Here is a 71,519-nt window from a genome sequence, read left to right on the forward strand (position 1 = left end):
AGTTAGGCTAGTCTGGGAGAGACACAGGAGGAGAAGGAAGTCTGAGAGAGCAGACAGGGAGGCCTGGCAGCCACGTGGAGCTGCAGCCCTCTGGAAGGAGAAGGACCCGAAGGGTTGCATATGGTGGAGCTTCTGAGGAAAGGAGCAGAGGAAAGGAACAGGGCTCAGAGGGGAACTGTGACTGGGCACCCTCAGAGCCGAAGCGCAGTACCGGGTATCGGGAGCCCGAGGCCTTAGGGGAACTGTAGGACACTTGGCAGAACCGGAGGGATGAGAACTTTATGGGATTGGCCCAAACCACACCTGAGATGCAGCAGAGCAGCACCTGAGGAGCCTGGGGCATGATAGAGTCCCTATAAAAAGGCTAAAGCTGCCCGTCATGCAGGTATCTGCAGAAAGCTTCAGGCAGCAGGGACGTCATATACAGCAAGCGCTAGTTGGAAAGGCTCACTGACCTCAACTGGAAAAGGGATTCTCCCACTGCCTCTGAGCCGACCGGGCCTCATCACCATCAGTGCCTGGTACCCTGGACTGTGGCCCGCCAACTACAGTAAACCAGGTAAAGACTTTACAACTTGCATCCTTTGTTCATTGCCCGGCGTACACCATCCTCGCCACACACTATAGGACTCCTGGGGACCCTGCTTCACCTGTGGGAAGCGATACCATCTTTGCTACAACAACATCCCCCAGAGAACCCCTTTTAAAGCAGCGTCGTCCCCCCTACTGACCGATCACCACAGGTGGCGTCACGACAAACTTTATCTACAATTCCCCTTAAAAGACCTTTCCCCCTTTTTATTGGGCGCTCAGGGCCATGGACCGGGTCGCAGCACCGATTCATCCCCTTTAAGAAGCGACCAGACCGAGTACCCTGCTGCCCTGGCGGGCACTTCACAGGCACTTAATAGAAGAGGGTGACACATACAGTATACGGGGACATGAAGATTTGTAGACAAATCTGGATGGGTTGTCAGATATGAGCTCACAATAATGACCCATGGGAACTCTGTGTTCTGCCATATAGGGGTCTGTGCCAAGCTATCAGGTAGACATGGGCAAAAAGATACGATCTACACTGATCCGGCTTCCCCCTATGTACTCCTTGGCAATGGAAAAAGGCAACATGGACACCTGTTATGTTTTAATGCCCCTGCGACATGATGAGGTCACAACGCAATTTGACAGAATATAAATGTAGCCAGTAATGTGAAATTTCTTATGAAATTACTAAAAAACATGAAAAAAAGCTATTGCATGTATTTGTTATGGGTTTACTGAGACATAGACGGTTTCAGAAGACCGCAGCGTCTGATTTCCCACACTCCTGCACTGATTAGAAGCTCCTCACCATCATATTAAATGGTGCAGGCTTCTGCTAGCAGTACAAGGGTTAAAATGTTCAGTTAAAGAGTTGCTAGAGCTTTCCAGCTGTTGATGGTCTAAGCTGTTCAGTGTTGGCCACTCCCCTTTCCCATATATACTGGCCTCTTCTTTCAGGAATGCCAGTGGTTTCTTGCTTCCTGGCTTTGGAGCTGGAAGTGCTGGTTGTATGAGGTGGTGTTTGGGATGTTTATGTAAAGACTGTTGTTTGGTTTTTCTGTTGTGTGTATTTCCTCATCCTCTTCAGTCTGTTTGTTTTTTCCTTCCTTCACTCTACGATGTTCCTCTCTGCTGTTTGTGGGTAGATATTAGTGTGATTGGTATTTTCCTTTACTACTGTACGTATTCCCTTGATAGTCTGGTTTGTGTATTTTCATACACTACTACTACCCAATTCCCTGGATTTGGGATGGAACATATTAAACGTGGATTCAGGAGCTCGGCAGGTGTGGCTAGAGTGCCCCCAGCGCAAGGGACATGGAAGGAGCCCATGGTTCGAGATATCCGACAACAATGATGCTGACCTTGGGGACACTCTCACATCATGATATCTTGATACGGATGATTTATTACTATTCATGTATCATATTTAAAGCCAGATCAGTAAAAATAAAACTTACATAGTGGAAAGCAACAGAAAAGAGTGTTTTAAAAGAAAATGATAAAAGATATTCATATAAATTTAAGGATGTTTAAAAAGCTAAGGGACCGCAATGGGCACGATCACAGATGCCCATATAGATTCTCAGCTATTTGACAACAACGTGAAAGACTTAAAATAATGAAATTGATACTGTGTATGAATATTAAAATTATTCAAGGTATTGAATTACATCATTAGTTTTTGATTAGATAAAGGGGTATTGGCAAAACTTTTAAACAGTTGACACCTTCAAAGTAAATTGCACATAAAATGTATTTTATTGCAGTATACAGAAGAATATTGTACTCTTGACTTAAAACATGGCATCATCTGAACTCAGCCTTAGAATTTCTCATTAGGTGTTAGTTTATGTGCTGTCATTTTAAATCTGAGCCATAATAAGTGCTATACCAAAGTCAGAATACATTTCATAGATCGTATATTCTCTGAAGATCACAATCTGCTATACTAAGATACTAAGACACCGGGGTTAATAGTATGAATCCAGAAAAATTGGCCAACGTTCTTAGTATTCATCATCATATGGATACTTAGGGCTTTCTTTCCAACTAAAGTAAAAGACAGAATACAAAAGTAAAGTAACTACATAAAATAAAATATGAATACAAATACCTTAATATATAATCTTAAAAATAATAATAAATAAAAGTAAATGTAAAGAAAAAAATGAATAAATATGCTCTCAGAAGCTAGAACGTCAGGAAAGACACTTACGCATCGGTAATGAAGTAACGCATGTTTTTATTGACTCCATCTAGAGATTTCATGTCTTCATCACTTAAGTCAAAGTCAAAAACCTGTAAGTGAAAAGTAATAAAAAATATTGTTGTTTTTTTTTAGATGAAGGAAATTATTCAGATTTTAATTTCTTCATTTACCTGGAAGTTTTCCTTGATCCTCTCAGAGATGAAACTTTTTGCCAAGACGACACATCCCCTCTGTAACAAATATCTCAGGGCCACCTGCGCAGGAGAGCGGTTCAGCTTCTTAGCGACTGTATTTAATACGGGGTCTTCAAGAACTTTGGGGGAATTCTGATCAACCCTGTCAGAAAAAATATAAACTAAATCTCACATTTTTATAAAATGTTGGTGAAGGGAAAGAAAACAAGCACATTGGTTAATGGTTCTCCAAAAAACAAAAAAAAGAAAAGTCATTATACGGCCGTCTGTGATGTCTCATTCTGTGAGCGACACTATTATATGAGCACTATATGTAACACTATCATATGCATATTATGGAGGATACTGTTACTACTATCACATGATAGTCACTATTACATGAGACATGATGTAAAGGGTAAGACATGGGCAATGAAACAAGTAGTTATATTCTTGTGCATAGGGGGCAGTATTATAGTAGTTATATTTTTGTATATAGGGGCAGTATTATAGTAGTTATATTCTTGTACAGGAGCAGTATTATAGTAGTTATATTCTTGTACATAGGGGGCAGTATTATAGTAGTTATATTCTTGTACATAGGGGCAGTGTTATAGTAGTTATATTCTTGTACATAGGGGCAGTATTATAGTAGTTATATTCCTGTACATAGGGGCAGTATTATAGTAGTTATATTCTTGTACATAGGAGCAGTATTATAGTAGTTATATTCTTGTACATAGGAGCAGTATTATATTAGTTATATTCTTGTACATAGGGGCAGTATTATAGTAGTTATATTCTTGTACATAGGGGCAGTATTATAGTAGTTATATTCTTGTACATAGGGGGCAGTATTATAGTAGTTATATTCTTGTACAGGGGCAGTATTATAGTAGTTATATTCTTGTACATAGGGGCAGTATTATAGTAGTTATATTCTTGTACATAGGGGGCAGTATCATAGTAGTTATATTCTTGTACAGGGGCAGTATTATAGTAGTTATATTCTTGTACAGGGGCAGTATTATAGTAGTTATATTTATATATTTGCCTTTTTTTCTGGGACACCATCAGATATAATAAAACAATGGTCTTGTTCTTACGCGCCCTTTGCTCTGCTGGACCCCAGTACACTGTATCCGACCAGCACGATATCATGAGATTTGCAGAACTCCAGTAATTTGCTCTGATTGTGGAATATGTGACATTCTACCTGTGCAGAGATATAACGGCTCATTACTATATATACCAGTGCGGATAATATGAAATTATTTAAAGAACTTATTTTCCGCCCCCCAAACGCTGATGGCCACAATCACCGTGATTCCTAAACTGGGAAAAGATCCCCTATTGTGTGCAAGCTATAGGCCCATATCCCTCATTAATGTGGATGTGAAGGTGTTCGCGAAAGTGTTAGCTGGAAGACTGAACCCTATTCTCCCTGGGTCCATCCATAGTGATCAGGTGGGCTTTGTGCCGCACAGGGAGGCCAGGGATAACACGGTGAAGACGTTGCTTCTGACCTCGTACATGCACACAGGAAAGGTACCAGCATGTTTATTATCTATTGACGCTGAGAAGGCGTTTGATCGCCTAGGCTGGACCTTTCTACGTGCCTCCCTGAAGCAACTGGGAGTGGGACCTAACATGTTGGAGAGGATTTTTGCTCTGTATCATAGGCCTACGGCCCGTTTTAGAGTGAACGGTACCCTTTCCCCGCCCATTGACATAAGAAACGGGACCCGTCAGGGTTGCCCCCTTTCCCCCTTACTTTATATCCTTGCGATGGAGCATCTGGCAGTGGCATTACGGAAGACTCCTGATATTGAGGGTCTGCGGATTGGCCAACATGAGTTTAAGATATCTCTGTATGCGGATGATTTATTGCTGTACATTACCAACCCGACCGTGGCTTTTCCTGTACTCCTCCGAGAGTTCCGTAGGTTCGGGGAGGTTTCAAACTTTAAAGTCAACTACTCCAAGACGGAGGCGCTCAATATCTCCCTGCCTGATGATCTAGTCTCTCAGCTTCAGGCGTCCTTCTCTTTTAAGCGGAAGACCGATGCCTTAAAATATTTAGGAGTCTTAATACCTGCTGACATTAGCGCAACATATGCTCTGAACTACGTCCCGCTCCTGCAGAAAACTATCTCGGACCTTAAACGGTATGGCAGACCTCAGCTATCTTGGTTCGGACGGGTGGGAGTGGTCAAAATGGATATTTTACCCCGATTCCTCTATCTTTTTCAGACTGCTCCAGTGCAGGTTCCGGATTGCTTTTTCAGGCGCCTGCAGTCAGCTATCAATAGCTTTATTTGGGGAACTAAGAAGCCGCGGACTCGATTCTCAGTGTTAGTGAGACCCAAGACTAAAGGGGGGGTAGGCCGTCCTGATTTTAAACGTTATTATCAGGCAGTCTTGCTCTCTAGGATTGTCGACTGGAGGTTTGGTGATGCTCATAAACAGTGGGTGCTCCTGGAGAAACTTTTATCGCCCTCTTCTTTGTACTGGCTGCCTTGGCTGGGGGGGACCGGACGCCCACCTGTGTCGAGTTTTGCTCCACTCACACAGATTGTTTTGAGGTTCTGGGATAGATCCTATGTGAAATTACGCCTGACCTCCCGATTGAGCAGACTGAGTCCCCTTTTTGACAATCCGGCCTTTCCCCCAGCAATGAATAGATCTACGTATCTGTGTTGGTCACGACTTGACGGGGTGGGACTGGGTCAGGTGAAGGATAAGCTTGCGGGGCTCTCCGGCATGCGGGGGTTACGAGGTTCTGATCTTACGACACCGCTGTCCTGGCTGGAGTTTCTGCAATTGCGGAGCTTTCTTTCCAGTGTGCCGATGGGGGCGCTGACACCATTTGAGTCCCTGATGCTCCCTACCGAGGGTCCCTCCCACGTGGTTTCGGTGCTCTATGGCCTGGTCTTGAATTCACTTCCCCCTACTACGCTTGGATTTATGGAGGCTTGGGAGAGGGACCTGGGGATCACCTTTTCTGAGGCGGATAGTCTAAAAATCTTCACTCTTGCACATAAGATGACGATGTCCAGTCAGGCGCAGGAGAGGAATTATAAATTACTGACATGCTGGTATAGGTGTCCCGTCCTTCTCCACAGGATTAACCCGGAGATCTCGGACGCCTGCTGGAGATGTGGCTCCGCCACGGGCTCTATGCTTCATGTTTGGTGGTCCTGTGGTCCCCTGCAACCCTTCTGGAACTCAGTCTTTGATGCCTTTCATTTGATGACTGGGGTCCGCCACGAGCCCTCCCCCCAAATGGCCCTACTGTCCCTGATACCCAGTTCGATAGCTTCCGTTAAAAAGGGGATCCTGAGATTTTGCCTCATAGCTGCTAGGGCAGTTATTCCCCGACATTGGAGGTCCACTGAGGTCCCCTCCACGGAGGAATAGATAGCTGAAATGGATAGATTACATCGTCTAGAGTCGCTGGTGGCGGGTGATGGTGATGCTGCATATGTCCAGGGACGCACCTGGTTCCTCTGGCAATCCTTCAAGGAGAGCACAGGGTTCCTGACTTGGCTGCGTACATACTCCTAATTCTCAATACGTGGGCGTATACATTGCTGGGTCTCCCTTAATCCCCCCTTCTTCCCCATTCCCCCCCCCCCCCCTTTTTTTTCTCTCTCTTCTTCTCTTTCTTTCTTTTTCTCCTATCTCTACAATTGCTTTTCTTACAGGTTCTGTATCCTGTATCCATGTCCCGAGGTGATTCTCAAGATGAGAAGCATGTACCCTTTATGTGCCAGAGTCCTTGTTCAACTACACTTGTGCTGTGTTCTCAGAGGCGTAATGTATAGCTCTGGACATTGTAATGATTCGTTTTATTGTTTTTCCTGTTTAAAATTTCAATAAATATATTTACTGAAAAAAAAAAAAGAACTTATTTTCCAGAAACAGCGCCACAACTGTCTATGGGTTATATCTGGTATTGCAATATCGCACAACCTGTAAGGAAGATTGGCACTTTTTCTAATTCTTTAGGATATTTATGTGTGATTGATCCTTACTGGTCGGTGATATGTACCTGGTTGCACACTGGTTTGTACTTCAGTCCTGGCATGTTGAGAATCAGCTCCAGTTGCCGGCGGTTAAAATTGGAGACTCCGATGGATCGGACGAGGCCGGCGTCTCTGCACGCTTCCATAGCCTAGAGGTTATGGTAAGATAATTAGAGAGATGTTCCATCCGAAAATGGGAATCTTACCCCGTATGGTGGAGGAGAAGTTATTCTCCCCACAGTCACCCATAATCTTTCATATATTTTACCTTCCATGTTTCTCGGATATCTGTGTTATGAAAAATCAATTTCCCATTTTCGTCTGTGGGAAAGGGATCATCTCCAGGCTGGAGGAAAAAAAGAGTTCACATATAATGTCTTCTGCTCTGATCTGATTGGGAGCCACGGTCGATCCACACATATATCTACAAACCTTGAACTCCATGGGGGTGTGTATTAGGAAGAGATCAATGTAATCCAGCTGAAGATCCTTCAGAGATTTCTCCAGTCCCAGTCGGACCCTCTCAGGAGTGTGGTTATTATTCCAAAGCTGAAGAATAAATTAAAAACCTGTAACAGCTCGTCATCGCCACCTAGTGGCCATGTTAAAGTGAAAACAATATTTTGATTGGCCACCTTCCCAGTGTAAAAAATGTCTTCCCTCTTCACAGTCCCATCCGCAATCTTTGATCTAATGGCTTCTCCGACCTGGACCTCATTCCTGTATAAAAAGGCGCAGTCGATGTGGCGGTATCCGACGTCAATGGCGGCCTTGGTGCTCTCACCGGCCTGTTCTTTGGTGTACTGTGCGGAATAAGATGACATTTTTATGAATCTCAATGTTTCCCTGTGAAATAACTAAAGCACGGAGTGATGGCACAGTGTCCCAAATAGGGAAACATTGCGGTGGCGAGAGACCAGCAGTAATGCCGCTTTGCTTTGGATTCAATGCTACAGCCTGTGCTTTATGTCTGATGCACTCACCGTGTGCGGGGCGAAGGTGCCAAATCCGACCACCGGCATTTTATTCCCATCATTCAGCACTAAGTAGGAGTCTGGCTTCAGAGCCATGGTGCAATGTGTCCCAGTGTCTCGCAGTGCACAAGGTGCTGCCTGTATTTTGTCTAGTCCTTCCCCAACCGTACAGCCCGTTCGACAGGTCAGTGAAGGCAGACGCCTATTCGGCAGAGATTCTGCATTGTCATTGCATAACACCTACATATGGGATGGGAAAATGTGAATGAAGGGAGAGGTCACAGAGAAACTCTAGAAGGCTGTTTCTTCACGATTGCTCCATAAGAAGTGAACTAGGAAAAAAAAACATAAAGGGGAAAAGGTTCCCTCTTGATCCCAAGTGTGGACCAGATAAGATCAATGTTGATGTTTCCGAGTATTGATCAAACTGGAGCGACATGATCCAGAGTGTCAATCAGACCAGATCACCAACAAGTATCACAACTGTCAATTAGAAAGAATGAACTTTCATAATTCCGTTTGTGGATCACATCGAATCGTCATCCTGGAATCCTAAGCATCAATCATAACAATCATGATCCACAGGATCGATCAGGATCAGACGAATTGAAAATTTGTAATCCCTAGTGTGTATCAGACCATATGAATATTCACGATCATGAGAGTCGATCAGATCAATGTTTATATTTCTGAGCGTCGATCAGTCCGGAATCAAAATTATTAATCGAGAGCCTGGATCAAACTGGATCAACATTCACGATCACGAGAGTCGATCAGATCAATGTTTATATTTCTGAGCGCCGATCAGTCCGGAATCAAAATTATTAATCGAGAGCCTGGATCAAACTGGATCAACATTCACGATCATGAGAGTCGGTCAGATCAATGTTCATATTTCTGAGCGTCGATCAGTCCAGAATCAAAATTATTAATCGAGAGTCTGGATCAAACTGGATCAACATTCACGATCATGAGAGTCGATCAGATCAGTGTTTTATGTTTTTGAGCATCGATCAGTCCGGAATCAACATTCATGATCCTGAGAATCAATCAGACCAGATCGTTATTTTGGGATCGCAAGTGTGATCAGACCGTATCACCACCCAGGATCCCAGTGTTGATCATAATATTCATGATCCTGTGTTTCAAACAGACCAGATCGTCATTTGTGTGACCACAAGTCTCAAGTCGATCCACATTCGATCAGACCGGATCAACATTCATGATCCCGAGAGTCAATCAAAGCGGATCATCAAGCAGGATCACAAGTGGATCAACATTCAATCAGACATGCGTTGACATGAGCGTTAATGTTATTTCATTCTAAGAAATCATATAAGCCATTTTCTTAAGCTATGGACGGTGCTCGCAGCGACCAGCTCCTGATGTGACCGCTCGATCACCGGCTGATCTAATCTTTTAGTATTATTTTTTTCACATCTCGCCCTTATAATCAGAAGAGGAGCTGAGGTTGAGTATTAATAATCATTCGTTTCTGTACTGTTACATCAGCTCATGTGATCTGATAACACCGGCTGATCATACAGTAATATATTATGTAATGTGACATCCTCGTATGTAAATATCGTTCTCTCCGTTATTTACATTTACCTAACAGTGGCCACTAGGGGGCACATATTTACCTAAAATAAAACTGATTTGTCATCATTCTTCAGCATATGACGATGTCTATGAACTTTGCTCAGGTTTATACATTAACTCTATTACTCGATACTAGATTCACATTATGGTTCTTCCAGCAGATGGTAAAAAGATGGGTCTGTTAGGTTCTAGAAGACACTTTCTGAAATCAGACCAATCATCCGAATCATCAAATCTCAGGTCAATTGTGCATGTATTTGGCAAATGTCCCTTTAAGGAGTATTCCCATCTCGGACAATTAGGTAGGGGAGGGGGATATTTGTGCTGCAAACTTATCCCTCCTTTCACCCACCCCGGAACTCCCTCATCTTTCCTGGTAACGTCTCCAGGACAGACCCTTTGGTGCATGATTTACATAAACCACACCCATTTGGCTCAGTAGCAGAGTGGACATGTCTTCTTGTGAGAACTGGAAATCTAAAACCTTGGATGATACTCGTGAATCGAAAGTACTCTGAAGTCTCGAGTTGCCCTGAATAGTCATGTATAGTTCTATAGTTTTCCTCCCACATTGATCTTCACTGCAATGCTGTTATACACTGTATAGTTTTTTGCAGTGTGTCATGACTTTCTCTCCCTATCTCTCCCTATCTCTGTGGCTGTCCAGATTGATTACAAAATGGCTGCTGCATTCCCTGCCTTTGCTTTTATACTGGCTATGATAGTTCCTTCTGATTGGCTGTGCAATACCATGTGATATGGTGGTTGCAAGGCATTATGGGGAAGTCCGATTGAGGTCATGTGATCCTAATCTGGCTGATGAAATCTCCTGCAATGTGTTAAATAGCAGTGGCCATTTTAGGTGATTCACGTGAAGCAAATTGAATCGTAAATTGTACGAGTTCGGCTAGTTCAGCTAATTCCTAAAATTCACCACAAATTTGATTTGCATCAAATCAATTGACTCTTATAATATCAATGATATTATCTATTCACATAGACCCAACATATCCCATAGCTCATTATAAATCAATCTAAAAGAATGAGGTAGCACATTCCAGAGAAGTGGTGCAGCACCAGAGAAATGTTAGGCTCACCAGTTGAGACACATTCTCCAAGTCCTTCTCCGGGTGGGCAATAGAGCCACAGGCGTCGATGCAGCATCTAGATGGAGCACACGAACACGGACAGCTGAAGGACTGGAATACCATAGGTATACAGGTGGAATGCTGGAAACTGTAGGCAAGCAGGCAGAATGCTAAAAAATGCTGGCAGGCTGGAAATGTCCAAGGGACCACAGGGAAGCATTTAGTATGCTGGAAATTGCTGGCAGGTGGAAGACATCCAGGAGACCAAAGGCAGGAAGGCGTGATGCTGGAAAGTGCTGGCAGGTGCAAGACATACTTTCCTGGAAGGTATGCGAGATATCGGAAACTTCTGGCAGGCGGGAAACGTCCAGGAGACCACACGGAAGTATTTAGTATGCTCAAAACTGCTGTCAGATGGAAGAAATCCAGGGGACCAGAAGCAGGAAGGCAGGATTCTTGAATGCGCTGGGCAGGTGAGAGACATACAGGAGGCTGCAAGAAGGTATGCGGGTTGCAGGAAACTGCTGGCAGGCAGGAGATGTCCGGGAGACCATAGGAAAGCAGGTGGAAGACGTCCAGTAGACCACAGGCTAACAGGTGAGATGCTGGAAACAAGTGGCAGGCATAGATATCCAGGAGACCACAGGCAACCAGGCTGGATATTGGAAATTTCTGGCAGACGGGAGACATCCAGGAGACCGCAGGCAGGTAGGCAGATTGCCGGATTGCAGGCAGGGTCCGTCCAGGGAACGGCAGACAGCAGCTGAGTAGGTCAAGGTGCATGATGCAAGCCAGAGTCTAGTAACACTGAAGTTGTAATAAAGTCCTGGAAGTCGCAAGCAGACAGGAGACATCCTGGAGACCACTGACAGGAACTGTACACAGGCAAACTAATTTCAAACTAGAAAGTCTTAATTCCACGACATAGGTGTGTGATTTGTGAGGCCTTATGTAGGCCTTGGAATTTCAACGCATGGGAGTACGCGGGCCTTGATGTGGAGCACAAGAAAGTCTAGCAGACTGGGGGGAAGGAAGCAAAGCAAGGGGCAGATGTGTAACAAGACATATTGGAGGTTCGGATTATGAGCATGATAGTCATAGATCATTGGTAAGACTGAGAGCATGGAATGGTGGTAGACAGGGATGAGGGAGGAGATGTAAGGCGATACAGTGGAGAGGTTTTGTGGGTGACAGTGATAGGTTAATGGTATATTGTGGGTGACCAGTGCAGTGGCTGGCCTATGGGGAAGGCATTGGTTTATTGGTTGGCAAGGAATATGAGCCTATCTGTTACATTCAGGGTGAGTTGGTATTAGGAAAGTTTAGGGAGGTGAGCACTGACTAGTAATGACTTTTGTCGTGTGGTCATGACTCCATGTGGAAAGAGGGGTGGCAAGAGGCAAAGAATCTATAAAAGAGGCATATGGCTGGCACATGGTATGGAGGAATTTTTGGCTGGCACTGTGTTTTGCACCTGACACTTAAAAAGCACCCAGAAAATCAGGGAGCAAAAAGTTGTCCACCGCAGCATGTGACTGCCGGATGGTCTTTTGTTCCTCTTTTGTGTTCTTGTTTTGTCTGCCCAAAGGTTGACATTTACACCATGCCTTTCTCCGTGTAGGCATTTTTTGATTTTTTTTGCTATTTTTATGGAAATATATTTATTTTAATAATGATTTCTGCATTTCATATTATTACTGTATTCAATTACATTTTGTATTTGATTTTTTAGACTGTTTTTTTTTGTCTTTGTCCAGAACTTTCTTGTCTGATAAGGACTGTTTCTTTATATTTTTGGTTATTTTAGCTTATTAGCAACATTATAGCTGTATTTAAATAGTGCTGCAGTGCAAAGCATGGGAGCAAAGTAGCAGCCTTTGCCTCTTATGAGTCACTAGATGGTGGCCCGATTCTAAAGCATCGGGTATTCTAGAATATGTATGTACGTCGCGCTGTGAGTGGGGGTTAAATTCCGCCCCAATATCGCTGATTGGTTGCGACCAATCAGCGAAGCGTCATTGAAATCCCGCACCAATTTGCTGCCGAACTGCGTTTCGCTGATTGGTCATGGTTGGCCAGGCACAACTAATCACCGAAGCGGTGTTTAAATCCCGTGGCAATATCGCTGATTGGTCGCGGCCGGCCGCGTAATATATAGCACAGCCATGTAGTATATAGCAGCCACGTACTATATAGCACAGCCACATAGTATATAGCACAGCCACATAGTATATAGCACAGCCACATACTATATAGCAGCCACATACTATATAGCAGCCACACACTATATAGCACAGCCCACGTAACAGACAGCCACGTAGTATATAGCACAGCCACGTAGTATATAGCAGCCACGAAGTATGTAGCACAGTCCACGTAATATATAGCACAGCCCACGCAGTATATAACACAGGCTACGTAGTATATAACACAGCCCACACAGTATATAACACTGCCCACATAGTATACAGCAGCCAGGCAGTATATAACTCATCCACGTAGTATATAGCACAGCCCACGTAACACAGACAGCCACGTAGTATATAGCACAGCCACGTAGTATATAGCAGCCACATAGTATATAGCAGCCACGTAGTATATAGCACAGCCTACGTAATATATAGCACAGCCCACGCAGTATATAACACAGGCGACATAGTATATAGCACAGCCCACGCACTATATAACACTGCCCACGTAGTATATAGCAGCCAGGCAGTATATAACACAGCCCACGTAATATATAGCACAGCCCACATAGTATATAACACGCATCGGGTATTCTAGAATATGTATGTATGTACATCGCGCTTAGCACAGCCACGTAGTACATAGCACAGCCACGTAGTATATAACACAGCCACATAGTATATAGCTCAGCCACATAGTATATAGCACAGCCACATAATATATAGCACAGCCACGTAATATATAGCACAGCCACATAGTATATAGCAGCCACATAGTATATAGCACAGCCGACATAATATATAGCACAGCCCAAGCAGTATATAACACAGGCCACATAGTATATAACACAGCCCATACAGTATATAGCACAGCCCACGTAGTATATAACACAGCCAACGTAGTATATAACACAGCCCACGCAGTATATAATACAGCCCACGTAGTATATAACACAGCCCACGTAGTATATAACACAGCCCACGCAGTATATAACACTGCCCGCGAGACCGCTAAGTCATCTGGGTAATGTCGCAATGCATCTCTGGGAACGGAAGCTGGCGGCCGCATCACGCGCATCGGTGGACGTCGGAAGGTGAGAATAGCACAATTTTTTTTTTTTTTATTATTTTTAACATTGGTCCGGGATGGGGCGACACACTGGCACTGACTGGAGGGGAGTAGGACGGGGCCAATTCGCGGCCGGACTAAGCCTGTCGCTGATTGGTCGCGGCCTGTCGGCCGCAACCAATCAGCGACGCAGGTTTTCCGTTACAGACAGACAAACAGACAAACAGATGGAAGTACCCCTTAGACAATTGTATAGATAGATGAGGCTCACAAATCATTGGCTTTAAACATGGGTCTATACATAAATCCAGTTTATGCTGGGACATAAATATTTTTTTGATTTTTGGAACATTCAGTCCTGCTCACATAAATCCCCTTCCTAACACCCTATTTACAGTATGTATTGCAGAGGTTACAATGTATTTATGGAGCGCACTCAGGAGCTGAGCTCACTCAATACACAGTGGACTGAAAAAGCCAGTCTTCTTTGCAACAGGTCACAGGCCAGTGCCTAGGGCGACAATACTAAAAGGCGTCACTTCGTGGTTATACTTTTTGTTCTTTCATATTTATGTATGTTTTCCTACTGGACAAAATGCCCAAATTCACAACCCCTACCAAGTACCACTCCCTCATACAAGAGCAGCAGCAGGTTACCCATACACAACATCAATAGAGTGACCCATATAAAAATCACCCATCGACAAATCAACATATTGTAAATTTTTTTACAATTTAAATATACAATTGAAACAAGATATTACGGTAATAAAAACAAACACAAAAAAACCCCAGCAAACTAATGGAAAGAGGTAGCGCATTCCAAAGTATTGTTGCAGCACAAGAGAAGTCTTGGAGATGGGAATGAAAGGTTCAGATTATGGAGGATGTTATGAAAATGTCAGGAGCGTTTCCCTATAAAAAACAATATTTCTGTAAATCACTTCCGTGTTTTCATCTATTGGAAATGTATTCCCTGTAGGCTTGAAAAAGCGAGAGAGAGAAGAAAAGTGGGAGCGAGAGAGGGAAAGGGAGGGAGAGATGTTTAGAGGTATCAAGATAGTGGACACGATTCATGAAATTGACGCAGAGTCAAAAAGTCCTTTTTTTCTTGTCTTCAACTGATTTTGCACAAAATCACTAAAATTTTGTAAAAATTTTGATGTACTCAAAATTACACCACGGGAGGAACTGACTTGAAATTGTGCTAAATTTTGCTACTTTTTAAAAAGTTCCAATTTATGAATTAAATACATATGGAATTGCTAAAAGCCGCCAACAAAAAAAAGACAGGCTGGCAAATATAAAATAAACTTAAAAAAGGTGCAAAGAACATAATGAATTGGGTGCAAACAAAGGCGCAAAACACACAAAACTAGACAAAAAACAGTAGCAAAGGCAATGGTGAATCAGGGCCAATGTGTTTTTTTTTTCGGTGTGGAAGCTTCACGCAAATGTGATTTTGATGTTTGTTTGTTTCTTATTTTACATATGCAGCATGTTAGTTTCTCTTGCATAGATTCACCTTTTGGTGCCAGATTGTACCCATTGACGTCAATAAGTTCCCTAAATCCAAAGGTTAAACATCTGGGTTGGCATTGTTTCTTTAAATTTTTTGGTGGTTTTCCTGAACAAAAAGTGCACAGAAAAACATATGAGTACCGTAAGTGTCGAAAATGCGTGTGAATTCTAGATGCAGAAACTTTTGAGATCAACACACAAAATCGGGACAAAACACCAAATGCGTGAACCCAACCTAAAACAAATAAAAAATTTGGTGCGAGTCTTGAATCTTGAAAGACAGTTTTTTTGGCAGTAATTGCAGCAGACTTCTGATGCCTTTAGCTCAAATAATCTCTCCCGTTGTGGTTACAATCTACTTCTACACAAGCCTAAGTAATGTGCAGGTAGGTGGGATGGTGCAAAAGAGGAACCGCCATGCAGCAGACCCACACTCATGTGTTATGATGCGGTGGTCTAGGAGCAACATGGAACGAGCTCTGAAGGAAGTGGTAACTGTACTGACCGCAGTCCCTAAGCTCAACACAACACTAGAAGCAGCCGTGGAATGCTCCTAACTCTCCCTATGCATCTCGTCACAGCCTAAGAGCTAACTACCCCTAAAGACAGAAGCAGGAAAACTATCTTGCCTCAGAGAAAATCCCCAAAGCATAGATTAGCCCCCCACAAATAATGACTGTGAGTGGAGAGGGAAAAGACATACACAGAATGAAACCAGGATGAGCACAGGAGGCCAGTCTAGCTTGATAAATAGGACAGGATGTAATACTGTGCGGTCAGTATAAAACACTACAAAAATCCACGCAGAGTTTACTAAAAATCTCCACACCTGACTAAAGGTGTGGAGGGTACATCTGCTTCCCAGAGCTTCCAGCAAGACAGAATTAATTCATACTGATAAGCTGGACAAACATAGAAAGCACTGAACGGATAAGTCCACAATCTGTGAACAGAGCAAGTAAGAACTTAGCTTTGCTGAACTGGTCAGGAAAACAGGAAAATCCAAAGAGATGTAAATCCAACCAGAAACCATTTACAAGTGGCACTAGCTGAAGAAACAGCCAGACCTAAATAGCCGAGCAGAAGAGAAGATAAGTGGAGGCAGCTGATGACAGCTAACTCCAAGGAGCAGCCATACCACTTGAAACCACAAGAGGGAGCCCAAGAGCAGAACTCACAAAAGTGCCACTTACAACCACCGGAGGGAGCCCAAGAGCGGAATTCACAACAGTACCCCCCCCCTTGAGGAGGGGTCACCGAACCCTCACCAGAGCCCCCAGGCCGATCAGGATGAGCCAAATGAAAAGCACGAACCAAGTCGGCGGCATGGACATCGGAGGCAACAACCCAAGAATTATCTTCCTGGCCATAACCCCTCCACTTGACAAGATACTGAAGCCTCCGCCTCGAAAAACGAGAATCCAAAATCTTCTCAACCTCATATTCCAACTCTCCCTCAACCAACACCGGGGCAGGAGGGTCAACCGAGGGAACAACGGGCACCACATATCTCCGCAACAAAGATCTATGGAAAACATTATGAATGGCAAAAGAGGCTGGAAGAGCCAAACGAAACGACACCGGATTAATAATTTCAGAAATTTTATAAGGACCAATAAACCGAGGCTTAAACTTAGGGGACGAAACCTTCATAGGAACATGACAAGAAGACAACCAAACCAAATCCCCCACACGAAGCCGGGGACCAACACACCGACGGCGGTTAGCAAAACGTTGAGCCCTTTCCTGAGACAACGTCAAATTGTCCACCACATGAGTCCAAATCTGCTGCAGCCTGTCCACCACAGAATCAACACCAGGACAATCAGAAGGCTCAACCTGGCCAGAAGAAAAGCGAGGATGAAAACCAAAATTACAAAAGAAAGGTGAAACCAAAGTAGCCGAACTAGCCCGATTATTAAGGGCAAACTCGGCCAAAGGCAAGAAAGACACCCAATCATCCTGATCAGCAGACACAAAGCATCTCAAATAGGTCTCCAAGGTCTGATTAGTTCGCTCAGCTTGGCCATTAGTCTGAGGATGAAACGCCGAAGAAAAAGACAAATCAATGCCCATCCTAGTACAAAAGGACCGCCAAAATCTAGAGACAAACTGAGAACCTCTGTCAGACACAATATTCTCCGGAATGCCATGCAAACGAACCACATGCTGAAAATACAATGGAACCAGATCTGAGGAGGAAGGCAACTTAGGCAAAGGTACCAGATGGACCATTTTAGAGAACCGGTCACAAACAACCCAGATAACAGACATCTTCTGGGAAACAGGAAGATCCGAAATAAAATCCATGGAAATATGCATCCAGGGCCTCTCAGGGACCGGCAAAGGCAAAAGCAATCCACTAGCGCGGAAACAGCAAGGCTTGGCTCGGGCGCAAGTCCCACAGGATTGCACAAAAGCACGGACATCGCGCGACAAGGACGCCCACCAAAAGGACCTAGCAACCAAATCTCTGGTACCAAAAATCCCAGGATGACCAGCCAACACTGAACAATGAACCTCAGAAATCACCTTACTTGTCCATCTATCAGGAACAAACAGCTTCCCCACAGGACAGCGGTCAGGCCTATCAGCCTGAAATTCCTGAAGCACCCGTCACAAATCAGGAGAGACGGCAGAAAGAATCACCCCTTCCTTAAGAATGCCAACCGGCTCAAGGACTCCAGGAGAATCAGGCGAAAAACTCCTAGAGAGGGCATCAGCCTTAACATTCTTAGATCCCGGAAGATACGAGACCACAAAATCAAAACGGGAGAAAAACAGGGACCATCGAGCCTGTCTAGGATTAAGCCGCTTGGCCGACTCGAGGTAAATCAGATTCTTATGATCGGTCAGGACTACAACGCGGTGCTTAGCTCCCTCAAGCCAATGTTGCCATTCCTCAAACGCCCACTTCATAGCCAACAACTCCCGATTGCCGACATCATAATTGCGTTCCGCAGGCGAAAACTTTCTGGAAAAAAAAGCACACGGTTTCATCAAAGAACCATCAGACTCCCTCTGAGACAAAACGACCCCTGCCCCAATCTCAGAAGCGTCGACCTCAACCTGAAAAGGAAGAGAAACATCCAGCTGACGCAAGACAGGGGCAGAAGTAAATCGGCGTTTAAGCTCCTGAAAGGCCTCAACAGCCGCAGAGGACCAATTCGTCACATCCGCGCCTTTCTTCGTCAAATCAGTAAGGGGCTTAACCACACTGGAAAAGTTGGCAATGAAACGGCGATAGAAATTAGCAAAGCCCAAAAATTTTTGAAGGCCCTTCACAGATGTGGGTTGAATCCAGTCATGAATAGCTTGGACCTTAACAGGATCCATTTCTATAGACGAGGGAGAAAAAATAAAACCCAAAAAAGAGACCTTCTGAACTCCGAATAGGCACTTAGATCCCTTCACAAACAAAGCATTATCACGAAGGATCTGGAACACCATCCTGACCTGCTTCACATGAGACTCCCAATCATCGGAAAAAATCAAAATATCATCCAAATATACGACCATGAATTTATCAAGATAATTGCGGAAAATATCATGCATGAAAGACTGGAACACAGATGGAGCATTAGAGAGCCCAAATGGCATCATTCAAAATGGCCTTCGGGCGTATTAAAGGCCATTGAGGGTCACCACGCAGCAAGGATATGATGATTTTTACTTGCTGAATGGGATCACCAGAAGAACGGGGTTTCAAAGCAAAAAACAATTTGCAGTTATTTTTAAAGTTCAAAAACTTGGATCTGTCCCCAAAAAACAAATCAGGAGTAGGAATTCTAGGCTCTAAAGCCGGAGTCTGAACAACATAATCTTGGATATTCTGTACTCTTGCAGCAAGTTGATCCACACGAGAAAACAAACCCTGAACATCCATGCCAGAGCATATATCCTGAACCACCCAGATATCAAGAGAAAAAAAAAGAGACAAACTAGAGCACAGAAAAAAAAATGGTTCAGAACTTTCTTTTCCTTCTTTTGAGCTGCATTTAATTCATTTTTGGCCACTTGTACTGTTATGATGCGGTGGTCTAGGAGCAACATGGAACGAGCTCTGAAGGAAGTGGTAACTGTACTGACCGCAGTCCCTAAGCTCAACACAACACTAGAAGCAGCCGTGGAATGCTCCTAACTCTCCCTATGCATCTCATCACAGCCTAAGAGCTAACTACCCCTAAAGACAGAAGCAGGAAAACTATCTTGCCTCAGAGAAAATCCCCAAAGGATAGATTAGCCCCCCACAAATAATGGCTGTGAGTGGAGAGGGAAAAGACAGACACAGAATGAAACCAGGATGAGCACAGGAGGCCAGTCTAGCTTGATAGATAGGACAGGATGGAATACTGTGCGGCCAGTATAAAACACTACAAAAATCCACGCAGAGTTTACAAAAAATCTCCACACCTGACTAAAGGTGTGGAGGGTAAATCTGCTTCCCAGAGCTTCCAGCAAGACAGAATTAATTCATACTGATAAGCTGGACAAACATAGAAAGCACTGAACGGATAAGTCCACAATCTGTGAACAGAACAGAGCAAGTAAGAACTTAGCTTTGCTGAACTGGTCAGGAAAACAGGGAAATCCAAAGAGATGTGAATCCAACCAGAAACCATTTACAAGTGGCACTAGCTGAAGGAACAGCCAGACCTAAATAGCCGAGCAGAAGAGAAGATAAGTGGAGGCAGCTGATGACAGCTAACTCCAAGGAGCAGCCATACCACTTGAAACCACAAGAGGGAGCCCAAGAGCAGAACTCACAAAAGTGCCACTTACAACCACCGGAGGGAGCCCAAGAGCGGAATTCACAACACTCATGGTCGAGGTCTACACTTCCCTCCTTTCTCACAGTAATCCTCTCTCCAACTGCTCGACTTGACTCTTTACCTTCCGGCCATTACTCTCCTAGTCATGTGAAAATGCACAGGACAGGACACATGCTCACTTCACACATATGCCAGTTTTACCTTTCTCAGCAAAATGACTTACTGACATCAGGTAGAAGATCCCTTTCCCACCGGTTAAGCATCCTCTCAGAAGTTCTGTAGTACGCCTTGACTCGATGAATGACTCTTCTGTGGTCTATGTCTCTTCTCTGAAGGCAGTCTCTAATGGAAACAGGTGTGGATCCTGTCTCCCTAACTCTCAGGTCCTCTGCTTCCAGATCAGGAGCTCTCTGGAATATCTTGATCACTACTCATGGACACTCCTGTAGCCAATAGTCCATATGCAAACTTGTTCCTTCTATTTCTGCATCTTAAGATAGGTGGTGACACAACCTTCATTATGGTGATCGCAGGACAGTATTCTGGGACATACACGCAGGGAGCTCGTGGAACATTGTTCTCTCGTTAGTTCCCTGCTTTGAACCTTGGGAAGAGCCACACACTATTTTAACCGCAACTACCATTGTTTCCAGTTGCCAGTTATAGGTGATACTTGATTTATTTCCCTAAAGGATGTTAGTGTTGTTTCTCCTCTCGACTCACTTGACCCAGCCATAGTTTTTGTAATCTGTCTTTTTAAGTGGTTGCGTGAACGCAGAGAGGAATGTACCAAAGACTCTTCCACCTAACACTCATGTGCTTACTACAACACTTACTGAGAAACTCATGTAGATTGGGGTGACTCAGTTACATCAACAAAGCGTCAAATATGGATAAATATGGAGAGTTTGCACATTCGATATGTGCCTGCCCTAAACAACAGCTGCCAGAGAAGTGCCAGTGACTAGGTGGGTCTGTAGACGCCCACCTAGGTGGACAACTATTTCCCAATGATTCTGCTAAATTATTTCTCCCTGTTCAATTATCTGTATTGACTATCTGGAACTTAATAAAACCACTGTAAAGAATCAGTATCCTCTGCCACTCATCCTTGATCTCTACAACCAGCTGTTCGGAGCCCGTTGGTTCACCAAGCTTGATTTCAGGGGGCTGTATAACCTTATTCATATCAAGGAAGGGGATGAGTGGAAGACAGCATATAATAATTCCGAGGGTCACCATCACTATCTTGTGATATCTTTTGAGCTAAGAACTTCCACAGCTGGTTTTCAAAATAGTGTTAATGTTCAGAGACGTAAGTGGTCAATATGTGATTATCTATCTGGACAACATCTAGGTTTATTCACTTGATGAGTCACACATCAGATGTGAACGTATTGTATTTCACAGACACAGTGTCAATTGCTTATTTCCTAAACTTAAAAATATACTAAACTTGAAAAATGTATTTTACTGGTTGAAGACGTAAACTTCTTGGGGTATATCTCGTCCACCAAAAGTTTTCGAATGGATCTCTTTTAGGTCCAAGCTCTTAAGGATTGGGTGTGCAACTCAAATCTTTGAAAGCTTTGCAGATCTAAAAAATTCAAGAATTATCTCTTAAGAATACTCCTACCCAAAATGATTTGTTCCCAGTTTTGTCGGTTGGTTGTCAGGAATCACATCATTCAGTACTCGCAGGTCATCTTGAGATAACAATACCACCTGACTGGTATCTAGGAAGGAAGTGTTATTCGCTTTGGTTCCTTTTTGGCCTCTGAAATGGGTGCTCCAGGGTTCAAAAAACTGTGAATAGGTTGAAGATTATCTGGTCACAGGTCCAGACCTAGAGAGGGCATAAGGTAGAAAGGCTTCTGATGCTAATTAGAGGCAGATCATTGGGTCAAGCTTTGGTATTAGGGACCAGGTGTGGTTTTCACTAAAAATGTCAAACTCAAGGTCTCTTCTGTTATGCCAAGTTTATTGGTTCTTATAAAGTAACTATGGGTATTAATACAGTAGCTTTCCCTTTAGAACTTCCACCTTCCTCACAGAAACCCAATGTGCTCCACAAATCCATCACCAGCTTAACCTGTCATAATTCCTCCTCCTACTATGTTGGTTAGAGGTAGTCTGGAATGTGAAGTACAAAATATCCATAATTCCCAGGTGGTGAGAAGGTTCCTACAATATTTTGTATGCTTGAAAGCTTATGGTCCAGAGCAAATGAGTTTTAGCTAGTAACATCATTGTCATCAATGTGATCAGGAGTTTTCAGAAGACATTTCCTGATAAGCCAGGTCCTAACGGTGCAGATTCCCCTCTTAAAAGAGGTTGTATAATTATATTCTTATATGAAGTCATTCCCATTACTTCTACACATGTCAATAGACAAAGCCAAACCTCCATTCTGGATTACACGTTGCAACACTGTAGAAGGTCTATTTAGCATTCGGGAATTGTGGTGCCCTCTAGGCAGGGATCTTGTGTTTTAATTCCTGATCATTGCCTCATTAGCTGCCTGCTGTGAGCCTTGTGCAGGGCTACAAACTCTTTAAACTCATAACAACCACAGACGCAATGACTACTGGGCAGGTGCTGAGACCGAACCCAGTACTTGAAGCCTAATGGTTCCAAAGGTCCCTATGGCCCACATGAGAAGACAAGTGGGGGCGCTGTTATAGATTTTCTATTGGGGATCACAAGCTTCAAATTACACCACTAGCAGTCCTATTTGCAGTTGCCAGTTATAGTTTAAACTTGTTCTGGTTCTCTCCTGTTGCACTGCTCTGACTTAATCGACTTAGTCCGTGCTTGACCTCTGCTTGTGTCTAGACTACCCAACTGCCTTAAGATTTTGTTCCTTATCCTGAACTCTACTACTTTCACTTATTCTGTATATTTTGTTCTGGATCTCGGCTTCAGTTTAAACTTCCCTACTGCTTTATGGTTGTGTTCGTGATTCAGACCTCCTTGAACTGACCTGACATTCTGACAATCCTCTGCTAGCCCACTCCACTGAACAGCAGCCACTCTGTGGATGGATGCAACCCTGAGAGTCTTGTGTAAGTCCAGATCCTGAATAGAAGTTTAATGGTGAATGCCAGAGTTCCCATTGGACCATCTAGACCCAGTAGCTTGTGCAAAGCCTATTTGTGGAAACACATTTAAGAGATGTCAGCCTTCTATTAACAGTGTTCTGTTACAGCTTCTTAGTGACTTTTGTTCTAAGCGAGTTCCCTCACCTCACCAGGGTCACCCTAGAAAAATATGTGCACTTTGGGTATATTTCCATACTACAAAATATGTCTTCATCTGATAGCTATGTATTATGACTTCTGCTTGTCATCCTCCAGTAGCTGCACCGCAGCAGTGATCCAGCACTCCCTTTTAGCGCCAGGTATCTTAGGTTTCTTTCGTGCCCCCCACCTCGAAGCCCTACAACTTGATATAGTTTTACTCTTTTAACAGGTAAAACATAGATATAATGTGAAAAACACACAAAACCTAAGCTAGAAACAAAATGGACATATATCCTGTGTAATGATGCTGCTTTAACGTCAGTACAGTAATGAGGCACTGACCCAAGAAAGTTCAACATAAACATCTTTATTTTCCAACTTACAAAATAAATTCAAACATTTATTTTCCGGTTTGCAACCAAAATGTCCGTATCCAGTCTATTGCCGTGGGCGACTGCACCACCATATAACTTGTGGGGGCGGTAATGGCTTTGCTCAAGTCTCTGGCTCTGGTCTGTGTTCAGTCTCACATAGCCAGGCATAAAAAGAACCTTCCTGCTTTGCTGCTTGAAAACAAACACTGACACATCCAACCCTTACCTGCAGGATTAAATGCGAATCGTGGCCATGGGTCACTTTCAAGACGTGGACTGGAGGGAGAGATCCATCCCACTACCTTCCTACAGATCTCTACAAAAATAAAAGCCCAAGACTAGGTTTCCTAAACTTGAATTGTCTCACACCTGCTATAAGAAGGTAAAAAAGCAATAGTGCACACAAATAACATAAGGTACTTAGTAGACACTGTTTGTCATTACAAAAAAAAGTAAAAGCCATCAAATCAGAGCCAAGGTGGACCCAGTCCGGACAGTCCGAACCTCTAGTATATAAACTTTATTTATTGTGTCACATTACAGAATTAGAACAGCAAATAAAAAAAAACATGCAGTAAAGAAATACATCTAGTGATGACCCTGCCCTAAAGCAGGAAGACATAACCAAACCGTATAACTTGGTAGAGTACCAAGTTTCACTTTTAAAAGCTGTCAGTCATGGCGTCCGCTGATCTGAGAGAAGAGCTGGACTGCTCCATCTGTCTGAGCACTTATACAGATCCTGTAACCCTGAGATGTGGACACAACTTCTGCCGGGTCTGTATTGATCGTGTGCTGGATACACATGACGGATCTGGAGTTTATAGCTGCCCTGAATGTAGAGAAGAGTTTCTGGAGCGGCCGACACTGCAGAAGAATATAACTCTACATAATGTGTCAGAACATTTTCTGTCTACTCAGCCAAATCAGGAGGAGATCACCGGGATCTTCTGCACTTACTGTATTCACTCTCCTGTACCAGCTGTAAAATCCTGTCTGCTGTGTGAGGCTTCACTGTGTGATAACCACCTGAGAGTTCACAGTAAGGCAGCAGAACACGTCCTCACTGATCCCAGCACTTCCCCGGAGAACTGGAAATGTTCTGTCCATAAGGAAATTTTAAAGTACTATTGTACTAAGGACGCTGTCTGTATCTGCGTGTCCTGCAGTTTGCTCGGAGAACATCGGGGACACCGGGTGGAGATGCTGGAGGAGGCCTCTCAGAAGAAGAAGAAGAAACTGAGAAATTTTCTCCAGACACTGACCACAGAGAGGAAGGAGACTAAGAAGAAAGTTCAGCGTCTGGAGGAACGCAAGAGAAAAACTGAATTAAAAGCAGCTCAAGATGCAGAGAAAGTCATTGCCCTGTTTATAGACATCCGGAGACGGGTGGACGACCTGGAGAAGAAGGTCCTGAGTGAGATCTCCAGGCGGGAAGAGCAGGTGTCGCTGTCACTGTCTGAGGTGATCCAGAAGCTGGAAATAAAGAAGGACGAGCTGTCCAGGAAGATGAGACACATTGAGGAGCTGTGTAACATGACGGATCCACTGACTGTCTTACAGGAACCCGACACCGGTGACTTGTGTGATCCTGAGGAGGAGGGAGGTGATGAGGACTCAGGAGGACATGATGGAGCTGATGGGGCCACAGGAGGACATGATGGAGGTGATGAGGACTCAGGAGGACATGATGGAGGTGATCGGGGTGCGGAGCTGATCTCACACATATCACACACATTATCTGCTATAATAAGAGGTATCACCTTCTATGTGGAGGATCCTGCAGACATATTACTGGATGTAAACACGGGTGATAATAATCTCCTTATCTCAGATGACCTGAAAACTGCGACCTGGACAAATATATGGCAAAAACGTCCAGAAACTACAGCGATATTTCAGGATTGTCCTCAGGTGATGAGCAAGAGGGGATTTACCTCAGGACGACATTACTGGGATGTGGAGATCAGTAGATCAGGATTGTGGAGGGTGGGGATGTGTTACCCCAGTATAGACAGGAGGGGGCGTCAGTCATACATTGGAGATAATAACAAGTCCTGGAGTTTATTTGGAGGGCGGCGGGTGTATAATAATCAGTATTCAGTGATACATGACGTTAATAAGATCTCATTACATCACCAGATTTCTGGCCATCGAGTCAGGATATGTCTGGATTATGAGGCCGGGCAGTTGTCCTTTTATGAGCTGTGTGACCCCATCAGACACTTACACACCTTCACTGCCGCCTTCTCCGAGCCCCTTCATGCTGTGTTATGTGTTTATAAAGGTTTTATAAGCATATGAGGAGAGAAATGATGTGAGGAACCATTTTGATAACAGAAATCTACCCAGAGACTGGTGGCATCACAGGAAGTAGATAGAGTCTGATTAGTGGACCATTCTGACCATGAACTACAGCAGCTGGAGAAGGTCTAGATTTTATACAGGGGTCTTTTTCTTTTCTTCTTTTGCTTTTTTATTCTCTAGCCATTCTTATCAAGTATCAAGTACGGATACTCACCCACTGAGAGATCTAACAAAGTGCAATTGTCTGTAATCATTAGTTCGTCCTGAGTAATATTGTTTCTGTAATGTATTTTCTCTCTATAAAAATGCTGATTTTAACTAGTTATGTTATGATGTAATTTTAATTGATTGCTTATTAAACATTCTTTGTTAGACAGCTACATGTCTTTTTTTTTTAACGGCCTTCTGCTAGATCTCGAGCCTTGGTGACAAATGATCTGTAGGAAGATCGATCTTGTGGAAGCCTAGATAGGTCCACCACATTCTTCTCTGCCGTTATCTTGATAATATCAAGCCATCTGGTTGCTGTTCTTCCTCTTTGCTTAGTTCCTTCTATTCTTCAGACCATGTTGTCCTCCAGTGATTGCTCTCTTTGTATGCTGTGTCCTAAGTGCTCAAGCCGTAGCGTGGGGATCCTTGCTTCCAGTGACATGTCTGGCTTGATTTGTTCCGAAATTGATCTTTTTGTTCTTCTTGTCATCCATGGTATTGATACCATCCTTCTCCATCACCACATTTTGAAGACATTGATTCTTCTTTTGTCTTGTTTCTTTACAAACCCATATGTTACCACAGAAAAGACCAAACTATGTATGACCAAACTCTCTACCAGCTACATGTCTACCTGGTTCCTAAACAAGTACGTAGACGAAACAAGACAACTTGGAAATAACACAAAAGGACAACACAAATCCAATATCAGTACAAAAAAACTGAACTACCCTTTATTTTTTTTTCAGTGCTGAGGTCTCTCATCTACATAAAGTTAGGACCTTGGTCCTTTTCTCAAGCATGTACACTTCCAGAACAGTGTTTTGGGATTTTCCTTGAAAAATTTCCTTGAAAAGAGACATAATATTATTCAACTGAGGTTCTAGCTCATTGATCTTGTACCACTTTGGGGCGGTGACCGGGTCTTGGGATTATAATAAAAAACAACAATAAAAATAAATTGTGGATTCACAAATTAGACTAATTTTAATTTTTCTCTACCAGTATTATCGATGTGGATGATGTAACTCCATATGTTATAGTTAAGTCATTAGAATTTTAGACGGGTCGTATCTAACTCTGAAACGCGTTTGAGACACAAACCTCACCAATAATACTCAAATCTGTGTTGTTTTACATTTGTGGTACTGTATACACTCGTATTTCTCTATTCCAGGTATATACAGACACTTTTTCACCTCCGTGCTCCACAGTTCTATACTTAAACACCTGATATCCACACACTTTAGCATTTGATAGCCTCATCAAGCATTTGCCCTCAAGATGATATTCGTATTAGACCTAGCCACTTATAACAAGAGTAATAATGGCTAATGGGATCCCTCTGTTCTTTTTTTTTTTCTTTTCTTTATTTTCGAACCCCTCTACTTTTTACACTTTTTTCTTTTTTTAATCCTTTCCTCCCTCTCACTCATACCCCTTTTTCCTTACAGTTTTCTCCTTTTCTTTTTCTCCCCGTTCGCTCCCATTTTCTCCTATTTTCCCTCCGCTATTTTTCCTTATTCTTGATTTTCCTTTTTTTTTCCTTTTAGTTCCAATTCCCCTTTCTCTCTATTATATCCCTTATTCTTTTGTTCCCCTCTTTTCCTTTTTTTCTTTCTCCTATATTGTTCTCCTTTTTGTTTTCCTTGTCTTATGCTTCGTATCCCCCTATTTCTCATGTCGCTTCACCTCCCTTACTAATACCTTCCGATACTGATGATGAATTCCCTTTAGGAATACACATAAAACATTACTAAACCTCCATGATAGATGGTACTGGTATCCTGGCATCTGGATTTGCCGACATCACTCAGGAGGAAGCGTTTATTCTATGACTGTGGGCATGGCGTAGCACCAACATGGACTACGTGACTCCTCCGGTCGCATGATCAGACCCACCGTAACAAAATGGGGTCTGTGCCCCTGACGTGGGTCGCATGACCTGTGTGTTCACATGGATCACGTGACGTTTGGGGCATGGAGCAAAGTGGTGGACAATCATTGGCCTCCTCACTCACTGTCGGGGCACAGTCAGACGGCCTTACAACACGGACGACAATCATATCGCAATGCTCGGACTGGCCGATGGCTCTCGTGAACCCAACCTTGATAGCTGCATAGAAACACATTTGATATTAATTTATCGATGTTTTGACCCCTGTTTCTGTTCTGTTTTAATTTTTGTATATGGAGGTTGGACCAATGGGAAGCGTTATGAGTAATGGTCCCTTGTTTTTCCATTATATATAGCACTATGTTTCCATGTATGTACACCTTTTACTATATTTGACTTGAAAAAGGTCCTACGTGGCCGAAACGTTGCTTGTATTTTTTACCTTGTGCAGGTAGTAGCCAATAAAGAGATTCCTTGGACGAGAACGTCTGGTGCCAACTTGGATCTTCTTTGATCATTAATGATCTGGCAACACTGTGGGGAGTTGCATCAAGACTGCGTGGACCATGAAGTGATACACGAGAGAAGACGTTTTTCCAAAGGCAGCAAAAAACGTCCTATCTGAATCTACTGCGTTCATGTAAATTTTCCTATATGACAATCTGGAAGTATTAGGATATGTGCATGTGGTGTCACTTAGCCGCTAAGTTTTCCTACCTGAAAAAAGAGTTGTGTGCATATACCCTCCTTGTGCTCGAAAGGATATTTTTCTACTGTATTATTTCTATAATAAAAAGGGGATTACATGCGGCCATATGGGATAATTCCTGAGGATTCACCATTAAATGGGTTCTCCAATGGGTGGGGGGTTTGAGAGTCATGTGGAGTGCATTCCAGTTGAAGATTGCATGCATGATCAATGTTTTCAACAGCAAGTTCCTCCAGGTATCAGATGGCATGGGCATCATGCCCTATTTGTTTTGCTTGGCTCTCCCAGCATTTGCTTCTGGCACAAAATAAATGTCTTCATTCTATTATAATCTGCCATAGAGCTGTGCGTGAAAGCAGATTTGGCATGGAGGAGAATTGCAGTGGGGGAGCTGAAGACAGGGTAAGGGGTCATTAATGGGATTGGTCACTTTATCTTTATAATAACAAATGTGTCAAGAACATAATTTCTCGAAAAACAAGTAAAAATAATTAAGCTCTACTGATTCATAAGCAAACTAAATACACAAAACAAGTATATAAAATATAAAAGATTATGAAAGAATTAACAGACTTTACTCTGCTGATCTGGGAAGCATGCCAGTAGTATTGCACCACCCAAAAAATCTATAATTACTACAGCAAAAGCTCATGATCACATGTGGCTTTTTTAAGAATTATCTGTACCATCAAAATTAACTCTTACGCAGGTACAAAGTGTATTAAATGGAAAGCAACAACGAGTTGATTAAGCTAAAAGAATAAAATGCAGATTCATAAAAACATCAGAATCTTGAATTAAGCTGAGGGGCACTGCTATGGGTACCTCACCAATGCCACAAAAGGTTCCCTTTTCACTCTTTTGGTAGCCTTATAATTAACTGAAATAGCAAAAATTTGAGTTAAAAAAATAATGAAGAGTATCTAAATGTACAAGCCTTTTTTATTTGAGGGGGTTGCAAAATTTTGAAAAATGTTCAAACAAGGACCACTTCACTAATTGCATTGACTTGCAATCCATTAGCTATTTATCTTCTATAGCAATATGCCAAATACTTTTTATACATTCAACATTTCAAGCTTCAAGTCATATTCCAATTTGACACAACTGCAGTTGGAATTAATATAAAAAATCATAAAATTCCCCAAAGATTGGAATCCGCAGAGTAGAAAACAATGGTAGCAGGGTTTAAAGAATGGCTCCAGAGTGATTGTCCAATGCTTTCAATACTCATCATGGTACGGGTAATTAGGGTGCTCTTTCCAGCTAAAAAAAAATAATATAAGTAAAATAACAATAAATAAAAACATATATTTTTTATGTAAAATAATGTAAAATTCTCTTAAAAGACACTTACGAATTGAGATTTAGGTAACGCATGTTCTTGTTGACTCCGTCAAGATTTTTCATGTCTTTGTCACTTAGTTCAAAGTCAAATATCTGAAGAAGAAAGGTCAAGAGCAACTAAAAAAGTCCTTAAATATTTATTTTTTAAATACAAAAATATTTAGAACACCACTTCTGTTTAAAGTCATTTAAAATGATGTTCCAAAATTAAAAACATTGTTTTACAGGAATTTATATTTTTGGGGATATTTTTATTTTTGCTCCATTTACCTGGAAGTTCTGCTTGATCCTCTCAGGATTGAAGCTTTTTGCCAGGACAACAATTTTTTTCTGTAGCAAATATCGCATGGCCACCTGCGCCGGTGTGCGGCACAACTTCTTAGAGATCGTATTTAAAACAGGGTCTTCAAGCACTTTGGGTGACTCCTGATCCTCAATCCTGTCAGGAAACAAAAAATATTCAATATACCAGATATATTCTTCTACACAGGGAGCAGTATTATAGTAGTTATATTCTTCTACATAGGGGGCAGTATTATAGTAGTTATATTCTTGTATATAGGGGCAGTATTATAGTAGTTATATTCTTCTACATAGGGGGCAGTATTATAGTAGTTATATTCTTGTACATAGGGGCAGTATTATAGTAGTTATATTCTTGTACATAGGAGCAGTATTATAGTAGTTATATTCTTGTACATAGGAGCAGTATTATAGTAGTTATATTCTTGTACATAGGAGTAGTATTATAGTAGTTATATTCTTGTACATAGGGACAGTATTATAGTAGTTATATTCTTGTACATAGGAGCAGTATTATAGCAGTTATATTCTTGTACATAGGGGGCAGTATTATAGTAGTTATATTCTTGTACATAGGGGCAGTATTATAGTAGTTATATTCTTGTACATAGGAGCAGTATTATAGTAGTTATATTCTTGTACATAGGGGCAGTATTATAGTAGTTATATTCTTGTACATAGGAGTAGTATTATAGTAGTTATATTCTTGTACATAGGGACAGTATTATAGTAGTTATATTCTTGTACATAGGAGCAGTATTATAGCAGTTATATTCTTGTACATAGGGACAGTATTATAGTAGTTATATTCTTGTACATAGGGACAGTATTATAGTAGTTATATTCTTGTACATAGGAGCAGTATTATAGCAGTTATATTCTTGTACATAGGGACAGTATTATAGTAGTTATATTCTTGTACATAGGGGCAGTATTATAGTAGTTATATTCTTGTAGATAGGGGCAGTATTATAGTAGTTATATTCTTGTAGATAGGGGCAGTATTATAGTAGTTATATTCTTGTACATAGGGGCAGTATTATAGTAGTTATATTCTTGTACATAGGAGCAGTATTATAGTAGTTATATTCTTGTAGATAGGGGCAGTATTATAGTAGTTATATTCTTGTACATAGGAGCAGTATTATAGTAGTTATATTCTTGTACATAGGGGCAGTATTATAGTAGTTATATTCTTGTACATAGGGGCAGTATTATAGTAGTTATATTCTTGTACATAGGAGCAGTATTATAGTAGTTATATTCTTGTACATAGGAGCAGTATTATAGTAGTTATATTCTTGTACATAGGAGTAGTATTATAGTAGTTATATTCTTGCACATAGGGGCAGTATTATAGTAGTTATATTCTTGTAGATAGGGGCAGTATTATAGTAGTTATATTCTTGTACATAGGAGCAGTATTATAGTAGTTATATTCTTGTACATAGGAGCAGTATTATAGTAGTTATATTCTTGTACATAGGAGCAGTATTATAGTAGTTATATTCTTGCACATGGGGCAGTATTATAGTAGTTATATTCTTGTATATAGGGGCAGTATTATAGTAGTTATATTCCTGTACATAGGAGCAGTATTATAGTAGTTATATTCTTGTACATAGGGGCAGTATTATAGTAGTTATATTCTTGTACATAGGAGCAGTATTATAGTAGTTATATTCTTGTACATAGGAGCAGTATTATAGTAGTTATATTCTTGTACATAGGGGCAGTATTATAGTAGTTATATTCTTGTACATAGGAGCAGTAGTATAATAGTTATATTCTTCTATATGCTTATTCTATAGGTGTCCAGGTTTCATTCCATCCTTTTTCCTGTGACACTATTATATATAACTATGTAATATTCTTGTACTTACCAGCCCTCTGCTCGGCTGGACCCCAGTACACCGTACGCCATCACTGTGATATCATGAGATTTGCAGAACTCCCGTAATTTGCTCTGATTGTGGTATATGTGACATTCTATCTGTACAGAGAGTAATACATATTCTGATTGGTTGATAAGGAACATGTCCTTCATTATAGCTCTTGCACCTAACAGATGGATCCAATAAATGGATGCATGAACAAGTTTGAGGTTCTTAGATCTCCATGGGAGGCAGATTTAATTTTGAAGAAGAAGCCATAATCGTTACCTCATTGCACGCTGGTTTGTACTTGAGTCCTGGCATATTGAGAATCAGCTCCAGTTGCCGGCGGTTAAAATTGGAGACTCCGATGGATCTGACGAGCCCGGCGTCCTTGCACGCTTCCATAGCCTAGAAATGATCAATTCAGTCAGTGCTACAATACGATCCGGTTGTGTCACCGATACTAATCTGGCGATCAGATGATCTGATTGGAGGACGTTTTGCTGACTTTGCATTTTCTCTGCAGAGGCCACTACAGGTGAAACGTGGTATTGCATCCCTACTGGCCATAAGAGTGGGCATCCCCTCTCCATTCCATCGTTGGGTTTCCACGTGTAACATCTCTGTCTGAACATGCTACTATAACCTCTACCTTTGTGGCGCCACATTAGTACAATGTATGCCACTGGGTGACGGTAGCGTGTTTCAGTTTGATGTTGATAGCTGGGACTTGTTGTCTTTTCTTCTTATTGAATAGTGTTTTTCAGCACATGGATTTAGTGTATTTAGCTCCCTGCTTGAAGCCATGGGCCAGGGCTCCTCCCTATTTAATCCCCCAGCAGTCGGTCTCTGGTCGCCGGTTATAGGTTTGACCTTCTTTGGTTCGTTCCTGCTTCCAAGCTGTGACCTATTTTCTTGACTTTTTTGGGTTTTGATTACCTAACCCGACTCGATTTTGTTCCTCACTTTGACCTCCTAGTTCTGTTCTGAAGTTCTGACAATTCAATGCCATCCTGCTCCACTCCGTGGAATCAATCCAGGGGGGCCCTTTTTTTTTTTTAGGGATTACAGGATGAAGACCAAGGTTCCCCTAAAATCCTATCCATGAAAGACTTCTTAAGAGCTGCCAGCCTGCCCCGTGTCTTGTTGGATCAAGCTATTTAAGACAACCCGTACCCCGATATTTACCTTCCATGTTTCCCGGAGATCTGTGTTATGAAAAATTATTTTCCCGTTTGCATCCTTGGGAAAGGGATCATCTCCTGGCTAGAGGGGAAAAAAACGAAGAAAACAAAACAAAGAGTCAGTCTTTATTTGCTAAGTATTGGCAAAATTATTCAGACTGGGAATATCATGTTTTCTCTAGTCACAACCAAAGCTGCATTTATAGAATACAATGTTGTACTATCGGACCTTTCCAAGACAAATCCATAACAAGATCCATAGGAGGACAAACCTTGAACTCCACCGGTGTGTGGATTAGGAAGAGATCCATGTAATCCAGCTCCAAATCCTTCAAAGATTTCTCCAGCCCTATGCGGACCCTCTCAGGAGCGTGGTTAGTATTCCAAAGCTGCAGAAGTAAGAAACAAGTGACTGTGGCTGCAACTGAACAGCGCCCCCTTGTGGCCACATTAATGAGAAAAACGGATCACACAAAACTCAGATTTTACAAGGTCACCTTCCCGGTGTAAAAAATGCCTTCTCTCTTCACCGTCCCATCAGCAATTTTTGCTCGAATGCCTTGTCCGACCTGAACTTCATTCATGTAGGCAAAGGCGCTATCGATGAGACGATATCCGACATCGATTGCCAGCTCGGTGCTCTCTCGGGCCTCTTCTTTGGAATACTGTGCAAAATATGGTAACATCGTTAAAAAAAAATCAGAAAATGATGAAGCATTCAACAATTATTACAAAATATCAGGAAAAAATCCCTGAAAATTCCAAAAATATATCAGAAAATTCTGAATCATTAAAGTGGTCGTCAACAAGCTAGAACTTAAAGTGGCTACAAAAATAGTCTCAGTGTCTGGAGGACCTGACACGGTGAACCCCATTAACTTCAATAAAAAAAAAATATTGTAATACTTTGTTTGACCTGCGGTGTCACTGTAGGAATCTTGAGTACCTCCTACTAGGTATAGAATTTAGAATTGATCACTTGGTCAGTTGACTTTTTTTGATGCCAATATGATCCAAGACCCTCACGAAGGAGGGAAGGCGATGGAGTGTGAGCAAAAGTTAGTAAACTGGCAGAGCTATGACTACATTACATCATTCTGTTTGATCTATAGTGAGTGCCCACGGTGGGGTTCAATTTCCGGCAGTTCCTCCCTTGCCCAGAGACCCACATGCCAGCAATTATTTTGGGATGTACCTAGGATTAGCCTATGCTTACTCACCGATTGTGGGGCAAAAGTGCCAAATCCGATCACTGGTATCTTATGTCCATCATTCAGCTCAAAACGGGAGTCCGACTTGAGAGCCATAGTGCAATGTGACCACGGTCCCGTACGAATGCAACACAGAAAAGCTACGTGCTGCTTTTAACCGGTCCTCGCCCCACCCGCAATCATGTAGCCCTCATCTCCTCTGCCAACTCTACTGCTTTGGGTGTGGTGCCTGTGGATTTTGGGCACTGAATGATTTCTGCCCTGTCATTTTGTTGATGCAAACACAATAGGTATCGTAGAGCTCGAATCTTCTACAAATATTAGAACAGTACCCAGCTAGCGTCTCAAATTAACCCCAATGTAGCCCTACCAATTGTTAGATCCAGAAAAGCAGATAAATAAACAAGACACGCCACGTTATGCACAAACAGGTCTCGACGCGTTTCGCTTACAACATACAGGTTGATCAGGAGAAAGCAAAACCTGGTGCAAGATGTGTAGCCTAAAGTTCAACCCAAGTAGGCTAAACCCATCTGACTTGGCACCCACAAAGTCTGCTCCATCATGTACCTAAAAGCAGAGAGTTGAACAAGACCCAGTCTCCTGGGTTCAGTCTCCAGTTGCCCCATAGTACCCCCTTAGTGTATCTTCACTCTTATTAATCACCGCTTTGTGGGGAAATTTTCACCGGTTGATGCCCACCTAAACTGCCTACTTTGTGCCCCTAGGTAGTGATGGTGTGCCCTTATTTCCATCCTGCCCAGTATTGTTGCCTCCTTGGTGCCCGCTTAGGTTTCACACTTTCGACATTGATAGTCCGAGTAACCGGCCATAATATTCTCAACAACCTCACATACTGTATGCCTCAGCTCCTGGTTTATGCGGACCCATGGCTGACAAGGTCCTAGTGGACGTCTCTTCGGATTCGATTTTTCCTCCCTTACTTTTGAAAGCTATAACTTGTTCATTTTTGGTCAGTTGCATTGTATCCAGGCTTGTTTTTGTGGGGTGAACTGTAGTTTTTATTCATTCCATTTTGGGGTTAGATCTATTTAATTTTTTTTTCTGCAGTGACATAAACAAAAACAGCAATTCTACCATTTTTTTTTATTTTGAGGTGAGGTCAACTGTTCTCACTTCACACATGCAGCACTCACATCCATTATACATGTACGAAATGGAGGTAAGTGGGCCACCCTGGTGCGACGGATCCGACACTTGTCCAGTCTTGTGGGTTGATAGTTCAGGCTGTTAAAATTGAAGCAGTTGGTCCTGACATCTTGGTCCATACTCGGGCCCCTGAGTTGCAGGACTACTGGCAAGGAGACAGCTAGGGGCTCATTTTCCTCTGCTGACTCTTGCGTTCTGCTGACTTGGACAGTATGTTGCCATTCTCCGTTGTAGAAACCTTCTCTGGTTTATTTCTACCCTGTCACCTCACACCAACTCCTCTCTTTTTCTTATGACCACCATAGACCTCATGTCTCGGCTGTACCTGCCCCTACCCCTCCCTTTTTTCCTCTCTTACTGGGCCAAGCGCAGTTTCGATGTGGAATTTATGGTGGTCCCATGTTGAAGAAGACTTAAACATTCCAATGCCAACACCAGTGGCCTCTGGTTGTAGGCAAACTACCTGTTGTCTGGTGGCAATAGAGGGGTGCGAAGATGGTGAAGCTCGAGGAAAGAAGGAAAGGGAGTATCTCTCTCTCACATGTGCACCGCAATGGAGAAGACACGGCCCACGCCAGCACTAGGCCGCAGTTCAAGCCTGTATGGATGTCAATAGATTCACCTAGAAAGATGTCGGGAGCTGAAGAGCACTCGTCTACTCATCCTTTTCAGGTGACTCTCTTGACATCCATATAGCCAAGATTGTGTTTGAAGCTCAGACGAGTGTAGGGACTCTTGCTGTCGGGGATGTCACGGATGAAAGATGAAGTTTGATCAAGGCCGGAAAAAAGGCAAAAAGCAGGGGTAAAGCCTGGAATGAAGAAGGTTCTGTAAGACTGAGGGTCAGATGCTCTTACCCGATGGTGGAACCACCAGTGTTGGGGCCTGAGCTGTTCTGGAAAAATCATCGAGGAGAATTCTTAAGGCTCAGACCAGATCAATGCTGGTTGGCCTTTAGGAGGTCTATCCCACACACTGGGTCACGAGGTATCAAACCTAAGGGTTATTCTTAGCTGCCGAGACCCCCTATAATCCCAAGAATGGAGCTCCTAAATGCCAAATAGACAAGTTTCAGCTTTCTCCGGCAGTCCCATAGAGAATGAATTGAGCTTTGTCCTATTTCTGACAGTTTCGCAGAAAGTGAATGGAGCAGAGACCCGAAGTCCATCCCAGCAGAGCATTTCACAGCCACGTTCCTGGGATTGGCGGAGATCTCCCCACCAACCAAAAACTTACTTATCCTGTAGATAAATAACTTTCAGAATAGGGACTGACCGCTTTACTGTTGCCGTAATCTGTGGAAATCGATAAGTAAAAGTGTTCTTATATTAGGAGACTAAAGCCTAAAGCCTGTGGACCTGAACCAACGTTTGTCTGTTTTTTTTTAGTGACTTTTAGGTTGTTGTTTTTTTGTCTCGTGGCATGTGATACCGTTTGTGTGCCAAATTCGTCATGTGGCGCACATAGTTCATGAATTTTTTTAAAATAAAAAATGTTTCTTAATTTTGTCTTCTCCTCTTCTTGCTAATGTCTCTCCAGGAAGAGACCGGAGTACATTTTGCACAAAAATTTTGTGACAACTGATGAATCAACCGCAGACATATGGAAAAACAAAAACCACTTCCACATTCCAGAGAATAATATAAAAAAAAATAAAAATAAAAAAAAAAAGCGAACACATAAAACAGACTTCATAAAAGACACAAATTAAAAGGAATTTAGCAAAAATCAAAAACAGGTGAAAAAAGCAAAAAAAAAAAAAGGCAATATTAAATGTATGCTTTGGAAATAGTTTTTTTTTTGTAATGTCCTCGATGCCTAGCAAGTCAATCTAACATTTATTAGTTGCTGCACCATCACCATGTATTGTCACTCACATCCACTAAAGATCTGGTCTGTCATATTTTCACCTTGCATTGACTTCTACGGGCAGTTCTCAGCTGCACATCTGCAAACGATAGTGCATGGTTTATTAAAAGGGGATTTATTTGTTAAAAAAAATTAAATAAACTCCTCGGGGGCGTGTCACAGTCATTATGTTCATTTATTCATTTGCCTCATGTTTAATTTTTTTTTGTTTTTCTTCTTTATTAACGTTACGTCCCACGTGATGAGATCTGTAACATGCCGTATCCTTATTCACTGATCCTTTTTATCTCTTTGTGTTAACCATTTATTTGCACAATTTTTCCTATTCAAGATTGAGAAGTACATAACAGTAGAATGAGCGGCAAATATTGGCAAAATGGGCTATAATTATAGTCCTCTTGCCAAATATGATGCCATTTTTAATTTAATTGCCAAATTATGAAAAAATACGAATTGAATCGCGTCTCTTGTAGCATCAAAATAAAGCAAATAAAAGGTTAACAGAGTAAATGGAATGAGTGTCACGATTCCGCTTACCGGTGTTTCTGGACGCAGTGATTGACAGTTCACCTGTCCAATGTAGGGTTCAGCTGTCAGTATGGTGATGGACAGCTCAGTCGTCCAATCGGAAAACTGGGGCGTGCTGAGATGTCAGTGGTTTGAGTGACAGTCCAGCCGTTCAATCAAGGCCGGGGCGGGTGGAGTTTCCTCCATGGGTTTCCTGTTTGTAGAGATTACCTGGCTATTTAGATGACTCTCTGCCTTCAATTATTGCCAGTTGTAGCTTAGCTCAAGTGGTGCGTGTTTGTACTGTGCTCCGAGTTCTTGTATTCTGATCCTTGTTGCCTAACCTTGGATTTGCCTTTGACCATCTGTTTGCCTAGCCCCCTTGTCTTGATCAGCTACCTTCCAGGAATTCTGACCTCAGACTGTGACCTGAATACCCCTCTGTCTTTCCCCTTAGTTTTCGACGAGTTCTCGTGGTATCTGACCCAGGACCTCTTGACTACCCTGCCAACGTTAGTAGTGGCTAGTGTCACAATGAGTTTATACCACAGGTCGCTAGTGCCATCTATTTTATTTACAGAGTAGCTACTTCTTTAGGAGAGGTCCTCAGTACTGAGTTCCAGGGATCTGACTCCCGACCTTCTCACTGATCAACTGTTATCGGCTCCTGCAGCTGTTGGACAGATGACAACAGAAGCCTCTTTTTTACCACTTCTGTCTTCTCCATTGCCGTCTGCAGGACACTCAGTGTGCGTCATGAATCATAGACACCATTGATGCTTCCGTGGGACCTAGCGATCACATGGTCGTTGGGTGTCTACCGGTATAGGGTCCTAGCAAATCCAGATTATCTCTGCCACTGTCTTGTACCATCACAGGAGGATGTGTTCCCCTGTAACTAGGGCCCCATATGAATGGTCCAGTTACAGTGGAAAAAAAATCAGCAATATTGCCACTGTCTTGTACCATCACAGGAGGATGTGTTCCCCTGTAACTAGGGCCCCATATGAATGGTCCAGTTACAGTGGGGAAAAAAATCAGCAATAGAGTAAAAAAATAAATTTTTCATCAGAGATCTTTTTTTTATTTCTTATGTGAAAAAAAGTTTCTCACAGAAGAAATTAAAAAAAAGATCTCTGATGAAAAATGTATTTTTTTACTCTATTGCTGATTTTTTTTCCACTGTAACTGGACCATTCATATGGGGCCTTAGTTATAGGGGAACACATCCTCCTGTGATGGGATCTCTCAGGCGCGGTGTATTACATATTCTGGGTTGATTTATTCGTTCCTCTGTTTTGCCGCCTTCAGCCTGAATCTACAATGTGCACATGCCAATGAGAACAAGGAAAAACCCACCCCCCAAAATAATCCATATGCTACATAAATCAAAGCCTCATACAGCCACATCAGTGGAAAAAATATAAAAAGTTGTGGATGCTGAAAAGCCAAAGAAAATTGAAAAAAAAAAAAATGAAAAAAGGGGGTAAAATGAAACATGTCCCAGGTATTGCACCTCGGGGGTGGATCAATGCTGGTGACCTAGTGCCCCTCCCCTCTGTGAGTCCTCTCAGCCAATCAGCAGAGCCAGTGAGGTCATATGACTCTTTTGCATCCATAGGATCCGTGTGACTAGGTAAACAGGGAGCTCCCCCTAGTGGTGGTGGCAGGAGGTGCACAGAAATTTCTGTATAACCAGGATTGTAGGCAGAGTTGCCCTTTAAAAAAAGAATGGTAACAGGAACCAAACCACAAAAAATAGATTTTATTCGTCATGTTAATATTCGTCATGGTAGGGATATTCCGGATGGTCCTCACACCTACGAAGAAATGCAAAAAGTAAAAGTTCATATGGATTTAGTTCACAGAACAGTGACATTATTATAGCACTGTATGGCGATATTATTGGAGTGTTATATAGGATAGTATTAGAGCACTATATAGAGGCATTACTAGGGCATGATATGGCGATATTATTAGAGCGATATATGGGATGTTATTAGAGCAGCATTATTAGGGCAAAGTACAGCAATATTATTAGGGTACTATATGGCGATATTATAAGGGAACTATTTGAGGATACTATTAGAGCACTGTTTTGCGATATTATTAAGGTACTATATGGTGATATTATTAGGGTAGTATTTGATTATATTAGTACAGTACTATAATGCGAAAGTATTAGGGCACTATATAGCCACATTATTATAGCAATATATAGTGATCTTATTAGGGCATTGTATGAACATATTATTAGCTCACTATCTGACAATATTAGACCACCATTTAACGATATTAGGGAGAAATTTGGCAATATTATTAGGACACTTTTGGTGACATTATTAGGACACTATATGGCAATATTATGACACTACATATCACTAATATTAGGTCACTATTTGGCAATATTACTGAGGCATTCCTGGCAGTATTATTAGAGCACTATATGGCCATATTACTGATGCATTCCTGGCGGTATTAGGGCACTATATGGCCATATTACTGATGCATTCCTGGCGGCATTATTAGGGCACTATATGGCCATATTACTGATGCATACCTGGCAGTATTATTAGGGCACTATATGGTGATATTACTGATGCATTCCTGGCGGTATTATTAGGGCACTGTATGGCCATATTACTGATGCATACCTGGCAGTATTATTAGGGCACTGTATGGCCATATTACTGATGCATACCTGGCAGTATTATTAGGGCACTATATGGCCATATTACTGATGCATACCTGGCAGTATTATTAGGGCACTATATGGCCATATTACTGATGCATACCTGGCAGTATTATTAGGGCACTATATGGCCATATTACTGATGCATACCTGGCAGTATTATTAGGGCACTGTATAGCCATATTACTGATGCATTCCTGGCGGTATTGGGGCACTATATGGCCATATTACTGATGCATACCTGGCAGTATTATTAGGGCACTGTATGGCCATATTACTGATGCAGTCCTGGCAGTACTATTAGGGCACTATATGGCCATACTACTGATGCATACCTGGCAGTACTATTAGGGCACTATATGGCCATACTACTGATGCATACCTGGCAGTATTATTAGGGCACTGTATGGCCATATTACTGATGCATTCCTGGCGGTATTATTAGGGCACTATATGGCCATATTACTGATGCATACCTGGCACTATTATTACGGCACTGTATGGCCATATTACTGATGCATACCTGGCAGTATTATTAGGGCACTGTATGGCCATTTTACTGATGCATACCTGGCACTATTATTTGGGCACTATATGGCCATATTACTGATGCAGTTCTGACAGTATTATTAGGGCACTATATGGTGATATTACTGATGCATTCCTGGCGGTATTATTAGGGCACTGTATGGCCATATTACTGATGCATTCCTGGCAGTATTATTAGGGCACTATATGGCCATATTACTGATGCATACCTGGCAGTATTATTAGGGCACTATATGGCCATATTACTGATGCATTCCTGGCAGTATTATTAGGGCACTATATGGCCATATTACTGATGCATACCTGGCAGTATTATTAGGGCACTATATGGTGATATTACTGATGCATACCTGGCAGTATTAGGGCACTATATGGTGATATTACTGATGCATACCTGGCAGTATTATTAGGGCACTATATGGCGATATTATTGAGACATTATTTATGTTCTCATTATATATCAGTATATTTCTTGGCTAATTTCCCACAATGCTTTATCCAGAGGCCTCTGCTTGCCCCTGACATGACCCGTACGGATGCCACCCTCTGTCTCGGACATTTGTTTCGCACGTAGGGCAGTCTCATCTTCCATGGTATCGGGCACCGGATACTCACATTTCCATGCGGTCATAACGAAGATTCTTATTCTGCCCGTGGAGAACGGTCATGTCTTCTTCGGAAAGCTGGAAATCTAGAACCTGGGAATAAAAGAGACGAGTCCCAGAAAGGAGGAGGAACAACGACTCTCACTGATCCCCAAACTTACACCACGACTCATTGTCGCCCCCTGCTGGGCATCACCAGAATGCATGTGTCCAATGCTTCAGCGCCTGCGCAGAGGTCCATGGGCAGCAGTGGTAAAATAAGGGGGTAATGATTGGGTTCACCAATGGCCCTGATCCTAATACCTGTAAATTCTGTTTGATCCTCGCCGGGGTGAAGCTTTTGGCCAGGACAACGATCCCCCTCTGCAGCAGGTACCGCATGGCTACCTGGGCAGGGGTACGACCCAGCTTATGGGCTATAGTATTCAGCACCGGGTCCTCCAGGAGTACAGGGGCGCCCGCACCGATCCTGCAGACAGGGCCACAAATTATAGGGTTTCTATACAATCGTTCTCTGTCCCACCAGGATCAGTACTCACCCCCAGGTTTCGTCCCGGCTGGACCCCAGCACACTGTACGCCACCAGCGCGATGTCCCGCGACTTGCAGAACTCCAGCATTTTGCTTTGGTTCAGAAATAGGTGGCACTCTACCTAAACGGGACAGAGACTGCTCATCCTGGGCCCCCTGGTTCATGAACTCAACGGCAGGACGACGGTCAGCGGACCTTACCTGATTGCAGACGGGCTTGTGCTTCAGTCCCGGCTTATTCAGGATCATCTCCAGCTGCCGGCGGTTGAAGTTGGACACTCCGATGGATTTCACCAGCCCGGCGTCCTTACACCGCTCCATGGCCTGCGGGGTCAGAGGTGCAGACAGTAAGGGCTCGTTCACACCTCGCCACAGTCATGTTGGGGTTTTTGTGGTGTTTTTTAGGAAATGGAGGCTACTCGCGACATTGCGATATAATGTAATAGTATATAACGTGCCAGACTGTAATATCACGTGATGTAACAGATGACGTCCCTCACCTCCCAGATGTCTCGCAGGTCCGTGTGGCTAAACAGATATTTTCCGTTCTCATCCACAGGGATCATTTCTTCTCCAGTCTGAAAAAGACAAATATCAGGGTCACGGTGGCAGAAAAGTGCCCTCTATATACAGTGCCCGGAAAGTGCCCCTATATACAGTGTTAGGAAAGTGCCCCTATATACAGTGCCAGGACAGCGCCCTCTATATACAGCACCAGGCAAGTGCCCTCTATACACAGCGCCAGGAAAGAGCCCTATATATACAGTGCCGAGAAAGCGGAGATAGGTACAGTGCAAGAAAAGTGTCCAGAACAGACAGTATTGGCACAGTGCCCTCTACAGTGTTGGCACAGTGCCCTCTACAGACAGTATTGGCACAGTGCCCTGTACAGACAGTATCAGCACAGTGCCCTCTACATACAGTGTCGGCACAGTGCCCTCTACAGTGTCCGCACAGTGCCCTCTACAGAGAGTATTGGCACAGTGCCCTCTACAGTGTCGGCACAGTGCCCTCTACAGACAGTGTCAACACAGTGCCCTCTACAGACAGTGTCGGCACAGTGTCCTCTACAGACAGTGTCGGCACAGTGCCCTCTACAGTGTTGGCACAGTGCCCTCTACAGTCAGTGTCGGCACAGTGCCCTCTACAGACCGTGTCGGCACAGTGCCCTCTACAGACAGTGTCGGCTGTTGTGAATTCTGTGGCAGAGCTCCCTCCTGTGGTCACAAGTGGTACTTCGGCTGATTCTCTCTGTGAGCTTCCGTTGGTGGAGGAAAGTGGTACTGCGGCTTCTGAGTTTCCTTCCTCAGGTGATGTGGTGAAGTCGTTAGGTGCTGCTCTATTTAACTCCACCTAGTGCTTTGATCCTGGCCTCCAGTCAATGTTCTAGTATTGGACCTGTTTCCTCCTGGATCGTTCCTGTGGCCTGCTGCTCTGCATAGCTAAGTTCCGCTTTGCTATTTTGTTTGCTGTTTTTTTCTGTCCAGCTTGTCTATTTGTTTTTTCCTGCTTGCTGGAAGCTCTGGGACGCAGAGGGTGTACCTCCGTGCCGTTAGTTCGGTACGGAGGGTCTTTTTGCCCCCTTTGCGTGGTTTTTGTAGGGTTTTCCTATCCTCGCTCTGTTCAGAAAGTCGGGCCTCACTTTGCTAAATCTATTTCATCTCTACCTTTGTCTTTTCATCTTAACTCACAGTAATTATATGTGGGGGCTGCCTTTTCCTTTGGGGGATTTCTCTGAGGCAAGGTAGGCTTATTTTCTATCTTCAGGCTAGCTAGTTTCTCAGGCTGTGCCGAGTTGCATAGGGAGCGTTAGGCGCAATCCACGGCTGCCTCTAGTGTGGTTGGAGAGGATTAGGGATTGCGGTCAGCAAATTTCCCACGTCTCAGAGCTCGTTCTATGTTTTTGGGTTATTGTCAGGTCACTGAATGTGCTCTGACCTCTATGTCCATTGTGGTACTGAATTACCTTATCATAACAGTACTGGAGGCCCAAAGTACTAATGATTCTCAATAGAGGGAAAAAAGAAGTTCTGAGACTATTTTTTTCTCTCTGCACTGTGTTTTGCCTTTTTTTCCCCTAGACATTTGGGTGGTTCAGGACACAGGTGTAGCGATGGACATTAAAGGTCTGTCTTCATGTGTGGATCAGCTCACGGCAAGAGTACAAAATATTCAAGACTTTGTGGTTCAGAATTCTATGTTAGACCCGAGAATTCCGATTCCTGATTTGTTTTTTGGAGATAGAACTAAATTTCTGAGTTTCAAAAATAATTGTAAACTATTTCTGGCTTTGAAACCTCGCTCCTCTGGTGACCCAGTTCAACAGGTTAGGATCGTCATTTCTTTTTTGCATGGCGACCCTCAGGACTGGGCATTTTCTCTTGCGTCAGGAGATCCTTCATTAAGTAATATCGATGCGTTTTTCCTGGCGCTCGGATTGCTGTACGATGAACCTAATTCAGTGGATCAGGCAGAGAAAAATTTGCTGGCTCTGTGTCAGGGTCAGGATGAGATAGAGGTATATTGTCAGAAATTTAGAAAGTGGTCCGTACTCACTCAATGGAATGAAGGTGCGCTCGCAGCTATTTTCAGAAAAGGTCTCTCTGAAGCCCTTAAGGATGTCATGGTGGGATTTCCTATGCCTGCTGGTCTGAATGAGTCTATGTCTTTGGCCATTCAGATCGGTCGACGCTTGCGCGAGCGTAAATCTGTGCATCATTTGGCGGTATTACCTGAGCTTAAACCTGAGTCTATGCAGTGCGATAGGACTTTGACCAGAGTTGAACGGCAAGAACACAGACGTCTGAATGGGCTGTGTTTCTACTGTGGTGATTCCACTCATGCTATCTCTGATTGTCCTAAGCGCACTAAGCGGTTCGCTAGGTCTGCCACCATTGGTACGGTACAGTCAAAATTTCTTCTGTCCGTTACCTTGATCTGCTCTTTGTCATCGTATTCTGTCATGGCATTTGTGGATTCAGGCGCTGCCCTGAATTTGATGGACTTGGAGTTTGCTAGGCGTTGTGGGTTTTTCTTGGAGCCCTTGCAGTGTCCTATTCCATTGAGAGGAATTGATGCTACGCCTTTGGCCAAGAATAAGCCTCAGTACTGGACCCAGCTGACCATGTGCATGGCTCCTGCACATCAGGAGGGTATTCGCTTTCTGGTGTTGCATAATCTGCATGATGTGGTCGTGTTGGGGTTGCCATGGCTACAAGTCCATAATCCAGTATTAGATTGGAAATCCATGTCTGTGTCCAGCTGGGGTTGTCAGGGGGTACATGGTGATGTCCCATTTCTGACTATTTCGTCATCCACCCCTTCTGAGGTTCCAGAGTTCTTGTCTGATTACCGGGATGTATTTGATGAGCCCAAGTCCGATACCCTACCTCCGCATAGGGATTGTGATTGTGCTATCGATTTGATTCCTGGTAGTAAATTCCCAAAAGGTCGACTGTTTAATTTATCTGTGCCTGAGCACGCCGCTATGCGGAGTTATGTGAAGGAGTCCTTGGAGAAGGGGCATATTCGCCCGTCATCGTCGCCATTAGGAGCAGGGTTCTTTTTTGTAGCCAAGAAGGATGGTTCACTGAGACCTTGTATAGATTACCGCCTTCTAAATAAGATCACGGTTAAATTTCAGTACCCCTTGCCGTTGCTATCTGATTTGTTTGCTCGGATTAAGGGGGCTAGTTGGTTCACCAAGATAGATCTTCGTGGTGCGTATAATCTTGTGCGTATTAAGCGAGGCGATGAATGGAAAACTGCATTTAATACGTCCGAGGGCCATTTTGAGTATCTAGTAATGCCATTCGGACTTGCCAATGCTCCATCAGTGTTTCAGTCCTTTATGCATGACATCTTCCGAGAGTACCTGGATAAATTCCTGATTGTGTACTTGGATGACATTTTGATCTTCTCGGATGATTGGGAGTCTCATGTGAAGCAGGTCAGAACGGTGTTTCAGGTCCTGCGTGCTAATTCTGTGTTTGTGAAGGGATCAAAGTGTCTCTTTGGTGTTCAGAAGGTTTCATTTTTGGGGTTCATCTTTTCCCCTTCTACTATCGAGATGGACCCTGTTAAGGTCCAAGCCATCCATGATTGGACTCAGCCGACATCTCTAAAAGTCTGCAAAAGTTCCTGGGCTTTGCTAATTTTTATCATCGCTTCATCTGCAATTTTTCTAGTATTGCTAAACCATTGACCGATTTGACCAAGAAGGGTGCTGATGTGGTCAATTGGTCTTCTGCTGCTGTGGAAGCTTTTCAAGAGTTGAAGCGTCGTTTTTCTTCTGCCCCTGTGTTGTGTCAACCAGATGTTTCGCTTCCGTTCCAGGTCGAGGTTGATGCTTCTGAGATTGGAGCAGGGGCTGTTTTGTCGCAGAGAAGTTCTGATTGCTCGGTGATGAAACCATGCGCCTTCTTTTCCAGGAAGTTTTCGCCTGCTGAGCGAAATTATGATGTGGGCAATCGAGAGTTGCTGGCCATGAAGTGGGCATTCGAGGAGTGGCGTCATTGGCTTGAAGGAGCTAAGCATCGCGTGGTGGTCTTGACTGATCATAAGAACTTGACTTATCTCGAGTCTGCCAAGCGGCTGAATCCTAGACAGGCTCGTTGGTCGCTGTTTTTTGCCCGTTTTGACTTTGTGATTTCGTACCTTCCGGGCTCTAAAAATGTGAAGGCGGATGCTCTGTCTAGGAGTTTTGTGCCCGACTCTCCGGGTTTGTCTGGGCCGGCGGGTATCCTCAAAGAGGGAGTAATTGTGTCTGCCATCTCCCCTGATTTGCGGCGGGTGCTGCAAAAATTTCAGGCTAATAAACCTGATCGTTGCCCAGCGGAGAAACTGTTTGTCCCTGATAGGTGCACGAATAAAGTTATCTCTGAGGTTCATTGTTCGGTGTTGGCTGGTCATCCTGGAATCTTTGGTACCAGAGAGTTAGTGGCTAGATCCTTTTGGTGGCCATCTCTGTCGCGGGATGTGCGTACTTTTGTGCAGTCCTGTGGGATTTGTGCTCGGGCTAAGCCCTGCTGTTCTCGTGCCAGTGGGTTGCTTTTGCCCTTGCCGGTCCCGAAGAGGCCTTGGACACATATCTCTATGGATTTTATTTCAGATCTTCCCGTCTCTCAAAAGATGTCGGTCATTTGGGTGGTCTGTGATCGCTTCTCTAAGATGGTCCATTTGGTACCCTTGTCTAAATTACCTTCCTCCTCTGATTTGGTGCCATTGTTCTTCCAGCATGTGGTTCGTTTACATGGCATTCCAGAGAATATCGTTTCTGACAGAGGTTCCCAGTTTGTTTCGAGGTTTTGGCGAGCCTTTTGTGGTAGGATGGGCATTGACTTGTCTTTTTCCTCGGCTTTCCATCCTCAGACTAATGGCCAGACCGAACGAACCAATCAGACCTTGGAAACATATCTGAGATGCTTTGTTTCTGCTGATCAGGATGACTGGGTGTCCTTTTTGCCTTTGGCTGAGTTCGCCCTTAATAATCGGGCCAGCTCGGCTACCTTGGTTTCGCCGTTTTTCTGCAACTCTGGGTTCCATCCTCGTTTCTCTTCAGGGCAGGTTGAGTCTTCGGACTGTCCTGGTGTGGATACTGTGGTGGACAGGTTGCAGCAGATTTGGACTCATGTAGTGGACAATTTGACCTTGTCCCAGAAGAAGGCTCAACGTTTCGCTAATCGCAGACGCTGTGTGGGTTCCCGACTTCGTGTTGGGGATTTGGTTTGGTTATCTTCTCATCATGAAATGAAACGAGGTTTAAACTTAGGAGAGGAAACCTTCATAGGAATGAAGGTTTCCTCTCCTAAGTTTAAACCTCGTTTCATTGGTCCGTATAGGATTTCTGAGGTTCTTAATCCTGTGTCTTTTCGTCTGACCCTTCCAGATTCTTTTTCCATACATAACGTATTCCATAGGTCATTGTTGCGGAGATACGTGGCACCTATGGTTCCATCTGTTGATCCTCCTGCCCCGGTTTTGGTGGAGGGGGAGTTGGAGTATATTGTGGAGAAGATTTTGGATTCTCGTGTTTCGAGACGGAAACTCCAGTATCTGGTTAAGTGGAAGGGTTATGCTCAGGAAGATAATTCCTGGGTCTTTGCCTCTGATGTCCATGCTCCCGATCTTGTTCGTGCCTTTCATATGGCTCATCCTGGTCGTCCTGGGGGCTCTGGTGAGGGTTCGGTGACCCCTCCTCAAGGGGGGGAGTACTGTTGTGAATTCTGTGGCAGCGCTCCCTCCTGTGGTCACAAGTGGTACTTCGGCTGATTCTCTCTGTGAGCTTCCATTGGTGGAGGAAAGTGGTACTGCGGCTTCTGAGTTTCCTTCCTCAGGTGATGTGGTGAAGTCGTTAGGTGCTGCTCTATTTAACTCCACCTAGTGCTTTGATCCTGGCCTCCAGTCAATGTTCTATTATTGGACCTGTTTCCTCCTGGATCGTTCCTGTGGCCTGCTGCTCTGCATAGCTAAGTTCCGCTTTGCTATTTTGTTTGCTGTTTTTTTCTGTCCAGCTTGTCTATTTGTTTTTTCCTGCTTGCTGGAAGCTCTGGGACGCAGAGGGTGTACCTCCGTGCCGTTAGTTCGGTACGGAGGGTCTTTTTGCCCCATTTGCGTTTTTTTTGTAGGGTTTTGTGTTGACCGCAAAGTTACCTTTCCTATCCTCGCTCTGTTCAGAAAGTCGGGCCTCACTTTGCTAAATCTATTTCATCTCTACGTTTGTCTTTTCATCTTAACTCACAGTCATTATATGTGGGGGCTGCCTTTTCCTTTGGGGGATTTCTCTGAGGCAAGGTAGGCTTATTTTCTATCTTCAGGCAAGCTAGGTTCTCAGGCTGTGCCGAGTTGCATAGGGAGCGTTAGGCACAATCCACGGCTGCCTCTAGTGTGGTTGGAGAGGATTAGGGATTGCGGTCAGCAAAGTTCCCACGTCTCAGAGCTCGTTCTATGTTTTTGGGTTATTGTCAGGTCACTGAATGTGCTCTGACCTCTATGTCCATTGTGGTACTGAATTACCTTATCATAACAGTCGGCACAGTGCCCTCTACAGACAGTAACGGCACAGTGCCCTCTACAGTGTCAGCAGAGTACCCTCTACAGTGTCGGCACAGTGCCCTCTACAGACAGTGTCGGCACTGTGCCCTCTACAGACAGTAACGGCACAGTGCCCTCTACAGACAGTGTCAGCACAGTGCCCTCTACAGACAGTGTCGACACAGTGTCCTCTACAGACAGTGTCGGCACAGTGCCCTCTACAGACAGTAACGGCACAGTGCCCTCTACAGACAGTGTCAGCACAGTGCCCTCTACAGACAGTGTCAGCACAGTACCCTCTACAGTGTCGGCAAAGTGCCCTCTACAGACAGTGTCGGCACAGTGCCCTCTACAGTGTCGGCACAGTGCCCTCTACAGACAGTGTCGGCACAGTGCCCTCTACAGACAGTGTCGGCACAGTGCCCTCTACAGACAGTGTCTGCACAGTGCCCTCTACATACAGTGTTGGCACAGTGCCCTCTACAGACAGTGTCAGCACAGTACCCTCTACAGACAGTGTCGGCACAGTACCCTCTACAGTGTCGGCACAGTACCTTCTACAGACAGTGTCGGCACAGTACCTTCTACAGTGTCGGCACAGTACCCTCTACAGACAGTGTCGGCACAGTGCCCTCTACAGACAGTGTCAGCATAGTGCCCTCTACATACAGTGTTGGCACAGTGCCCTCTACAGTGTCGGCACAGTGCCCTCTACAGAGAGTATTGGCATAGTGCCCTCTACAGTGTCGGCACAGTGCCCTCTACAGACAGTGTCAGCACAGTGCCCTCTACAGACAGTGTCGGCACAGTGCCCTCTACAGACAGTGTCGGCACAGTGCCCTCTACAGACAGTAATGGCACAGTGCCCTCTACAGACAGTGTCAGCACAGTGCCCTCTACAGACAGTGTCGGCACAGTGCCCTCTACAGACAGTGTCGGCACAGTGCCCTCTACAGACAGTGTCGGCACAGTGCCCTCTATAGACAGTGCCAAGAAGTGTCCTCTATATACAGAAATGTGTCATATATAATGGCTCCCAAAACACAGGGCCAGACAATGCTGCTCTTATGGAATTAAATCATTTCTCAGTTACCTAGTAGAGGGAAAGGGTTGGATAAACATTCATATGTATCTATCTCCCCTGGTGGTGGCTGTCCTGATAGTAGGAATCTACATCAATACAACTCGCAGAACACCCCCCCTCACCCGCTTTCCCAAAAACAGATATTAAAAATAACTGCCCACTCACCTTAAACGCCACAGGCATGTGAATTAGGAAGAGATCAAGGTAATCCATCTGCAGGTCTTTTAGGGATTTTTCCAGGACTGGGCGCACCAGATCCGGAGAGTGAAAAGTGCTCCATAGCTAAAAAGCACAAAATATCTGTAATCATTGGTCCCAGAAGTCGTATAAATTAATATTCATGGAGCTCCCCCTAGTGGTGGCTGCACGCACCATCTTATCATGTATCACTATATACAGTGAGCTCCCCCTAGTGGTGACTGCAGACAGAATTTTATCATGTATCTCTGTACACAGGGAGCTCCCCCTAGTGGTGACTGCAGACAGGATCTTATCATGTATCTCTGTATACAGGGAGCTCCCCCTAGTGGCTGCAGACAGGATCTTATCATGTATCTCTGTATACAGGGAGCTCCCCCTAGTGGTGGCTGCAGACAGGATCTTCTCCTATGTATAGCACTCATGCTCTGTTCACATTGCTTAGCAGCGCAGATCCATTCAGTCCCACCATCCAACACAAGAGACGCTCTCACAAATCACTTAACCATCTGCTCACTCTTTCGATCCTCCTCCTCCTAGTTGCTGGAGACATCTCTCCAAACCCCGGCCCCCCATGTTATAGCCAGTCAAACCTCCCAATTGCTACACCCAGAAACCCCTCTAACCTTATTAATATTCCCTGCATGCCTTCTGTCTCTTTGAATTGTGCCCTTTGGAATTCTCGCTCTGTGTGTAATAAACTCTCCTTCATCCATGACTTCTTCCTTTCTAATTCTCTTAATCTCCTAGCTCTTACTGAAACCTGGATCCAGCAGTCAGACACCACCGCTGCTGCTGCTCTTTCATATGGTGCACTACACTTTTCTCATACCCCAAGATCGGACAACAGAGCAGGTGGAGGCGTTGGTCTGCTCCTTTCACCAAAATGTACTTTCCAAGTTATCCCCCAAGTACCCTCACTTGTCTTCCCTTCCTTTGAGGTCCATGTGGTCAGACTCTACGTCCCCTTCTCCATGCGAGTGGTGGTGGTGTATCGTCCTCCCGGCCCCTCTCATCAGTTCCTGGATCACTTTGCCACCTGGCTTCCACACTTTCTTTCCTGTGACACCCCCACCCTTATCATGGGTGATTTCAACATCCCTATTGCCTCTCCCCTCTCCCAATCTGCTTCTCACCTTTTGGCTCTAACCTCCTCTTTCGGCCTCTCGCAGCATACTAACTCGCCAACACATGAAGATGGAAACTCCCTTGACTTGGTCTTCTCCCGGCTTTGCTCAGTGGATGATTTCACAAACTCCCCTCTCCCACTCTCTGACCACCACCTTCTTTCATTCTCTATCAAGAACTGCCATCCCGCTCAGGTCACCCCCACTTTCCACACTTATAGAAACATACAGGCCATTAACACCCAGGAACTTATGAAGAACTTGCAGTCCTCATTGGCCCCAATCTCCTCCATCTCATGTCCTGATTCTGCTCTGAAGCATTACAATGAAACCCTGCAAAGTGCCCTGGATGAAGCTGCTCCTCCTATACATAAAACAACTCGGCACAGACGGCAACAACCGTGGCACACGCTGCAAACACGTTTCCTGCAGCGGTGCTCCAGGTGCGCAGAACGTCTGTGGAGAAAATCTAATCTACCCGAAGATTTCATCCATTATAAGTTCATGCTAAAGACATACAATTCTGCCCTTCACCTCTCCAAACAAACCTACTTCAACACCCTCATCACCTCCCTGTCCAATAACCCTAAACGTCTCTTTGACACGTTCCAGTCCCTACTCAACCCAAGAGCGCAGGCCCCAACCACGGATCTCCGTGCTGACGATCTGGCCAATTACTTCAAAGAAAAAATTGACCATATTCGACAGGAAATCATCTCCCAATCTCTTCATACCATGCACTGTCCTCCCTCCCCCACTGCATCTAGTTCACTCTCTGACTTTGAACCAGTTACAGAAGAAGAAGTAAGCAGGCTCCTTGCATCTTCTCGCCCGACCACTTGCACCAGTGACCCCATTCCGTCACATTTCCTCCAGTCCCTTTCCCCGGCTGTCACCTCTCACCTAACAAAAATATTCAACCTTTCCCTCACTTCCGGTATTTTTCCCTCCTCATTTAAGCATGCCATCATACATCCATTACTTAAAAAACCATCCCTCGACCAAAACTGTGCCGCTAATTATAGACCTGTCTCTAATCTTCCCTTCATCTCTAAACTCCTCGAACGCCTGGTCCACTCCCGTCTTACCCGCTATCTCTCAGATAACTCTCTTCTCGACCCTCTTCAATCTGGTTTCCGCTCTTTACACTCTACTGAAACTGCCCTCACTAAAGTCTCTAATGACCTACTAACAGCTAAATCTAATGGTCACTACTCCATGCTAATTCTCTTGGATCTCTCTGCAGCATTTGATACTGTGGATCATCAGCTCCTCCTCACTATGCTCCGCTCCATCGGCCTCAAGGACACCGTTCTCTCCTGGTTCTCCTCCTATCTCTCTGACCGATCCTTCACTGTATGTTTCGCTGGTTCCTCCTCCTCTCACCTTCCCCTTACTGTTGGGGTTCCTCAAGGATCAGTCCTAGGCCCCCTCCTCTTCTCTTTGTATACTGCCCCTATTGGACAAACAATCAGTAGATTTGGCTTCCAGTACCATCTCTATGCTGACGACACCCAACTATACACTTCTTCTCCTGATCTCACGCCTGCCTTATTAGAAAACACCAGTGATTGTCTTACCGCTGTCTCTAGCATCATGTCCTCCCTCTATCTGAAACTAAACCTGTCAAAAACTGAACTCCTCGTGTTTTCTCCCTCTACTAACCTACCTTTGCCTGACATTGCCATCTCCGTATGCGGTTCCACCATTACTCCAAAGCAACATGCCCGCTGCCTTGGGGTCATCCTTGATTCTGACCTTTCATTCACCCCCCACATCCGATCACTGGCTCGCTCTTCTTACCTGCATCTCAAAAACATTTCTAGAATTCGCCCTTTTCTTACTTTCGACTCTGCAAAAACTCTTACTGTTTCACTTATTCATTCTCGTCTGGACTATTGTAACTCTCTACTAATCGGCCTCCCTCTTACCAAACTCTCCCCGCTCCAATCTGTCCTGAATGCTGCTGCCAGGATCATATTCCTCACCAACCGTTACACCGATGCCTCTACCTTGTGCCAGTCATTACACTGGTTACCCATCCACTCAAGAATCCAGTACAAAACTACTACCCTCATCCACAAAGCACTCCATGGCTCAGCACCACCCTACATCTCCTCTCTGGTCTCAGTCTACCACCCTACCCGTGCCCTCCGCTCCGCTGATGACCTCAGGTTAGCATCCTCAATAATCAGAACCTCCCACTCCCGTCTCCAAGACTTTACACGTGCTGCGCCGATTCTTTGGAATGCACTACCTAGGATAATACGATTAATCCCCAATCCCCACAGTTTTAAGCGTGCCCTAAAAACTCATTTGTTCAGACTGGCCTACCGCCTCAATGCATTAACCTAACGATCCCTGTGTGGCCTATATTAAAAAAAAAAAAAAAATTAATTAACTGGTTCATGCAGCTTTACATGAACACCCAAGCCTTACACTATGGCTGGTCTGAATAACTATAGCAATTGTTACCATCCACCTCTCGTGTCTCCCCTTTTCCTCATAGTTTGTAAGCTTACGAGCAGGGCCCTCACTCCTCTTGGTATCTGTTTTGAACTGTATTTCTGTTATGCTGTAATGTCTATTGTATGTACAAGTCCCCTCTATAATTTGTAAAGCGCTGCGGAATATGTTGGCGCTATATAAATAAAAATTATTATTATTATTATTATTATTATCATGTATCTCTGTGTACAGGGAGCTCCCCCTAGTGGTAGCTGCAGACAGGATCTTATCATGTATCTCTGTATACAGGGAGCTCCCCCTAGTAGTGGCTGCAGACAGAATCTTATCATGTATCTCTGTATATAGGGAGCTCCCCCTAGTGGTGGCTGCAGACAGGATCTTATCATATATCTCTGATTACAGGGAGCTCCCCCTAGTGGTGGCTGCAGACAGGATCTTATCATGTATCTCTGTATACAGGGAGCTCCCCCTAGTGGTGACTGCAGACAGGACCTTATCATGTTCCTCTGTATACAGGGAGCGCCCCCTAGTGGTGGCTGCAGACAGGACCTTATCATGTTTCTCTGTATACAGGGAGCTCCCCCTAGTGGTGGCTGCAGACAGGATCTTATCATGTATCTCTGTATACAGGGAGCTCCCCCTAGTGGTGGCTGCAGACAGGATCTTATGTATCTCTGTATACAGGGAGCTGCCCCTAGTGGTGGCTGCAGACAGGATCTTATCATGTATATCTGTATACAGGGAGCTCCCCCTAGTGGTGGCTGCAGACAGGATCTTATAATGTATCTCTATGCAGGGAGCTCCCCCTAGTGGAGACTGCAGACGGGATCTTATCATGTATCTCTGTATACAGGGAGCTCCCCCTAGTGGTGGCTGCAGACAGGATCTTATCATGTATCTCTGTATACAGGGAGCTCCCCCTAGTGGTGGCTGCAGACAGGATCTTATCATGTATCTCTATGCAGGGAGCTCCCCCTAGTGGTGACTGCAGACAGGATCTTATCATGTATCTCTGTATACAGGGAGCTCCCCCTAGTGGTGGCTGCAGACAGGATCCTATCATGTATCTCTGTATACAGGGAGCTCCCCTAGTGGTGGCTGCAGACAGGATCTTATAATGTATCTCTGTATACAGGGAGCTCCCCCTAGTGGTGACTGCAGACAGGATCTTATCATGTATCTCTGTATACAGGGAGCTCCCCCTAGTGGTGGCTGCAGACAGGATCTTATCATGTATCTCTGTATACAGGGAGCTCCCCCTAGTGGTGGCTGCAGACAGGATCTTATCATGTATCTCTGTATACAGGGAGCTCCCCCTAGTGGTGGCTGCAGACAGGATCCTATCATGTATCTCTGTATACAGGGAGCTCCCCTAGTGGTGGCTGCAGACAGGATCTTATAATGTATCTCTGTATACAGGGAGCTCCCCCTAGTGGTGACTGCAGACAGGATCTTATCATGTATCTCTGTATACAGGGAGCTCCCCCTAGTGGTGGCTGCAGACAGGATCTTATCATGTATCTCTGTATACAGGGAGCTCCTCCTACTGGTGGCTGCAGACAGGATCTTATCATGTATCTCTGTATACAGGGAGCTCCCCCTAGTGGTGGCTGCAGACAGGATATTATCATGTATCTTTGTATATAGGGGGCTCCCCCTAGTGGTGGATGCAGACAAGATCTTATCATGTATCTCTGTATACAGGGAGCTCCCCCTAGTGGTGACTGCAGACAGGATCTTATCATGTATCTCTGTATACAGGGAGCTCCTCCTAGTGGTGGCTGCAGACACGATCTTATCATGTATCTCTGTATACAGGGAGCTCCCCCTAGTGGTGGCTGCAGACAGGATCTTATCATGTATCTCTGTATACAGGGAGCTCCCCCTAGTGGTGGCTGCAGACAGGATATTATCATGTATCTTTGTATATAGGGGGCTCCCCCTAGTGGAGACTGCAGACGGGATCTTATCATGTATCTCTGTATACAGGGAGCTCCCCCTAGTGGTGGCTGCAGACAGGATCTTGTCATGTATCTCTGTATACAGGGAGCTCCCCCTAGTGGTGGCTGCAGACAGGATCTTATCATGTATCTCTATGCAGGGAGCTCCCCTAGTGGTGACTGCAGACAGGATCTTATCATGTATCTCTGTATACAGGGAGCTCCCCCTAGTGGTGGCTGCAGACAGGATCCTATCATGTATCACTGTATACAGGGAGCTCCCCTAGTGGTGGCTGCAGACAGGATCTTATAATGTATCTCTGTATACAGGGAGCTCCCCCTAGTGGTGACTGCAGACAGGATCTTATCATGTATCTCTGTATACAGGGAGCTCCCCCTAGTGGTGGCTGCAGACAGGATCTTATCATATATCTCTGTATACAGGGAGCTCCTCCTACTGGTGGCTGCAGACAGGATCTTATCATGTATCTCTGTATACAGGGAGCTCCCCCTAGTGGTGGCTGCAGACAGGATATTATCATGTATCTTTGTATATAGGGGGCTCCCCCTAGTGGTGGATGCAGACAAGATCTTATCATGTATCTCTGTATACAGGGAGCTCCCCCTAGTGGTGGCTGCAGACAGGATCTTATCATGTATCTCTGTATACAGGGAGCTCCCCCTAGTGGTGGCTGCAGACAGGATCTTATCATGTATCTCTGTATACAGGGAGCTCCCCCTAGTGGTGGCTGCAGACAGGATCCTATCATGTATCTCTGTATACAGGGAGCTCCCCCTAGTGGTAGCTGCAGACAGGATCTTATCATGTATCTCTGTATACAGGGAGCTCCTCCTAGTGGTGGCTGCAGACACGATCTTATCATGTATCTCTGTATACAGGGAGCTCCCCCTAGTGGTGGCTGCAGACAGGATCTTATCATGTATCTTTGTATATAGGGGGCTCCCCCTAGTGGTGGATGCAGACAAGATCTTATGTATCTCTGTATACAGGGAGCTCCCCCTAGTGGTGACTGCAGACAGGATCTTATCACGTATCTCTGTATACAGGGAGCTCCCCCTAGTGGTGGCTGCAGACAGGATCTTATCATGTATCTCTTTATACAGGGAGCTCCCCCTAGTGGTGGCTGCAGACAGGACCTTATCACGTATCTCTGTATACAGGGAGCTCCCCCTAGTGGTGGCTGCAGACAGGATCTTATCATGTATCTCTGTATACAGGGAGCTCCCCCTAGTGGTGGCTGCAGACAGGACCTTATCACGTATCTCTGTATACAGGGAGCTCCCCCTAGTGGTGGCTGCAGACAGGATCTTATCATGTATCTCTGTATACAGGGAGCTCCTCCTAGTGGTGGCTGCAGACAGGATCTTATCATGTATCTCTGTATACAGGGAGCTCCCCCTAGTGGTGGCTGCAGACAGGACCTTATCACGTATCTCTGTATACAGAGATCTCCCCCTAGTGGTGGCTGCAGACAGGATCTTATCATGTATCTCTGTATACAGGGAGCTCCCCCTAGTGGTGACTGCAGACAGGATCTTATCATGTATCTCTGTATACAGGGAGCTCCCCCTAGTGGTGACTGCAGACAGGATCTTATCACGTATCTCTGTATACAGGGAGCTCCCCCTAGTGGTGGCTGCAGACAGGATCTTATCATGTATGTCTGTATACAGGGAGCTCCCCCTAGTGGTGGCTGCAGACAGGATCTTATCATGTATCTTTGTATATAGGGGTCTCCCCCTAGTGGTGGATGCAGACAAGATCTTATGTATCTCTGTATACAGGGAGCTCCCCCTAGTGGTGACTGCAGACAGGATCTTATCATGTATCTTTGTATATAGGGAGCTCCCCCTAGTGGTGACTGCAGACAGGATCTTATCATGTATCTCTGTATACAAGTAGCTCCCCCTAGTGGTGGCTGCAGACAGGATCTTATCATGTATCTGATGAGGTTGTACCTGATTTTTTTAATGTCTTACTTTTCCAGTTTGGAACAAATCTTCTCTTTTTATGGTCCCGTCTGCGATCTTATCCTTAATGGCTCGGCCAACTTCTTCCTCATTGCCGTACAAGTAGGCGCCGTCAATGTGGCGGTACCCGGCTTCAATGGCCAATCTTGTAGCTTCTTCAGACAAGCTTTTCGGATACTGAAGACGTGAGAGTGCTCAGTTTAAGGGCTCAATACAAAATATGCAAGAAACGTTAAGTCAAGTGGTATTTTTACCATGGGTTTAGGTTGGACTACAACCTCATCATTCTCTAGTGCCAAATGGGGATTAGGGGGCCTCCTTTCTCTGACATAGGGCAGTACCAGAGATCTCAGATGGAAGTCCCCATATTTAGGATACAATGAGCTGTGATAAGAGCAGAACCTGGGGTGTAAGACACAGACGTCCTAAGATCTACCTAATAGAACCTAATAGCCAGGCCCTGCCCCACTATAACAGTAGCCGACTAGTTTGGGAAATATTTAAGTAAATGACGCGTTGCCCCCACTCACCTTTTCGGGGGCGTATGTCCCAAATCCAACTACAGGGATTCTGTGACCATCATTGAGAAGGACGTAGGGCTCCACGGCCATGATGACGAAAGGTGGAGTCAGCGGTCGGTGCACACGGTGGCGTTTAACCTCTCTAATCAGAAATCTGCAGATAGTTTTGACGGTTCTTCTAAATATCATTGTCTCCTCCCATTATCTCCACTCCCACCTCCACCATTCTCGGGAAGGACGGCCCCAGGATGTTTGCAGTGTGATTGCCAAGTTTCCAATGCTAATCCAAAGCACGGAATGTTCAGGAAAACATGTAACTTCTTCCCCTAAACTGCGGAGAATTTCACTTTTTTTCATAACTGCAGTTTGTGCTTCAGAGCTGCTGTAAAAAAACAATCTAGCATTTTCTGTATACAGCTCTGATGCAGACCAAATGTGTCGCCCTGGTTACAGACTACTATCGTGCAGTAGTCTGCATTCTGCGGCGAGGGGAGAAATTCTGAATCTTGAAAATCGCTATTTAGGCAACTCCTTATAAAGGTACAGATTGATAATCCTGCTTATTGGGGGGTTTCGGATTAATGGAATTTTACAGTGACTTGCTGAGTCATCCTATACATTATATACTGTACTAGCTTTTTCCAGCCAGCTAACGCTCGGCACGCTCATTGCTATCTAATTAACGCTGCTGGTGATTAAAGTAAAGTAAATAATGACAACATTCAATAGCGCTTACGCAGGTAGTAAATTAACTTAATATGAAGTTAATAACAGTGTGGGGACGGAGCTTCATGTGGTAATGTGTTGGGATGGAGCCTCGTGTGGTAATGTGTGTGGACAGAGCCTCGTGTGGTAATGTGTGGGAACGGAGCCTCATGTGGTAATGTGTGGGGATGGAGCCTCGTGTGGTAATGTGTGGGGGCGGAGCTTCGTGTGGTAATGTGGGGACAGAGCCTCGTGTGGTAATGTGTGGGGACGGAGCCTCGTGTGGTAATGTGTGTGGACGGAGCCTCATGTGGTAATGTGGGGACGGAGCCTCGTGTGGTAATGTGTGGGGACGGAGCCTCGTGTGGTAATGTGTGGGGATGGAGCCTCGTGTGGTAATGTGGGGGGATGGAGCCTCGTGGTAATGTGGGGGGGTGGGATTATGTGTGGTAATGTGGTGGGGTGGGATTATGTGTGGTAATGTGGTGGGGGGCGGAATTATCTGTGGTAATGTGGTGGGGGCGGGATTATGTGTGGTGATGTGGTGGCAGAGTGGGATTATGTGTGATGTGGTGGGGGCGGGATTATGTGTGGTAATGGGGTGGGGGGGCGGGATTATGTGTGGTAATGGGGTGGGGGGGCGGGATTATGTGTGGTAATGGGGTGGGGGGCGGGATTATGTGTGGTAATGGGGTGGGGGGCAGGATTATGTGTGGTAATGGGGTGGGCGGGCGGGATTATGTGTGGTGATGTGGTGGGGGGCAGGATTATGTGTGGTAATGGGGTGGTGGGGCAGATTATGTCTGGTGATGTGGTGTGGAGGTGGGATTATGTGTGGTAATGTGGTGAGGGGTGGGATTATCTGTGGTAATGTGGTGGGGGGCAGGGCTATGTGTGGTGATGTGGTGGGGGGGCGGGAATGTGTGGTGATGTGGTGGGGGGTGGGATTATGTGTGGTGATGTGGTGGGGGCGGAATTATGTGTGTTGATGTGGTGGGGGCGGGATTATGTGTGGTGATGTGGTGGGGGCGGAATTATGTGTGGTGATGTGGTGGGGGCGGGATTATGTGTGTTGATGTGGTGGGGGCGGGATTATGTGTGGTGATGTGGTGGGGGGCGGGATTATGAGTGGTAATGTGGGGGGGTGGGATTATGTGTGGTAATGGGGTGGGGGGCGGGATTATGTGTGGTGATGTGTTGGGGGCGGGATTATGTGTGGTAATGAGGTGGTGGGGCGGGATTATGTCTGGTGATGTGGTGGGGGGGCGGGAATATGTGTGGTGGGGGGTGGGATTATGTGTGGTGATGTGGTGGGGGTGGGATTATGTGTGGTAATGTGTGTGAATGGAGCCTCGTGTGGTAATGTGTGAGGACGAAGCCTCGTGTGGTAATGTGTGGGGATGGAGCCTCATGTGGTAATGTGGGGGGGTGGGATTATGTGTGGTAATGTGGTGGGGGGTGGGATTATGTGTGGTACTGTGGTGGGGGGTGGAATTATCTGTGGTAATGTGGTGGGGGTGGGATTATGTGTGGTGATGTGGTGGCGGGGGTGGGATTATGTGTGGTGATGTGGTGGGGGCGGGATTATGTGTGGTAATGGGGTGGGGGGGCAGGATTATGTGTGGTAATGGGGTGGGCAGGCAGGATTATGTGTGGTAATGGGGTGGGGGGAGGGATTATGTGTGGTGATGTGGTGGGGGGTGGGATTATGTGTGGTAATGGAGTGGTGGGGTGGGATTATGGGTGGTGATGTGGTTGGGGAGGCGGGATTGTGTGGTAATGTGGTGGGGGGTGGGATTATCTGTGGTAATGTGGTGGGGGGCGGGATTATGTGTGGTGATGTGGTGGGGGGGCGGGAATATGTGTGGTGATGTGGTGGGGGGTGGGATTATGTGTGGTGATGTGGTGGGGGGTGGGATTATGTGTGGTGATGTGGTGGGGGGCAGGATTATGTGTGGTGATGTGGTGGGGGGCGGGATTATGAGTGGTAATGTGGGGGGGCGGGATTATGTGTGATAATGATGTGGGGGGGCGGGATTGTGTGTGGTGATGTGTTGGGGGGCGGGATTATGTGTGGTAATGGGGTGGTGGGGCGGGATTATGTCTGGTGATGTGGTGGGGGGGCGGGAATATGTGTGGTGGGGGGTGGGATTATGTGTGGTAATGTGGTGGGGGGCGGGATTGTGTGTGGTAATGTGGTGGGGGGCGAGATTGTGTGTGGTAATGTAGTGGGGGGCGGGATTATGTGTGGTAATGTGGTGGGGGAGGGATTATGTGTGGTAATGTGGTGGGGGGCGGGATTGTGTGTGGTAATGTGGTGGGGGGCGGGATTGTGTGTGGTAATGTGGTGGGGGCGGGATTATGTGTGGTGATGTGGTGGGGGAGGGATTATGTGTGGTAATGTGGTGGGGGGCGGGATTGTGTGTGGTAATGTGGTGGGGGGCGGGATTGTGTGTGGTAATGTGGTGGGGGGCGGGAATGTGTGTGGTAATGTGGTGGGGGGCGGGATTATGTGTGGTAATGTGGTGGGGGGCGGGATTGTGTGTGGTAATGTGGTGGGGGGCGGGATTATGTGTGGTAATGTGGTGGGGGGCGGGATTATGTGTAGTAATGTGGTGGGGGGCGGGATTGTGTGTGGTAATGTAGTGGAGGGCGGGATTATGTGTGGTAATGTGGTGGGGGGCGGGATTATGTGTGGTGATGTGGTGGGGGGCGGGATTGTGTGTGGTATTGTGGTGGGGGGCGGGATTGTGTGTGGTAATGTGGTGGGGGGCGGGATTGTGTGTGGTAATGTGGTGGGGGGCGGGATTGTGTGTGGTAATGTGGTGGGGCGGAGCTACTGTGCAGGGGCAGGATTAGCGAGTAATCACAATGCCTCTTATATATATATAGATGTACGGAGCGAGGCTATAAGTGGTCCTCAAGAAAAGGCTAAAGCTAACATAACCCCCACCAAAGCTTAACGTAAGTAAGGATAAGATGTATAGATGACAATAAAAAATACATTTCAAAAACCTGACCTGCACCTCCAAACATAGACTGAGTGTGAACAGGTGCTGAACCCAGAGTCGCCAACTCGTATATAGTTAAATAAATAGGGCAGCACACTGCAGCGCCAAAACATGCAAACTTGAAAAAACGAAATTTGAACTGCATTACTGCACTAGAAATATGAAAAATGAGAGCTTTTAGCGCACAAAAATGGCCAATTTTATGTGTACCTCGTAGCCACGTTAAGGCATCTCTCTTATACGAGGTCCTACGCTTGACCTACCTCACTGAGAATAAACGTCTCCATCTGAATGGGTACATGTAAAAACCTCTTCTTGGACTCAAATTCTCTCTCTATGTGGAGGGGTATTGGACCTACTATAATTATAACACCTGAAGCTAGGAGGCGGGGAGTGCACGATCAGAAGGCTAGAGAATACATTGTGCGCTAAAAGCTCTCATTTTTCATATTTCTAGTGCAGTAATGCAGTTCAAATTTCGTTTTTTCAAGTTTGCATGTTTTGGCGCTGCAGTGTGCTGCCCTATTTATTTAACTATATACGAGTTGGCGACTCTGGGTTCAGCACCTGTTCACACTCAGTCTATGTTTGGATGTGCAGGTCAGGTTTTTGAAATGTATTCTCTAGCCTTCTGATCGTGCACTCCCCGCCTCCTAGCTTCAGGTGTTTTAATTATAGTAGGTCCAATACCCCTCCACATAGAGAGAGAATTTGAGTCCAAGAAGAGGTTTTTACATGTACCCATTCAGATGGAGACGTTTATTCTCAGTGAGGTAGGTCAAGCGTAGGACCTCATATAAGAGAGATGCCTTAACGTGGCTACGAGGTACACATAAAATTGGCCATTTTTGTGCGCTAAAAGCTCTCATTTTTCATATTTCTAGTGCAGTAATGCAGTTCAAATTTCGTTTTTTCAAGTTTGCATGTTTTGGCGCTGCAGTGTGCTGCCCTATTTATTTAACTAATAAAAAATACATGACGCATGAGTAAAAAAATGATATGCATACCCATGTAAATGAGATTTGTCTATAATAGCCTCGACGCGCGTTTCGCGTGGGTTTCCTCTGCAGGCTATGTGGACTTGTGTGGAGAAAGATCCTTTATATATATGCCTTCCAGCAGGTGTCAGGAGTTAGTGCCGCAGTTATTGGGCGCATGCGTGCCAGAGCTCCAGCCGTGGGCGCGTCACATCTGACGATCCCGACAACAGTGCGGGTCACAGAAAAAGTTCCTGTGACATTATAGACCCAGGCCGGCCCCGTGTGCGCACAGACGGGAGCGCCGACGGTGGCCATTTTTAAGGAGGGATAAAGTGTGGGCAAACCCTGAGTGGTTGCATGAAAGTGATAAATGAGCAATGGATCAATGTAACAATAATACCAAGGGCAGTATGTTAACCCCTTAGTGACAGAGCCAATTTTTACAATTCTGACCACTGTCACTTTATGAGGTTATAACTCTGGAACGCTTTAACAGATCCCGCTGATTCTGAGACTGTTTTTTCGTGACATATTGTACTTCATGTTAGTGGTAACATTTCTTCAATATTACTTGCGATTACTTATGAAAAAAAAATGGAAATATGGCGAAAATTTTGCAATTTTCAGACTTTGAATTTTTTTGCCCTTAAATCAGTGAGATATTTCACACAAAATAGTTAATAAATAACATTTCCCACATGTCTACTTTACATCAGCACAATTATGGAAACAACATTTTTTTTTTAGTTAGGAAGTTAAGGGTTAAAAGTTGACCAGCGATTTCTTATTTTTACAACAAAATTTACAAAACCATTTTTTTAGGGACCATCTCACATTTAAAGTCACTTTGAGGGGTGTACATGACAGAAAATACCCAAACTTGACACCATTCTAAAAACTACACCCCTCAAGGTGCTCAAAACCACATTCAAGACGTTTATTAACCCTTTACGTGCTTCACAGCAACTGAAACAATGTGGAAGGAAAAAAAATAACATTTACCTTTTTTTTTGCAAACATTTTACTTCAGAACCAATTTTTTTTATTTTCACAAGTGTAAAAAGAGAAAATGAACCACAAAATTTGTTGTGCAATTTCTCCTGAATACGCTGATACCCCATATGTGGGGGTAAACCACTGTTTGGGCGCACGGTAGGGCTTGGAAGAGAAGGAGCGCCGTTTGACTTTTTCAATGCAGAGTTGGCTGGAATTGAGATCGGACGCCATGTCACGTTTGGAGAGCCCTTGATGTGCCTAAACAGTGGAAACCCCCCACAAGTGACACCATTTTGTAAACTAGACCCATTATGGAACTTATCTAGATATGTGATGAGCACTTTGAACCCCCAAGTGGTTCACAGAAATTTATAACGTTGAGTCGTGAAAATAAAAAATCCTTTTTTTTCCTCAAAAATGATTTTTTAGCTCGCAATTTTTTATTTTCTCAAGGGTAACAGGAGAAATTGGACCCCAAAATTTGTTGGGTCGTTTGAGTAGCTGAGTTGGCTTATATCCGCCATTAGACCAGACACGAAAGGAAAAGGAGAGAAACCAGAACCAAATAAAGCAACCAAGAGAGACTAGACCCGAATGAATACTCAAGAGATGCCAAACCCGAGTGAAGACCTGAGAGATACCAAATCTGAGTGAAGACGCGAGAGAGACCAGACCTGAGTGAAGAGTGAAGAGAGACCAGACCCGAGAGAGACCAGAACTGAGTGAAGACCGGAGAGAGGCCAGAACTGAGTGAAGACCCGAGAGACACCAGAATCGAGTGAAGACACGAGAGTGATCACACCAGAGTGAAGACCCGAGAAAGACCAAACCTGAGTAAAGACCGAAGAGAGACCAGACTGGAGTGAAACCAAAAAGAGACCAAAACTCTACTGGAGACCAGACCCGAGTGAAGACCCAAGAGAGACCAGACCCAAATGAAGACTGAAGACAGACTAAACTCGAGTGAAGACCCAAGAGAGACCAGACCAGAATGAAGACTGAATAGAGACCAGAGTGAAGACCCAAGAAAGACCAGACCCAAGTGAAGACCCTAGAGAGACCAGACCAGAATGAAGACTGAATAGAGACCAGAGTGAAGACCCAAGAAAGACCAGACCCAAGTGAAGACCCGAGAAAGGCGAGACCGGAGTGAAGACCCGAGAGAGACAAGACCCTAGAGAGACCAGGCCCAAGTAAAGACCCAAGAGAGGCCAGACGCAAGAGAGACCAGACCCAAGTAAAGACCCGAGAGAGACCAGACCCGATTGAACACTCCTATATGTGCCCCTCCAATGCTACTGGTCACCATCGAATCTGCCCCTCCGATACCTCTGAATACCCCTATATGTGCCATTCTGATGACGCTGGTAACCCCCATATGTGCCCCCTTGATACCTCTAATCACTCCCATATGTGCCCTTTGGATACCTTTAAACATCCCCATATGTGCCCCTCTCTGATGCTTCTAATCACCCCCATAAGTGCTCTTTCGATGCCTCTAATCACCCCCACATGTGCCCCTCCAATGCTGCTGGCCACCACCAAATGTGCTGATCTGATCACGCCCAAATGTTCCCCTCTGATGCCTCTGATCTCCCTCATATCTGACCCTCTGATATTGCTTGTCACCCTCCCCCATCTTCCTCCCGATGCTTCACATCACGCTCATACAGTTAGGGCCAGAAATATTTGGACAGTGACACAAGTTTTGTTATTTTAGCTGTTTACAAAAACATGTTCAGAAATACAATTATATATATAATATGGGCTGAAAGTGCACACTCCCAGCTGCAATATGATAGTTTCCACATCCAAATCGGAGAAAGGGTTTAGGAATCATAGCTCTGTAATGCATAGCGTCCTCTTTTTCAAGGGACCAAAAGTAATTGGACAATGGACTCTAAGGGCTACAATTAACTCTGAAGGCGTCTCCCTCGTTAACCTGTAATCAATGAAGTAGTTAAAAGGTCAGGGGTGGATTCCAGGTGTGTGGTTTTGCATTTGGAAGCTGTTGCTGTGAGCAGACAACATGTGGTCAAAGGAACTCTCAATTGAGGTGAAGCAGAACATCCTGAGGCTGAAAAAAAAGAAAAAATCCATCAGAGAGATAGCAGACATGCTTGGAGTAGCAAAATCAACAGTTGGGTACATTCTGAGAAAAAAGGAATTGACTGGTGAGCTTGGGAACTCAAAAAGGCCTGGGCGTCCACGGATGACAACAGTGGTGGATGATCACCGCATACTTAATTTGGTGAAGAAGAACCCGTTCACAACATCAACTGAAGTCCAGAACACTCTCAGTGAAGTAGGTGTATCTGTCTCTAAGTCAACAGTAAAGAGAAGACTCCATGACAGTAAATACAAAGGGTTCACATCTAGATGCAAACCATTCATCAATACCAAAAATAGACAGAAAAACACCTCAAGAAGCCAGCTCAGTTCTGGAAAAGTATTCTATGGACAGATGAGACAAAGATCAACCTGTACCAGAATGATGGGAAGAAAAAAGTTTGGAGAAGAAAGGGAACGGCACATGATCCAAGGCACACCACATCCTCTGTAAAACATGGTGGAGGCAACGTGATGGCATGGGCATGCATGGCTTTCACTGGCACTGGGTCACTTGTGTTTATTGATGACATAAGAGCAGACAAGAGTAGCCGGATGAATTCTGAAGTGTACCGGGATATACTTTCAGCCCAGATTCAGCCAAATGCTGCAAAGTTGATTGGACGGCGCTTCATAGTACAGATGGACAATGACCCCAAGCATACAGCCAAAGCTACCCAGGAGTTCATGAGTGCCAAAAAGTGGAACATTCTGCAATGGCCAAGTCAATCTCCAGATCTAAACCCAATTGAGCATGCATTTCACTTGCTCAAATCCAGACTTAAGACGGAAAGACCCACAAACAAGCAAGACCTGAAGGCTGCGGCTGTAAAGGCCTGGCAAAGCATTAAGAAGGAGGAAACCCAGCGTTTGGTGACGTCCATGGGTTCCAGACTTAAGGCAGTGATTGCCTCCAAAGGATTTGCAACAAAATATTGAAAATAAAAATATTTTGTTTGGGTTATGTTTATTTGTCCAATTACTTTTGACCTCCTAAAATGTGGAGTGTTTGTAAAGAAATGTGTACAATTCCTACATTTTCTATCAGATATTTTTGTTCAACCCTTCAAATTAAACGTTACAATCTGCACTTGAATTCTGTTGTAGAGGTTTCATTTCAAATCCAATGTGGTGGCATGCAGAGCCCAACTCGCGAAAATTGTGTCACTGTCCAAATATTTCTGGCCCTAACTGTATATGCCCCCGATGCCTCAGATCAGCCCCAAAAGTGCCCCTGTTGCCTGAGATCACTAAATGTGCCCCTTCGATTATCCCCATATCTGTGCCTCTGATGCCTCTGAACACCCCCCCATATGTGCCTCTGATGCCGCTGAACACCCCCCATATGTGCCTTGTTGTGAATTCTGTGGCTGAGTTCACTTCTGTGGTCACAAGTGGTATTGCAGTCTCTGGGCTTCCTCCCTCAGGTGTTTTGGTGAGCTCGTTGGCTGCCTTGCTATTTAGCTCCACCTGAGTCTGTCTTCCTTGCTCCTTGTCAATGTTCCAGTGTTGGATCTGAGCTACTGCATCTTTCCTTGGGCCTGCTGCTCTGCTAGATAAGTGCTTCTAGTTTGTTTTCTGTTTTTTCTGTCCAGCTTGCTATTAACTTTTGCTGGAAGCTCTGAGAAGCAAAGGGGTGCACCGCCGTGCTGTTAGTTCGGCACGGTGGGTCTTTTTGCCCCTTTGCGTGGTTTTCGTTTTAGGGTTTTTTGTAGACTGCATAGTTCTCTTTGCTATCCTCGCTCTGTCTAGAATATCGGGCCTCACTTTGCTGAATCTATTTCATTCCTACGTTTGTCTTTTCATCTTGCTAACAGTCATTATATGTGGGGGGCTGCCTATTCCTTTGGGGTATTTCTCTGAGGTAAGTCAGGCTTGTATTTCTATCTTCAGGCTAGTCAGCTCCTCAGGCAGTGCCGAGTTGCATAGGTAGTTGATAGGCGCAATCCACTGCTGCTTATAGTTGTGTGAGGATAGATCAGGTACTGCAGTCTACAGAGATTCCACGTCTCAGAGCTCGTCCTATTGTTTTTGGTTATTGCCAGATCTCTGTATGTGCGCTGATTACTGCACGCTGTGTTGCCTGATTGCCAGCCATAACAGTACAAGGAGCCCTCCAATGATTTCCAATAGAGGGAAAAAAGAAATCCTGACATCATTTTTTTTTCTTAGCTCTGTCTTCAGTCTTTTTTTTCCCCTAGACATTAGAGTGCTTCAGGACACAGCTGTGGACATGGATATTCAGGCTCTGTGCTCCTCAATGGATAATCTCGTTGTAAATGTACAAAAGATTCAAGATACTATTGATCAGAAATCGATGCTAGAACCAAGAATTCCGATTCCTGATTTGTTTTTTGGTGACAGAACTAAGTTCCTGAGCTTCAGAAATAATTGTAAGCTATTTTTGGCCTTGAAACCTCATTCTTCTGGTAATCCTATTCAACAGGTTTTGATTATTATTTCTTTTTTGCGCGGCGACCCACAGGACTGGGCGTTTTCTCTTGCACCAGGAGATTCTGCATTGAGTAATGTTGATGCATTTTTCCAGGCGCTGGGATTGCTTTACGATGAGCCTAATTCAGTGGATCAGGCTGAGAAAAATCTGCTGGCTTTATGCCAGGGTCAGGATGATGTAGAAGTATATTGTCAGAAATTTAGGAAGTGGTCAGTACTCACTCTGTGGAATGAATCTGCACTAGCGGCTTTGTTCAGAAAGGGTCTCTCTGAAGCTCTTAAGGATGTAATGGTGGGATTTCCTATGCCTGCTGGTTTGAATGAGTCTATGTCCTTGGCCATTCAGATCGGTCGTCGCTTGCGCGAGCGTAAATCTGTGCACCATCTGGCGGTATTGTCTGAGAGTAAACCTGAGCCTATGCAGTGCGACAGGACTATGACTAAAGTAGAACGGCAAGAACACAGACGTCTGAACAGACTGTGTTTCTATTGTGGTGATTCTACTCATGCTATTTCTAATTGTCCTAAACGCACTAGGCGGTTCGATAGCTCTGCCGTTATTGGTACTGTACAGTCCAAATTCCTTTTGTCCATTACCTTAATGTGCTCTTTGTCATCGTATTCTGTCATGGCGTTTGTGGATTCAGGCGCTGCCCTGAATCTGATGGATTTGGATTATGCTAAACGTTGTGGATTTTTCTTGGAGCCTTTGCGGTGTCCTATTCCGTTGAGAGGAATTGATGCTACACCTTTGGCCAAGAATAAGCCTCAGTACTGGGCCCAGCTGACCATGTGCATGGCTCCTGCACATCAGGAAGTTATTCGCTTTCTGGTACTGCATAATTTGCATGATGTGGTCGTGTTGGGGTTGCCATGGCTACAAATCCATAATCCAGTATTGGATTGGAACTCTATGTCGGTAACCAGCTGGGGTTGTCAGGGAGTACATGGTGATGTTCCATTTTTGTCTATTTCGTCATCCATTCCTTCTGACATCCCAGAGTTCTTGTCGGACTTTCAGGATGTATTTGAAGAGTCCAAGTCTGATGCCCTACCTCCGCATAGGAATTGTGATTGTGCTATCGATTTGATTCCTGGTAGTAAATTCCCTAAGGGTCGTTTATTTAATTTGTCCGTACCTGAACACACCGCTATGCGCAGTTATGTGAAGGAGTCCCTGGAGAAGGGACATATTCGCCCATCGTCGTCACCATTGGGAGCAGGGTTCTTTTTTGTAGCCAAGAAGGATGGTTCGCTAAGACCGTGTATTGATTACCGCCTTCTTAATAAGATCACTGTTAAGTTTCAGTATCCCTTGCCATTGATTTCTGACTTGTTTGCTCGGATTAAGGGGGCTAGTTGGTTTACTAAGATTGATCTTCGTGGTGCGTATAATCTGGTGAGAATCAGGCAGGGAGATGAATGGAAAACGGCATTTAATACGCCCGAGGGTCATTTTGAGTATCTGGTGATGCCGTTCGGACTTGCCAATGCTCCATCTGTTTTTCAGTCTTTTATGCATGACATTTTCCGTGAGTATCTGGATAAATTCTTGATTGTTTACTTGGATGACATTTTGATCTTCTCAGATGATTGGGAGTCTCATGTGAAGCAAGTCAGAATGGTTTTCCAGGTACTGCGTGCTAATTCCTTGTTCGTGAAGGGATCAAAGTGTCTCTTCGGTGTGCAGAAAGTTTCATTTTTGGGGTTCATCTTTTCCCCTTCTACTATCGAGATGGATCCGGTTAAGGTTCAGGCCATCCAGGATTGGACTCAGCCGACATCTCTAAAAAGTCTGCAGAAATTCCTGGGCTTTGCTAATTTTTATCGTCGCTTCATCTGTAATTTTTCTAGCATTGCCAGACCATTGACCGATTTGACCAAGAAGGGTGCTGATTTGGTTAATTGGTCTTCTGCTGCCGTGGAAGCTTTTCAGGAGTTGAAGCGTCGTTTTTGCTGTGCCCCTGTGTTGTGTCAACCTGATGTTTCTCTTCCGTTCCAGGTCGAGGTTGATGCTTCTGAGATTGGTGCAGGGGCGGTTTTGTCACAGAGAGGTTCTGGTTGCTCAGTGTTCAAACCATGTGCTTTCTTTTCCAGGAAATTTTCTGCTGCTGAGCGTAATTATGATGTGGGCAACCGAGAGTTGC

General features: G+C 44.6%; 3 protein-coding genes across 7 annotated transcripts; 1 reads left to right on the top strand and 2 right to left on the bottom strand.

Annotated features, from left to right (window-relative positions):
- Window positions 1–2,281: 2,281 nt before the first annotated feature.
- On the bottom strand, window positions 2,282–38,016 carry LOC138675150 (aldo-keto reductase family 1 member C1-like). 4 transcript variants are annotated; one of them, XM_069763156.1, is made up of 10 exons: window positions 10,630–11,032; window positions 7,940–8,170; window positions 7,592–7,759; window positions 7,389–7,505; window positions 7,225–7,302; window positions 6,983–7,105; window positions 4,035–4,144; window positions 2,926–3,091; window positions 2,762–2,844; window positions 2,282–2,595 (listed from the first exon to the last, which is right to left on the bottom strand). In XM_069763156.1, the coding sequence occupies exons 1-10, from the start codon at window positions 10,741–10,743 to the stop codon at window positions 2,553–2,555; spliced, it is 1,233 nt and encodes a 410-aa protein (XP_069619257.1). In that variant the 5' UTR covers window positions 10,744–11,032; the 3' UTR covers window positions 2,282–2,552. The 4 variants fall into 4 exon arrangements, with proteins under 4 accessions (XP_069619257.1, XP_069619256.1, XP_069619258.1 ...); XM_069763155.1 differs by lacking the exons at window positions 7,389–7,505; window positions 7,592–7,759; window positions 7,940–8,170; window positions 10,630–11,032 and adding exons at window positions 33,894–34,010; window positions 34,119–34,286; window positions 34,842–35,073 and having other exon boundaries at window positions 2,408–2,595; XM_069763157.1 differs by lacking the exons at window positions 2,282–2,595; window positions 2,762–2,844; window positions 2,926–3,091; ... (5 more) ...; window positions 7,940–8,170; window positions 10,630–11,032 and adding exons at window positions 29,835–30,176; window positions 30,268–30,350; window positions 30,528–30,696; ... (4 more) ...; window positions 34,119–34,286; window positions 37,880–38,016.
- On the top strand, window positions 24,372–26,463 carry LOC138675141 (E3 ubiquitin-protein ligase TRIM39-like). Its single transcript, XM_069763146.1, has one exon. The coding sequence runs from the start codon at window positions 24,466–24,468 to the stop codon at window positions 26,089–26,091; it is 1,626 nt and encodes a 541-aa protein (XP_069619247.1). The 5' UTR covers window positions 24,372–24,465; the 3' UTR covers window positions 26,092–26,463.
- A 2,112-nt stretch (window positions 38,017–40,128) lies between the features above and the next one.
- On the bottom strand, window positions 40,129–59,456 carry LOC138675152 (aldo-keto reductase family 1 member C3-like). 2 transcript variants are annotated; one of them, XM_069763160.1, is made up of 9 exons: window positions 59,127–59,456; window positions 58,606–58,773; window positions 51,036–51,152; window positions 43,255–43,332; window positions 42,956–43,078; window positions 42,764–42,876; window positions 42,528–42,693; window positions 42,235–42,317; window positions 40,129–40,198 (listed from the first exon to the last, which is right to left on the bottom strand). In XM_069763160.1, exons 1-9 carry the CDS (start codon window positions 59,304–59,306, stop codon window positions 40,156–40,158), a joined length of 1,071 nt encoding a protein of 356 aa, XP_069619261.1. In that variant the 5' UTR covers window positions 59,307–59,456; the 3' UTR covers window positions 40,129–40,155. The 2 variants fall into 2 exon arrangements, with proteins under 2 accessions (XP_069619261.1, XP_069619262.1); XM_069763161.1 differs by lacking the exon at window positions 58,606–58,773 and having other exon boundaries at window positions 59,127–59,311.
- Window positions 59,457–71,519: the final 12,063 nt, after the last annotated feature.

This window comes from Ranitomeya imitator, chromosome 4, assembly GCF_032444005.1.
Source record: "Ranitomeya imitator isolate aRanImi1 chromosome 4, aRanImi1.pri, whole genome shotgun sequence".
NCBI lineage: Eukaryota > Metazoa > Chordata > Amphibia > Anura > Dendrobatidae > Ranitomeya > Ranitomeya imitator.

What these genes read in the sequence shown, in the direction of transcription:
- LOC138675150 (XM_069763156.1), bottom strand. Translation starts at nt 10,743, where the DNA reads ATGGTATTCCAGTCCTTCAGCTGTCCGTGTTCGTGTGCTCCATCTAGA. An exon ending in TGGAGAATGTGTCTCAACTG is followed by an intron (nt 8,171 to 10,629) that starts GTGAGCCTAACA and finishes TCCCATATGTAG; the next exon opens with GTGTTATGCAATGACAATGC. An exon ending in GGATCAAGGAAAACTTCCAG is followed by an intron (nt 2,845 to 2,925) that starts GTAAATGAAGAA and finishes TTTCACTTACAG; the next exon opens with GTTTTTGACTTTGACTTAAG.
- LOC138675152 (XM_069763160.1), bottom strand. Translation starts at nt 59,306, where the DNA reads ATGATATTTAGAAGAACCGTCAAAACTATCTGCAGATTTCTGATTAGA. An exon ending in GGACATACGCCCCCGAAAAG is followed by an intron (nt 58,774 to 59,126) that starts GTGAGTGGGGGC and finishes TCACGTCTTCAG; the next exon opens with TATCCGAAAAGCTTGTCTGA. An exon ending in ACCTGCGAGACATCTGGGAG is followed by an intron (nt 43,079 to 43,254) that starts GTGAGGGACGTC and finishes CTGACCCCGCAG; the next exon opens with GCCATGGAGCGGTGTAAGGA.
- LOC138675141 (XM_069763146.1), top strand. Translation starts at nt 24,466, where the DNA reads ATGGCGTCCGCTGATCTGAGAGAAGAGCTGGACTGCTCCATCTGTCTG.